The following is a 63,847-nucleotide window of genomic DNA, read 5'->3' on the forward strand; positions in this document are numbered from 1 at the left end:
AGACTGGCAGCACTTGAAGCTCTTAATGTCTAGCATTTTCTTGTGATCAGAAAAAAGACATTTAAAAAAAGACGAAAATATCTTTGGTTGGCCCCTGAGAGACTGCTGCATCCGAACATGCACCATCTTCCCAGAAGCTTAATAAGTAAGATATATTAATTTAATAGTAATATTTAGATCATTATTAAACATAACTCTGGTTTAGCACAATTCTCCTTTATAAAGAAATCCTGTTATATTGTACAATTGAAAAAATCCTGAGGGATGAATTTTAATAACTGGCAAGATCATTCGATTGATATTGGTTCATATTCATTAGTTACATTAACAATATTCTGTGTTTTTAAATGATAAAACTATCACATTCTAGTCAAGTGATTTCCAACAACAACATGGAGAAGAAAACTTTCTCCAAGGGAGCATAATTCCGAAGTAAATAAAATGAAAATACCACATTATCAGTCAAGTATTTTGGCAATCATTATGAAACAACATAGAAGTTATTACAGTTTTGCAGCTGATCTGCAACCCGAATTCACATTTGAAAAGAAGTAACTCAATTCAATCCCAACTTACAATTTTTATCCTTCACTCGATTAGGAAAGAGCAAGCCAGCAGTAGATCCCTATTAAAATGTTACAACCTTCATCTTCAGTATAGTAAATGGTAAGGTTAACAACACTCTTTGAGTTGATAACACCAAGTAATAGTTGTCAAAATTAACTCTATAATGGAATTTTTAATATGCATATCTTCATGCTCTAAGGAGGAATACCATTGAAAGAACTGCTACTGAGTACAGAGATGATACCTTACTGATATCACCTTAATAGGCTGCCACCAGCAGGCAAGCAATGCTCATTATGATTTTCACATTTCATGCATCATGCATGAAACACTTTCTACTGCACTAAACCATCCCTTAACAGCTTCATTATAGCTAATTAATGTAGCATTAGTCACTGCTAAAATAAACTTAGAGTCTCCATTTATTTAATATATTCCTGAATTTGAGTTAAATTGGTTAGAAACATGCTGAGAAGTGTTCCACCCACCTAAGAGCTTCATGTTCTAATCGTGCATTACAGTGACACTGTGCCCTGCTGCATTCAATGGTAGCTCTTTTTAAATCACAGAAATATGATCCTTACCATTTGCACAGTGAGTGATAGAGGTAAAGCAGGGTGTTTTATCAGCATGCAGTTTCTCCCACATCAGTTCTGGTACCTTCTTGTATCAATCCACAGTAATTGGAACCACTAGGGCTTGCTTATTTGCATAGAGACTTCTATTCCTCACTGTATCTGCAATGCAGCTGTGCTTTCTACACAACAGGCATCTGATCAGGCCAACAAAGCTAAAACAATGAATAATCCACAAATTTAAATTTGGATCAGTTCCACCCAATAAAATGAAAACACAAGGAGTGTCATATGAAACAATCGGAGCATTAGGATAAAACATCTGCCAATGGACTGCTACTTCTAGAAAAGGATGAAAATTTAAATGTGTAGATGAACATATAATCCAGGGCTGCTAACTACATGCATGTAAATGCCTGTTCTATTAACAGTAATATCAACCAGTATTTATCACCGAACATGTAAACCACTGTTAAACAGCCTTAATTTAGAATTACTAGATTGCAAGTGAAATAAACACACTTAAAGGTTCTGTTGTGCTGCTGCTCAAGCTTACTTGAGAAGGGCTGATTAAACATTTATGTCCTGCTGGGATTTGAGTCAAAATAGGTCAGCTGGGGTTCGTTTACAGCTTGCAAACTGCAGTGCTAAGTACATGAAAAGGTACTTAGATAAAATTCCCTCCTTTTTTAAATCAATATTTTGTAAGATTTGCAGAAATTACTGTGATCACAATATTTCAAAATTATAACCATTTTGAAAGGATATTTTAAAATATTTTCCCCTCTATCTGTTTTGGAATGCAAACAATATTTCTAACACCTCTTTATTTTGTGGAGCTAGTACAGGATTAGAAAGTAGTAAAAAACTACACACGTTCATATTCTGAACATTTGCACTACAAAGGAAAAACAAGACAACATATAAACTGGAAACAATTCAGTATATAAATCTAGTCAAATGAAGTTTCAAAAATCATTTTCATGTGATGACAATTTTTAAAACTGTGTGTTTGTGCTTTTAGATAAAAATGGAAAAATTATAAAAGGTTTTTCAAATCATTCTATTCAAAATGTTCATAAAATATGTGACCTATCAGTTCACCAAGTTAAAATGTTTCACCAAATGTATTATGTTTTATAACTCCAAAACATAAAACTAAAGAAGGGCCCCTTGCCCCCTCCCTTTTCAGTCCTGATGAAGGGTCTCATGCCAAATCGTTGACTGCCTGTTTCCACAGATGCTGCCCAATCTGCTGAGTTCCTCCAGCTTGTTGTACATGTTGCTTCGACCCCAGCATCTGCAGTGTACTTTGTGGTAAAGAAATTAAAAACATGGAGTGAAAAATAACATGTCTAATTTCATTTTTACTTTAAGCAAGATGTGCACGTATATCTTGTGATGGCGTAATGATGTAGGCCATTCACATACTTTTTAAAAATATTAACAGATTATGTAAACACCAAAGAATGTCTAATCATACAATGTATCTACAATATTACTCAAATATTACTGATTATTAAATACACAACACACCTCCCCGCTTAGTTATAAACTCCAACACAATGTGGAATGCATGTCAACTATATACATGTCATACACTTTATAATACAAAATACTGTATCGACATCCACAATATAGTAAGTTTTAAACTGTCCTCTTCAGGCTTTCTTACTCTTGTGAGATAACATCTGTCCTGACAAGGGGTTCACTCTACTTGACACATGGGACATGTGGCTGTGAAACAATCTCAGGTTCTGGTGCTTTCTCCACGGTGGATGTAGTAGTTGAATCTGGGTTGATTGTGATCTTAAAATTGATACAGAACCTGACAGACCCATTCTTCTTTACTGCGGGGACCACTGGCAGTGCCCATGGGCTCCACTCAGACTTGGAAAAGAATTCCTTCTGCCTCCATGCAATCTAGCTCACTGGCAATTTTATCCCAGATGGTATAAGGAAATGGATGAGCTAGGTAAAATATGGGGGTGGAATTTTCATTTATCACAATTTTACCCTTGATATATTTGAGTTTTCCAGTGCCATCTCTAAACATTGTTGTGGCATCATATAGTTCCTTTCTTAATTCACTTTCATTTGATTATATTGCAGTGGATGGGGCATGCAAATGGTGGATGGATCTCCAACCAAGTTGTGGTTGTCTCAGTTACTCAAGGTCCCACTCATGGTCTCCTGTTTTTCCCACATAAAGACCAATGCAATTGTTGTATTTCACTGCTATGAATTTCATTCCCACAGGAGTTATCTTTTCTCCGGTGTAAGTTCTTAGTTAGATATCTGTAGGGCTCATCTCAGTATCTTTGAAATGCCATTCAAACTCATTTTGTGGACTGACTGAAATAGCCTAGCTAGCATCCAATTCCATTTTAATTCATCTGCCGTACAGTTCTTGGGCAAGTTATATTTTTTGGCTATAGTTAGTTTTCACATTGTAAGTCGTAAGGCTGCTAAGATCTCTGCCCCAGTCACCTTCATCGTTTTCAGATTTTTCATTAGCAGCATGCAGATTAGTGCTCTTTTTGAAACTGCAACTTGGCTTTTTTTATCTTTATCTGTTCACTGTGTAGTCCATTTAGTTTTGTCTGCCTGATATGGTCTTTGAAAGTGTCATATTTTGTTGCATTTTCTGGTTTTGTCTTCAAACCTACAACGATCTGATGCTTGAGAGCCTCTGCTACAATGTTAACACAATGTTTTGAACAGACTGGTTTCTGTTTAGTGATGCCGTTTTGTTCCTGCTTATTTTCATTCTTGACTGCAACTCAATTGTGTCTCTGCTGTTTCCAATGACATAGCGATTTCAAGTGCTCTTTTAAATGTGAGTTGTGCTTCAGTTATGAGTCATTTTTGAATACTTTTTGTAGGATTCCACAAACTAAATAAATTCTTGGTATATTATTAAGCCCATTACTTAACTGATGATGCTCAGACAATCTCAAAGCTTCAGCCACATACACTGAAATGGAGTCCCCTTCCTTTTGATTCTGCTTATGAAATCTAAAGCGCTCAGCAATCAACAATAGTTTTGGTTCTAAATATTCTTGGATTACTTTCCTGATTTGGCAATGCCCATTTTGGCTGGTTTGGTTGGAGCAGTTAAATTTCCAAACAAATAATATGCTCTTCCACCTCTTGCAGTCAGCAAAAGTGACACCCGCCTTTCATTGGCTATTTGTTTCACTTCAAAATACTGCTCAATTCACTCAGTATATAATAACCAGTTATCTCTTGTGCAATCATCTATCTTTCTGATGCAGCCTTCCGTTTCTGCTCTTCTTTAAAATTCATGATGATTATCATGCAGTACTCTTTGTTTATGAACTCATGAAATTATCCATTTTCTGCCTTTTTAAAAACAAAGAAACATTTTTTTTTTCATTCAAGCATTTCTCACAGTCCTTTCTCACTGTACTTCAACAGGCAGGTAATCTTCCCAGGTTAGCTTAAAACCTTCTTATTGCCACTGTTACGTTTTGTAACTCCTAAATGTAAAACTAATTGAATTAAAAACATGGAGCTGGGAATAATGTATTTATCTTAGCTTTTACTTAAAGTGAGGTGTGCACGTACAGAATAAGAATTGGTGGCCTCATGACATATGCCTTTCACATAAGTCTTATTTATAACCCATAACAAATTATACAAAGCAACAAAGCATGCCTAATACAATACAATACTACTCAAAGATTATTAATATATAAAGTACACAATGAAATATAAATTCACTTTAATAAAACAATTGTTCCTGTTCCTTTTCAAAGTTGAACATTATTTTTGGAATGAATCCAAGTTGTGAGTGAACTCTTGTTTTTCTACGATGCCATACCATGGTGATTAAGTATTCTATTGTAATGCATCTATTGTGGGCAATTCATGACGAAACAGGCAGTGAGTCACCAAGATTTAAACTATTTCTGTTGTACCTCTGCGACTGTGTTGGTCATACTGAAGTAGCGCAATACACGTACATCTCAATGGAGTTCTTGGCACTTATTCCTAAGAACGTAGTTGGATAAATTACAAAGCATCATGACAGTTCTCAGCCTGTCACTAATTTATGCGCAGGCAGCAAGGTACAATCAAGAAAGAACTGCATTTTTAAGGAAAGGAAGCATCTGTGGTAAGTATAAATATGAGCACTTGCATCTGAGACACATAAAGCCACATGGGTGCAATAAATATCTTCTGTCTTTCTTGCCCATCTATGTAAAGTATTGCTATAGAATATAAGACATAAACAGTGCAGCAATGGTACAGGCACTTCGGGCCATAATGACTGCGCAACACACGATGCCAAATTAAACAAAATCTCTACTGCTTGTATTTGATCCATTTCCCACTATTTCCTGCATATTCATGTGTCTATCTAAAAGCCTCTTAAACATTACTGCTGTCACTGCTTCTGCCACTACCTCTTACAGCCTGTTCACTCTATATTTGCCACATATATTTCTGTGAACTTCCTCCTCCGCAACCCCCCCCCCCCCCCCCCCACAAGTCTGGTTGATGCTTCTTGATTGACTGAGCATACTTAAATCCCATTACATCCTTTTGGTGGCTTTCATCAACTTAGTAACGTCGATCATCCTTAAAACTCTGAGATTGTCTTAAATATGGTTACCCTGAAATCCAGAGTAAACAGATTTATGTGTGGAGCATACAGTACTTAGATCAGTGTTTCAACTGAATATCCGCAAAATTGAAGCATCCCATTTTTTAGTAAAGTCAAGCAATTTAAGTTAGTAATCTAGGCGCAACAAATCATAAAATCCAAGTAAACAATATGTATGGATCTGGATATCTTCTTGTAAATAATCAATCTCTCACTATTTATTAAGCAGTGTTAGCTGTGCAAAACAATTTGCCAAACTTGACAAATGATAGGGTGGCAAATGGTGGGTTAAAACTTTGTGAGTTGAAGAGCCTGTTTCTATCCAGTGTCATTCTATGACTCCACAGACAATGGCAATTGCTAGATTAATTTTCCAAAAAAAATTTCTTATTTAATAGAGATTAAGTCTGCTAAAAACAAATGTCTGACATCCAAGTATTTGTCCTTAAAATGTAATGAACTGAGTTCTAAGACACATCAGTATTATTTTTGTAAGAGCTCCCCCTGTGGGTACTGTGCAGTACTTCCCACAGATACAGCTTGGATTGCAGCGATACCGTACTGTACTGTATATATCAAATTCACAGATGCACTTTGGATAAACTAGTATTATAATTACATCTTTGATGTTCAACAGGCAAGGCATCAGACATTTTCAATGGTTGAATTTTACTGCTGTGAAAAGCAACACAAACCAAACCGAACAGCCAAGTTCCACAGATTATTTTAGAAAACTAAGAAAATGCTGTAAAATCTTAACTTGAAAATGAGACTAAAAGACCATTAAACCAAGGAGTAGAATTAGGCCATTCATCCCATTCGGTCCATTCTGCCATTCGCTTGGTTTATTTATTACCCATCTCAACACCATTCTCCTGCCTTCTCCCTGTCACTATTGTCACCTTTACTAATCAAGAACCTATCAACCTTTGCTCTAATACACCCAAAGACTCCTTGAAGGATGATAGTTTTGCAAAAAGAGAGATTCATTAAGTTATTGTAATAAAAATTGAAGGTTATGGGCTGTTTAGGAGGAAAAGGTTAGACTGATGGTGGAGTAGGTTTATATCGATTGGCAAAGCACTGTTGCCAAAGGACCCATGCAGTGTTGTCCTGTACTTTGTTCTCTGTTGTTCTAAACTACAGCAGGTAAAGACTATAAGTTATAGAAGCAGAATCATTGATGTGAAAAGAAGTGGTCACAATACAGACCATGTGGAACACAGGTAGACACCAGCAGCCAACCAGAAACCACCCCCCCCCCCTTTATTCCCATGGTTTGCCTCCTGCCTGTCATCCAATCTAATACACATTGGGAAGAATATTGATGAAATATTTTAAATGTATTATTACATGAAGGGATACTGTCACAACAGAGCAACACGTAGACTGAGGATCTAAAAGTACAGCTAACCCACAATTTCATCTTCTTTCCATTAATCTACAATTAATTCATTTAGAGAAGAACATTTTCATGTTAAAGAAGGGATTACCATTACTCAACCTGAGGGGTACATAAGAGAAATGTTTTCATTTGCCACAGTTATTATAGGTAAACATTTTCAGCAGTGTGGAAATAGAGTGGCTACAAGGCGATTGTTATTATTTACTTATTCAATCTCTGTGTTAAACTGAAGACTCAAACTTAGTCATTAAGTGAAACCTATTGTTATTATAATTTAGATCATAATGCTATAAAGATCGGAAGACCACAAGACATAGGAACAGAATTTAGCCCATTAAGTCTGCTCCGCCATTCAATCATGGCTGATCCTTTTTTTGTTCCTTCTCAGCCCCATTCCCTGACCTTCTCCCCGTGGCCTTTGATGCCATGGCCAATCAAGAACCTATCAATCTGCATCCAACAACCTGGCCTCCACAGCTGCCTGTGATAACAAATTTCACAAATTCACGACCCTTTAGCTAAAGAAATTTCTTTGCATCTTGTTGAAGATGGATGCCCCTCTATCCTGAGACTGTGCCCTCTTGTCCTAGAGTCCCCCACCATGGGAAACATCCTTTCCAAATCTACTCTATCTAAGCCTTCCAACATTTGAAACATTTCAATGAGATCCCCCCTAGTTTTTCTAAATTTTAGCTAGGACAGGCCTAGAGCCATCAAATGTTCCTCATATGATAACCCTTTCATTTCTGAAATCATCCTTGTGAACCTCCACTGAAACTGCTCCAACGCCAGCACACCTTTTCTTAGAAAAGGTGCCCAAAACTGTTCACAATACTCAAGGTGAGAACTCACCAGCGCCTTTAAAAGCCTTAGCATCACATCCCTGCTCTTAAATTTTAGACTTCTTGAAATGATTACAGGCAGTCCCCGGGTTACGAACGTCTGACTTAACAGACAACTCATATTTACGAATGGACTGCCATAAAGCCTATTGTATTAAAAATTTGTCGGCTCCAGGAAAGAGAACGCCGTCTGCCATTTTAAGTTGGATCATGTTGCCATTAACACTGTGTTGCGTGTGTAACTTTGTATTTGGCTTAAATTGTTCTTAGCAAGATTCATCCTGACCCCCCTTTTCCAGTCAGCACCGCCCCCACTTGTCCCATTTAACCTGTCTCAGTGCGGGTGGACTTTAGGACCCGGGGAAGCTCAGGACCCGCTGCCCGCAGCTGTTTCTGAATCCGCAGTGTTTCTATTCCATTGGCGGACATGATAAATGAGTTAAAATTATGGATTGATAACTCCCAGCTCATGTTTATTTCATTCTCCGTACAATCACATTTACAGGGACTTTGCTATGTGTGTGTAACCATGCCTCCAAAGCGTAAATCCGATTCAAGTGCTGGTGATGCATCAAAGAGAAGGAAAATGATAATGACTGAAGATAAAGTGGAAATAATAAAGTGATTGGAAAGAGGTGAAACACCATCGGTCTTTGGAAAAGCATTAGGCTACATCTCTGCCCCAATGAAAGCTATAATTATTATTAAACAATGCAGTGATTTAACTATTGAAATGGAAAGGCTATTGATAATTTGATTAGATGATCAAAATCAGTGTAATATGTCTATTAGCCTTACTTCAGTGCAAGAAAAGGCTGGAAGCCTTTTCAGTGATTTAAAAGCTGCACGTGCAGTTAAGTGAAGATGGTTGTGATGAAGAACTTGTTGTGAATAGGGGTTGGTTCAATTGTTTCAAAGTGAGGGCAAATTTACATAATATTAAAGTGCAAGGTGAAGCAGCGAGTGCTGATGTAAGTGCTGCAAGTGACTTTCCTAAAATGTTGAAAAAAATTGAGAATAGAGGTTATTTGCCAGACCAAATATTTAATCTAGACAAGACTGGCTTATGCCTGAAAGAACCTACCTTTTAAGTGAGGAAAAAAGTGCACCATGGCATAAGGCATCGAAGGATAGGCTAGCCTGTTCTGACTTAAGTACAATTCCGACTTAAAGACAAATTTAGGAATGGATCTTGTTCGTAACCCAGGGACTGCCTGTACTAACATTGCATGTGCCTTCCTCACACTGACTCTATCTAATCTTTAGGGTGGTCTCCACAAGGACTCCCAAGTCTCTTTGCAACTCAGATTTTTGGATTTTCTCCCCATTTAGGAAATAGTTTGCACATTCATTTCTTCTACTGAGGTGCATGACCATACACTTTCCAACACTGTATTTCATTTGCCACTTACTTGCCAATTTTCCTAATCTGTCTAAGTCTTTCTGTAGCCTTCCTGTTTCCTCATCAGTACTTTCATATCATCTGCAAACTTGGCAACAAAGCTATCTATTCCCTCATCTAAACTATTGACATACAGCATAAAAAGAAACGGTCCCAACACCAAGCTCTAGTCACTGGCAGCCGATCAGAAACGAATCCTTTTATTCCCATTTGCTGCTTCTACGAATCACCCAATGGTCTAACCATGCCAGTAACTTTCTTGTATTACCATGGGCTCTTAACTTGGTAGGAAGCTTCATATATCCTTGTCAAAGGCTTTCTGAAAATCCATCACTCGTGCCTCCATAATCTCTACCGCTACCTCTTTCAGAACACTAGAGCACAGATAATCTGGTCCGGGTGATTTATGTACCCATAGGTTTTTCTTTCAGTTTTTGAGTAGGTGCTTTTGAGCACCTTCTCCCTTGTAATAGTAACTGTATTCACTTGTCTTCCCTCACACCCTTCACCGACAATGTCTTCCACAGTGAAGACTGATGCAAAACACTCAATTAGTTCATCTGCCATCTCCTTATTCCCCGTTATTATTTCTCTGGCCTCATTTTCTAACGGTCCTATATCTTCTCTCATCTCTCTTTTTTTAGGTATATACTTGAACAAGCTTTTTCTATCCACCTTGATATTGTTTGCTAGCTTGCTTTCATATTTCATCTTTTCCATGCTAATGATTCTTTTAGTTGCTTCCCACTCCTCTATCTTCCCGCTAAGTTTTGCTTTGTTGTACGTTTTGTTTCTCTTTCGCTTTTACATTAGCTTTGATTTCCCTTGTCAGTCATGGTTGTACTATTTTTCCATTTGAGTATTCCTTTGTTTTTGAAATACATTTATGCTGCACCTGCCTCTTTTACCCAGAAACTCAAGTCATTGTCACTCTGCTGTCATCCCTGCCATCATCTCCTTCCAATTTACTTTGGCCAACTCGTCTCTCACACTACTGTAATTTTCTTTACTCCACTGAATTACGGCTATCTCAGACTTTACTTTCTCCCTATCAAATTTCAAATTGAAGTCAATCATATTGTGATCATTGTTTCCTAAGGGTTCCTTTCCCTTAAACTCCCTAATCGCTTCCAGATCATTATATAATAGCCAACCCAGTATAGCTGATCCCCTAGTAGGCTCAACGACAAACTGCTCTAAAAAGCCATCTCGTAAGCATTCAACAAATACACTTCCTTGAGATCCATTACCAAACTGATTTCCCAACCTACCCACATGTTATAATCTCCCATGACTATTGTAACATTGCCCTTTGACATACTTTTTCTATTTTCTGTTGTAGTCTGTGGTTCTCATCCCAGCTACTGTTTAATGGCCTGCGTATAACTGCCATCAGGGTCCTTTTTCCATTGCAGTTTCTTAACTCAACCCACAAGTATTCAATTTCTATTCATCCTATATCATATCTTTCTACTGATTTGATATAATTCCTTACCAGCAGAGCCATGCCATTCCCTCTGCCTACCTTCCTATCCCTCCAATATAATGTTTAACCTTGAAAATTCAGCTCACAACTATAACCATCCTTCAGCCATGATTCGGTGATGGCCACAACATCATAACTGACAATCTGTAATAGTGCATCAAGAACATTCACCTTATTTCTTATACTCTGTGCATTGAGATATAACACTGTATTTGCTACCCTTTTTGATTCTGTATCCTTAATGCACTGATACTCACCCTGCTGGCTGCAATGTTGTCCTATCTTCTGTCTGCCCTTCCTGACAGTCTGACTGCACACTATCTTTGCTTTTTTTTACCTTCCATTCTATCCTGAGCCCCCTCACTCCAGTTCCTGCCGCCCCCTGCCCAACAGCTCTGGCGATGAGAATATTGGTCCCCTCGTTTTCAGTTGCAACCCACCTCTTTTGAGCAGCTCATACCTCCCTCAGAAGAGATCCCAGTGATCCAAGAATCTGAAGCCCCACCCCCTGCACCAGCTTCTCAGCCATGTATTAACTTGCCAAATCATCCTGTTTCTACCCTCACTGGTATGTGATACAGGCAGCAATCCAGAAATTACTACCTGGAGGCCCTGCTTTCTGCCTGGCTCTCCAAATTCTCTCTTCAGGACCTCTTTGCTTTTCCTTCCTATGTCATTGGTACCAAGACATCTGGCTGCTGTCCCTCCCGCTCCAAAATGCTGTGGATGGGATCTGAGACATCTCTGACCCTGGCACCTGGGAGGCAACATACCATCTGGGTGTCCTGTTCACATCCAAAGAATCTCCTGTCCATACCTCTGACTATTAAATCCCCTTTCACTATCGCTCCCCTCTTCTCCCTCTTTCCCTTCGGCACCATGGACCCTACAGTCTTGCACAAACTTAGGACCAGGTTCTGCACAAATAATATATAACATCTGAGGTGGTCAATGCCCTTTTTATTGTCAAATACATCTAATTTTCACCCACCAGAGTCCTATAAACATAATTGAGATGCAAGCGATGTGGTTGGGGAAAATGATGAAGAAATCAAATTCAGATTGGTTACAGGTTTATGGTCCACCTATATTCAGTCATCAAGGCCAACTTAGCACTGCCTGCTGGATGCCAATTTAATTCTCCATCCTACTCCCATGCTGAACTACTATCTGTTTGTGAAAGTCTGCATGATTATCTTAAGGGCCAAAGTATACCTGAGGAATGCCACTTGCATCTGTGCCTTTTGCAGCCTTGCAATTCAATACTGAATTTTAATGTTTCAGCTGCTACAGTTCCTTGAATGAGAATTGTCCATTTTTGCTATTAATCATCCAAATGCAACACTGGCTCAGTTTTTCTCTCACCATTAGCACCACCTGACATGTCCTATAATACCAGTTTTAGGAATTTTATTTGCATTTCTGCACTCTGTCTTCATTTCAGACCTTCTGTTCATTGTCTCTCTCCAACTGTTCCAATTAATCCATTGATTTATTGATCTCCACAAGTTATGTCCACAGCAAATATACCTTTATCCTGTTGGATATTCCATGAGTTCTGTACATTACTCCACATCTTCTCTGCAACTTAAAGCTAATTTCTTTGCTCTCTTGCACTGTTCTTATGTAGGTTCTTCCACCAGTGACTGTAGATCTTTTTTTTTACATTGATTCTTCCTGGGCTATTGCGTGTACATGTTCTGTTCCCTCCAACCTGACCCAAAATTCCTCCTTAATTAATTATGTCAACTTTACTGTGTCTAAATCTGGAATTCACTCTCCAATAGCATCACCATCACCACTAAAACCATAGTTGTTCAAGAAGTTTGCTCACCACCACCATGTAAATAATGCCCACATCCTGATGAAAAACTAAATTAAAAAAGTATCAGGTACTGCCCATTTCTTTGTCAGTGGTCAAATTTTTGAAGACTTTTGAATATGTCTGAAATACTTGGTCCAGAAGTTGCCTTAATACATTTGACTGGTATTAAAACAAAATTGTGGGACACTCTTACATTGAAATTCCTATATATTAAAATAAATCTTCGGAAATGAAGTTCACAGAAGAGTCACTGTCTGTGATGAATGGATTCTGTAAGTTTCGGCTTGTCCACTACTGTGTCTCAGGGTTGCCAAAACTTGACGGAATATGTCAAACTACAAGCAGCATTTTTCCAGCTGCACCAGAATAACCTACAATGTAGGAGGAGAATGGGAGAGATCTCCCAATGCACTGGGTGCAGAACAAAATCTGAAGGCAATGTGCCATGGAGATTTTCCAGGGTGAAAGCCAAGCACAGTGGCAGGTGCCTGCGATGAATGTCCCAGTAAGGGCTGAGTGAATGCCTCACTTTGGGAAAGCCCAAAATACTCCCTAACATTGGTTTCTACTCTAATTGCTCTCCTGAGCAACTGAAATGTATATAAAGACTTCTATCCTTGTATAGACGATACAAGTGACCTCCCCATTCCAGCAATGATAAGCAAGTTGTAAAATTGCAGAGATCTGTGATGGCCTAAAATGATCCGGAAACCAAAATGGTGAGAATGACTATGACATTAACCAAAGTCAAAGTTTGGTTGAACAAGTTCAAAGATGTTAATGAGGTCAAACTTTGAGTGTGTGCCTTCTAAATAAGCTTACTTAAATCTGGTTATGTCTTGTCTATTCAATATTTAAAAATCATACAGGAGATAAATTTTGGGGGTTTTACCAACATTGATGTCATTAAAAGCTAAAGTAAAAAAATCTATAAAAACTCAGGGGTCAATTTTTTTCAATTGACACCATGATGCCCTGTAATCATGTTATATTAGGTATCATCTGTGGAAACAGAGAAAGATCTTTGACTTGAAAATCTTTCTTTTGCCAAATATGTTGCCTAATCTGCTGAGTGTTTCCAACATTTTCTGTTTTTGTTTGTTTTTATTCCAGCTGGGACAAGTATGGTGGGCTATGGTCTGAGTGCAGGTCGATGGGACAGATTAATACTTTGGCATGCACTAGGACCTCTTTCTGTGCTGTAATTTCAAGAATTTGCAGTGTTTTAAATTAGTAGATTGAAGCTGATTTCCAATTGCACAACATTGGATTTTATGGAATTATACAAAGAAAATCAATCATTAAAGAAGCTTCAAAAGCATAAAAAATTCAAACTATTAAATCTAAATATTAAATCTAATACCCTAATACTCCATGTAGCCCATCATAGAGAAGAGTTTAGTATTGGCACTTCATACCCGGCTCAGTATGTGCTTGGCTATGGATTACAGAATCAAAATCAGAATCAATATCATCGACCTGCACCCAGACTGTAGTCTCCCATAGGTCATGCCTAGACTTATTGTATAGTCTGGATTACCGTTCTTGAATGCCACGGATCGAGTCCTCAGCAGATTACAAATCTCCTGGTTAATCCATAGATCTTGTTTTTGTGTATGTCTGGTATGCTCTTGAAGGCACACATTCATCCACATAGGTCTTGATGAAGTTGATGACAACTATGATGTATTCATTCAGATTTGAAAATCAGTCCCTGAATATTGTCCAGTCCACTGACTCAAAGCAGTCCCGTAAGCACTCCTCTGCCTCTCTTGACCAGATGTTCCTGGTCCTCATTGCAGTCTTTAATCTCTGCCTATATGCAGGGAATAGAAGTACAGCCAGGTGATTGGACTTTCCAAAGTGTGAATATTAGATGGCATGGTAATCTTTTTTGATGGTAGTTGTGTCATATCAAAGTTAGTAAAGCACTGGCAATGTCCGATGGTAACTTAAATGGCAAATTAACTCTTTCTGAACCCTTAGCATGTGAGGCCTATATATCTATTAGTGAGAAATGTTTGCAGAGTGTCTGTCCATACAAGGTAAACACTGTAGGTCTGTTAATGTCTGCAGCTGGATTCTTTCTTAGACTCAGGCACCAGTAACATGAGAATGTTTGTTGGTCAATTTGAGAGTAAGGTTGATGAATTCTTTCTTCGTGTCTGTCAAGTTGGCTTGATGAATTCTCTTTTGGGTTCGGGATTATTGTTTATACATAATATTAATGTTCTTTCCTGATTCTCAAGGAATGTTATGTCCAAAACATTGGTGGACTAATGATTGAGGAGTGACATTACAATGTCCAATTGATTTATAGGGGAATGCTGAACACTGTGTTAATGAACACATGGGTTGTTTGGACGAAAGAAAGCAGGCTGAGTTAATGGCATGAGAACAAATGGTCAAAGAGTTTGTCTCTTTCTGGGTCTCTCTGCCTCATGAAGCTCGTAAGTATATAGAGATGCCTTCCTTAGTTTTGTTGGACTTCTACCCAGGGTGCCTGAGACCCAGGGTGCATGAGTGAATTAGAATTCAGAGTTCCCCGACCAACAGCGACAATCAAGCGCTGACTAAGAATCATGAGCCCTGTGACTTACTATACAGTATTTTGTTTGGTTTATTTGTGCTGTTGCTGTCTATTTTATGATAATAAATTAGCTCATCACAATGGTTAAACAGTAGTCAAGGGCTTTGGCTCCGCTGGTTCCACAGGAGATATGTTGGTTGTAGTTCTCAAATTTCTTCAAGCTGGCCTGTGTGTGTGCAGTTTCATGCATGCTAATTACAATGTTCAGCTCCTCCAGTGCCTGCCTGACATTGGCCTGAAGTGGAATGTACAGTACACCACTACTATAATGATGGTAGAAAACTTCTCTGGCAGTCAAGAAGGATGATATTTGGCTGTGAGATCTTCCAGGTTGGGTGAACAGGACTGATTCAGAACTGCCACATCTGTACACCATTATGAGTTAATCATAAAACATTCTCCACCAATTCTACCTTTAAAAGACTGAGCTCTCCAGTCTTTGTGAAGAATGGTGAAGCTACCGGGCCATGACTCTGCACCTGAAATGGTGCGTAACAGCCATGTTTCTGTAAAGCAATGTAAACAGCAGTCCCTGATGTCCCTCTAAAACTGCAATCTTGCTCTGAGGTCTTCAATTTTATTTTCCGGAGACTGTACATTTGCCGATAGGTTACTGTAGTTGGGAGTGGGAGCCTAAGCCCTTAGTGTTTCCGTTGTACCTGTAAACCAGCTTGCCATTCCCGCTTCCATTTCATTCAAGTCTGGCGACATATGCGTAGACCAGAAAACCAGATATGATTTGTGGAGGGCTATTTCAAGGGTGAAGAGACAACTTCAAATGAGGTTGGAGGCGACATTGGATGCGCGACAACTCTAGCAGGGTTTGCAAGACATTACTTCTTACAGAGCGAAACCCAATAGCATGAACAGCAGTGATGCTTCACTACCAGATGAACTCAATGCCTTCTATGCACGCTTTGAAAAGGAGAGCACAACTACAGCTGTGAAGATCCCTGCTGCACCTAATAATCCTGTGATCTCTGTCTCAGAGGCCAATGTTAGGCTGTCTTTAAAGAGAGTGGATGCTTGCAAAGTGGAAGGTCCCGATGGACTACCTGGTAAGGCTCTGAAAACCTGTGCCTCTCTAGCGGGAGTATTCAAGGACATTTTCAGCTTCTCACTCTTACAGACAGAAGTTCCCACTTGCTTCAAAAAGCCAATTATACCAGTGCTTAAGGAGAACAATGTGGGCTGCCTTAATGACTATCACCCGGTAGCACTCACATCAACAGTGATGAAATGGTTTGAGGCGTTGGTCATGACTAGACTAAACTCCCGCCTCAACAAGGATCTGGACCCATTGCAATTTACCTATCGCCACAATAGGTCAATGGCAGATGGAATCACAATGGCTCTCCACACGGCTTTAGACCACCTGAACAACACAAACACCTATGTCAGGATGCTGTTCATCGACTATGGCTCAGCATTTAATAACAACATTCCCACAATCCTGATTGAAAAGTTGCAGAACCTGGGCCTCTGTACCTCCCTGTGCAATTGGATCCTCAACTTCCTCGCTGGAAGACCACAATCTGTGCAGATTGGTGATAAAATCTCCCCCTCACTGATGATCAACACTGGCGCACCTCAGGGGTGTGTGCTTAGCCCACTGTCCTACTCTCTCTGTACACATGACTGTGTGGCTAGGCATAGCTCAAGCACCATCTATAAATTTACTTACAATGCAGCATTGTTGGTAGAATCTCAGGTCGTGACGTGGTTCTACATGAGTGAGATATGCCAACTAGTGGAGTGGTGCCACAGCAATATCCTGGCACTCAATGTCAGTATGACAAAAGAATTGGTTGTGGACTTTCAGAAGGGTAAGATGAAGGAACACATACCAAACCTCATAGAGGGATCAGAAGTGGAGAGAGTGAGCAATTTCAAGTTCCTGGGTGTCAAGATCTCTGAGGATCTAACCTAGTTCCAACATATTGATGCAGTTATAAAGAAGGCAAGACAGTGGCTATTCTTTATTAGGAGTTTGAACAGATTTGGTATGTTAACAAATAAGCTCAAAAACTTCTACAGATGTACCATGGAGAGCATTCTGACAGACTGCATCACTGTCTGGTATGAGGGGACTACTGCACATGAAGGAAAGAAACTGCAGAGGGTCGTAAATTTAGTTGGCTCCATCTTTGTTACTAGCCTACAAATCACCAGGTCATCTTCAGGGAGCAGTGTCTCAGAAAGGCAGCATCCATTATTAAGGACCTACAGCACCCAGGGCATGTCCTTTTCTCACTGTTACCATCAACAGTGATGGTAGGAGGACCCTGATGTACCATCAGTTAGGAGGTACAGAAGTCTGAAGGCACACACTCAGCAATTCAGGTACAGCTTCTTGCCCTCTGCCATCGATTCCTAAATGGACATTGAAACCTTGGACACTACCTTACTTTCTAAACATATAGTATTTCTGTTTTTTTGGACAATTCTTAATCCATTCAATATGCATATACTACAATTGATTTACTTGTTTATTTATTATTATTATTTTGTTTTTTTTTTCTATATTATGTATTGCATTGAACTGCTGCTGCTAAGTTAACAAATTTCACATCACATGCCGGTGATAATAAACCTGATTCTGATTCTGACTTAGATTCCTTAAAGGGGACCTGCACTCACGACCTGAGTTTACAGGTTTTGAGAATCTGATTTTGAGGATCAATGGATTTTTTAAATATCTTAAAACAATGCTGCCCACTGAAGTACCCATGGCAGTGACTGCGGTTTTCAGCTCTAATATTTCATGATTCCCATCAGAGCTGTACACAAAGAGCCACCACTTATTGGTGCCGTCTTAATGACACTAAATGTCGTTAAGGTACAAGATATATCTTTTATGTTTGAACCGATTTGGCATTCAGCAATCATTTAATCTGAGCAGAGATCATATTTCAATCAACTTTGAGATGAATAACATCTGTTTGTCATTATAACAGGATTGAAGACACAAAGGAAAGACATTTACAGTCACCATGACAAATATAAAGCTAATATGAAGTGCTGTTCAAAAATGCAATAAATTTCCGAGACACAAGGGAACATCAATAATTATAGATAAGGTGCCACAGAGAAGGAAACCCATTGTATATGTAGGTTATCATTTCAGACTGTATGCAGAATAAATTTACTTTTGTTGCAGCTGAGTAATTGATATTTATTTTGTTTTTGCATTACTGAAGTGAAGCCACAAGCTTTATGTAATTAGTGAAGTCCATCCCCATATCATTAATCATTTTGACCCATATATTGATATTAAGATTAATATTTAACAATAAAGATTTGAAAGTAGTGAATGGATCAGTAATTGGAACTGCTGTCGATAATGCTATCAAATGGTTACTGCTTCCTGAATAATAACCTGTTCACCAATACCAGGATTATCATCACTCCCCTTGGTCCAAACTTAGATCAAAGAGATGAGATGAGAGCAAACTTGATGCTAAAGCAACATTTGACTGGGTATGGAATCAAGGCACAGTAAACAATCTCACGTCAATGGGCAGCAAAGCAAAAAAAATACCAGAATTTGAAGTGATACCTTGCACAAAGGAAGATGGTTATGGTGGCTAGGGTGTCATTTGTCCTAGCCCCAGGACATTATTCAGGAATTCCAAGCTACGACTATAAAAGCAAGTCAGAAGCAAAGAGTCCTGCAGCAAATGACTCACTTACATTCAGTGGCCTTCTTATTAGGTACAACTGTACACCAGTTCATTAATAAAAGTATCTAATCTGCCAACCATGTGGCAGCAACTCAATGCATAAAAGCATGCAGACATGGTCAAAAGGTTCAGGTGTTTAAGACCATAAGACCTTGAGATATAGGGGCCATTGAGTTTGGCCATTTAGCTCATTGTGTCTGCTCTGCCATTTCATCATGGCTGATCTATTTTCTATCTCAGCCCCAATATCCTGCCTTCTCCCTTTATCCCTTCATGCCCTGACCAATCAAGAATCTATCAACCTGAAATAATGGAATGAATGGCTATAGAAAAGCTTTTATGATTTTGTGGAAAATAAGCTGTATACCAATCTGAATTTAATAAAGGGAGAATGGCCATGAACTTAATGTTAAGATTGAAATCTGATCTGAACTCAGTGTTCAGTCTGAATTCTGATATTTGTAAGGACCAAGTTAATACAGTGGTAACAGTTTTGTTTGATGTAGGAAAAAAAACTGATATGTTACGGAAACAAGGGTTACTGCTTAAACTTGAAAAGACGGAAATAGGTGGTAGAATGTTCAGTTGGATTTAAGATTTTTTTTATATGACTGGAAGATACAACTTAGGACAGGAAAATCACTTACTAATGAATACGTTACTCCACCATAGTTTTTCCCTTGGCCTGTGGTTGACTTAAGCCTTCAAGAAAAGGTCAAAATGAGGAGTGATTGTTTACCAGTGGCACAGGAAGTTTAGCAATGTACACAAGACAGATATTAAGATTTCTTACATAGTATATCTGTACAAATGGTTCAAAAGGTCCTGGTGACAGATCATTCAGGTGTCTTTGTTTATGTGCCAAAGTTTCAGGTTACTATTAAGAAAAGATTATCAAAGTATCAGTATTCATGTATGAGATGTCCATTATGATTTTAGCCTTGGAGTATGCCTTGCTTGTGTACTTCTGTGCTTTGATTCGTTAATGGTTTTGACATCTATCAAAACAGGTATTTCAAATGGTGGGTTAGACATTCTTCTTGAGTTTGGACAATCTCTGTTGAGGTTGCAGGGTCTAGGCTTGTGTATCCATTTCCTATGGATCCATAGGAAATGAAGGAGTTGAAGGAAACAAGGTACTGACATTTTAGCCAAGCAATCAGTTAAAATTAAGGATGTAAATACAATGGTGTCTTTGTATAAAGGAGAGATGAAAGCCATAATTCAAAAGTCTATTTAATCATTGCGGCAAAAAAGTTGTGATTAAGAAAAGAAAGGATGACATTTACTGGATATAAAATTCAGAGGATGGTAGGAACTCAGCTGGGAGATGGGTATAAAAAGAGGGAAGAAGTTATTTTTACATGTTTATGTATTGGACATACTTGGTTGAATAATTCCTTGTTGAGAATTAATATGCATGATACAGGCATTTGTAGGGAATGCATTTGTCAAGAAATGGTGCAGCATGTATTGTTTAAATGCAGATCCTATGAGGTGCAAAGGAAACATCTAATTGCTAAAGTGAGATATTTAGAACAGATGCTGTTTAATATGGATAGTTTGTTTGGATATCACTGCCTCTGTAATGTATATAATTGCGTATTTGAATTTTGAAAAAGCAATAGACTTTTTGGTATTACCTGAGATTTTTGTTTTTTTTGGGGGGGGGAACCAAAGTAGGTAGACTCCCTGCATCTTGGCTTCACACTCCACCTCAGTAGGTGGAAGTAATGCACCTTATGTTAGTCTGCCAATCGTCATTAAACTTTACAAGAAGCAGAAGAAGAAGAAGTTCAGTTGCTGTTCAGACCGAACGTCAGAATGGGGAAGAAATGTGTTCTTAGTGGCTTGTACCCTGGAATGATTGTCAATGCCAGACAGGTTGGTTAGAGTATCTCAGAAACTGCGGATCTCCTGCGAAATGCACACGCAATAGTCTCTAGAGTTTACAGAAAATGGTGTAAAAAAAACCCAAAAGGAAACATCCGGTCAGCAGTAGTTCTGTGGGTGAAAATGCCTTATTAATGAGGGTCTAGAGACTGGCCAGACTTGGTTGAATAATTTGGCCCATTTCATCCATGCTGTTATTATTCTGCCTAGACACATCAACCTGAACCCAGACCATTGCCCTCCAAACCTCTCATCTCTGACACCCAGAGAATTTCCACCATGTGCATACAAGCATAAATTAGGAGCATAATGGAATACTCTCCAGTCGAACATTAAATAAAATGATGAAGGAACTCAGGTGTGAAAGGAATAACATTTGCCACCCTCAAAGTTTCTGGTACTACTCCTGCGGACAGTGAGAAAGCAGAGATCATCATCAAAGGAACAGCAGCCTCTTCTCTAATTTCCTGTGGTAACCTGGGGATTTATCTATCCTAATGCTTTTCAAAAGTTCCAGCATATCCTCTTTCTTAATCCTAAACTGTTTCAGCATGTCAGCCTGTTTAACATCATCTTCACACTCATGGCGGTAAACTGAAGCAAAATATTCATTAGGAACTCCCACACCAATCCAACTCCAGGCATGTTTCCTCTTTGATCCCTGATTGGTTGTACCCTTCACTATAGTCATCCTTGTGTTCTTCACATACATTGGGTTTTCCTTAATCCTACTCACCAAGGCCTTCTCATGTCCCTTTCTAGCTTTCTTAGGTCCCTTCTTAAGCTCCTTCCTGGCTCCTCCATATCTCTTGTCAACCATGTTTCCTTCACCCTACCAACATTGTCCCTCCTCAGTGGGACAGACCTATCCAGAATTCCATGCAAATGCTCCATAAACAACCTCCACATTTCTGTATACATTTCGGAGTACATCTGTTCTCAATAAATAATTCTAAGTTCCTGCCTAATAGCATAATAATTCACTGTCCCACATGTACAATGTACTGTGTATGTAATCAAAATGGCTTCTTTGGTTTGCTAGAGTAGGAATGCTTTTATGTCTAATAAGTGCTTTTTTCTTGCAGTTATTTAGCTTTGGACTTGCTGATACGGGGGTTGTATTAATTTATTAACCAAAGGGGAATGTTATTTTGTCTTGTGGAGCTGGGAGCTTGGGGGTTTCACGGTCTTTTCAGGGGAGGCAGGAAGGAGACGCTGAGGAAGGTGGGCGTGCGCTGCACTGCTCGGTCGACCACCAGGGTGGTCATGCGTAGACATGGAGGTCGGAAGCAAGAGACGAGGGGTCGAATGGTTTGATGGTTGAGCTCCAACGATGTGCACTAAACTGACTGAACTTTGATAAGTTGGGGCCTTTTGCTTTATTTTCTTTTCCTTCATATATACTGTATTGCATAGTACTCTTTTGGTTTTAGTAAAATCTTTAAAGTTTATTCTGTAACGGTATCTGGTGTGAGTTTGATATTGTGTGGTATGCGCAGCATAATCTTGATTCTCACAGCAACTGCATGTACGGGAGGTGGGGTTGGTGAGTGGCTGGATCTCCTTTTCCCCTAGACATATACCAGCCTGTTGGATAAGTGTTACATTTGTGGGGGCTCATCCGGGATCTCTCTCAGAACTGGGTGTCCTCCAGCACCCGGATGGTGTGGCGAGTGCTTTTGGAGCAGCCCACATCAAACTCACCCCGAGAAAAAAACACTTATTAGACATAAAAGCATTCCTACTCTAGCAAACCAAAGAAGCCATTTTGATTACATACACAGTACATTGTACATTCTCCCTCCACCAGCAAATGTCATGCCCTCATGACATTACCAGAGTTCCCCAAGGCTTCTTGCAACACACAAAACCCAACCCAGGTGCAGAAAGCAGCAACATAACTACCCAGAGCAGTAGAAATCACACTCGGTTCTCCTGGCACCACATATGTCAACCGCTCTGGGGGGCGCCTACTCCTCTGAGATCTCCGTACCCCTTCTGCCGACCCTTCCGCCTCACTGGGCTCCCTCTTCACCTGCAAACCCTCTGCCTCGGACACCCCAGGTCTACCTGTCAGATCCTCACTCCCTCCCTCACTGGGTTCCCCCCTCACCTGAGAACTCTCTGGCTCATGTTCGGGTTCCACCCTCTCTCCGCCCAATGCTGGCTGCCTCTCCATCTGACCATCAACACCTTCCCTCCTCTTGCCCAACTCAATAGGGGAAGGGCCAGGAGCCTCCTCTTTTGGTACTGAAATGCCAGCAAGTGGGAGAGTGTCCCTGCCCCTGGATTGAAGGCCATGTGTCACTACAGTAATGTAGTGGTTAGCACTATGCTATAACAGCAGGGGGCGTCAGAGCTTGGAATTCAATTCTGGTCTCCTTTGTAAGAAAATTTTTATGTTCTTCCCATCTGCGCATGGGTTTCCTCTGGATGTGCCAGTTTCTTCCACAGTCCAAAGACGTGCCAGTTAGTAGGTTAATTGGTCATTGTAAATTGTCCTGTGATTAAGTTAGTAGTTAAATCGGTGGTTTGCTAGGTGGCATGTCTCTGTTGGCCAGAAGGGCCCATTCTATGCTGTATCTCTAAATAAGTAAATAAAAGTACTGTTTGCTCCTATTCCCAACTAAGGCTATGGTAAAGGTCAGAAGTTTGTATCTTTGTGTCCTCCCTAGCCAGAGGCAAGGTCCCAGAGGACTGGTGAATAGCTAATTTTGTTCCACTATTCAAGATGGGAACCAGGGGAAATTCAGCAGACTATAGACTGGTGAGTCTTATATCAGTGGCAGAGAGGTTACTGGAGAAAATTCTTAGGGATGGGGTTTATGAGCATTTGGAAAACCATGGCCTAATTGTGGAGAGTTATCATGGCTTTGTAGAGCGCAAGTCATATCTTGTTGAGTCTTTTTGAACTTGACGGAGTTTTTTGATGAGGTGACAAGAGTGATTCTGAATACTATGTACTGTACATCAATTTTAGTAAGATGTTCGGCAAGGTCCCCCATGGGACGCCCATCCAGAGGATTGAGATGTATGGAAACAATGGTGAATTGGCTGTCTGGATTCAGAACTGCCTTGCCCAAGAGGACAGAGGATGGTGGTCAAAGGGACTTTCTCTAGCTAGGGGTCAGTGATGAGTGATGTTCCTCAGAGATCTGTACTGGGACCTTTGCTGTTTGTGTGTGTATACAGTATATAACCTGGATGAAAACATTCCTGTAGATAGCCCATGGAAAACAGGTTTTGCATGTCCCATTTTACTTCCAAACTTTTGAAAGTTTAGTTGCCATTCAACCGTACATGTATACCCATGAATACAGCTGAATGAAAGTGTTCCTCCAGGACCAAGGTGCAAAACTCAGTACCAAAAGACACACGCAGTACACAGCACATAAGATAGATAGGCACGTATAGGATTGCTGCAAAGTACAGTCCACAAAAAGTATATAGTCCAGGACACTGCATCCATGAAAGTTGCAGAAATCTGCAGTTGGACATGATACAGCTTAACTTCTGATGAGCGAACACTGTGGGAACAGCACCAACTCCAGCTTGGATGCCATACCACACCAGCAGAGAGCAAGAAGATGTTCTTGAATCACTGAGTGTGTGTCTTCAGGCTTCTGTACCTCCTGCCCGATGGTAACAGTGAGAAAAGGGCACACCCTTAATAATGGACACTGCCTTTCTGAGACACCACTCCACTAACATGTCCTGGGTACTTTGTAGGCTAGTACCCAAGATGGAGCTGACTAGATTTACAACCTTCTGCAGCTTCTTTTGGTCCTGTGCAGTAGCCCCTCCATTCCAAACAGTGATGCAGCCTGTCAGAATGCTCTCCACAGTACAACTATAGAAGTTTTTGAGTGTATTTGTTGACATGCCAAGTCTCTTCAAACTCCTAATAAAGTATAGCTGCTGTCTTGCCTTCTTTATGACAACATCAATATGTTGGGACCAGGTTAGATCCTCAGAGATCTTGACACCCAGGAACTTGAAACTGCTCACTCTCTCCACTTCTGATCCCTCTATGAGGATTGGTATGTGTTCCTTCATCTTACCCATCCTGAAGTCCACAATCTGATCTTTCATCTTACTGACGTTGAGTGCCAGGTTGTTGCTGCGGCATCACTTCACTAGTTGGCATATCTCACTCCTGTACGCCCTCTCATCACCACCTGAGATTCTACCAACAATGGTCAGCAAATTTATAATGGTATTTGAGCTATGCCTAGCCACACAGTCATGTGTATATAGAGAATAGAGCACTGGGCTAAGAACACAGCCCTGAGGTGCGCCAGTGTTGATCGTCAGCGAAGAGGATATATTATCACCAATCCACACAGATTGTGGTCTTCTGGTTAAAAATTTAAGGATCCAATTGCGGAGGGAGGTACAGAGACCCAGATTCTGCAGTAAGATCTGGAGTATAGCATGCAGTTCTGGTCTCCCCATTATGTGAAAGATGTCTCAGTTTTGGAGACGGTGAAGAAGACAGGGTACTGTCAGGGGGATAATTTCAAAGTAGATGTGAGGGGAACTTTTTTTTTCACACAGAGTGGTGGGTGCCTGGAATACGCTGCCTGGGGTGCTGGTAGAGGTGGATACATCAGGGACATTTAAGAGATGCTTGATAGATGAATATGAGGGAAATAGATGTGGATGTGGTGTAGGCATAAGGGATTTGTTTAGTTAGCTATTTGATAATGAATTTATTTGGTTCAACACAACATTGTGGGCTGAAGGGCCTGTTCCTGTGCTGTACTATTCTATGTTCTATGATCAAGAATGGCATTGGAAAAGGCTCAGAAGAGAATGATTCTGGGACTGAAAGGGTTAATTTATGAGAAGCTTTTGATGGCCTTGGGCCTGCACTCACTTTAGATTAGAAGAATGTGGGGGAATCTCATTGAAACCTCTCAAATATTGAAAGATCTGGATATCATGAACATACAAAGGATGTTTCCAATAGTGAATCACAAAGCACGGCCTTAGAATGGAAGGACATCCTTTTACAACAGAGATTAGGAGGGATTTCTTCAACCTGGGAGTAGTGAATCTGTGGAATTCAATGCCACAGATGGTTGTGGAGGCCAAGGCATTATGGTATATTTCAAGTGAAGTTTGATAAGTGTTTAATGAGAAAGAGCACCTAAAGCTATGGGGACAAAGCTTGAGAATGAGGTTGAAAGTGATAATAAATCAGCCGTGACTGAATGGCAGAGCAGACTCATTGGGGCGAATGGCCTAATTCTGCGTCTATTCATTATGATCATGATCTAGGACAAGGATTGCTCTGGTACTGGCATATAAAATAGTCATACTTAAATTAGGAACAGAAAAAAAATATTGTTCAGTCGTAAATAGCTATTTATTACAAATAAACTCTTCTTGGGCTTCCAGCCATGTACAGGTATTGATTATAACCGACGTTCTGATGACAAACTATGCCACCTTCCTCAGGGATTTATTGCTCGAATTATTTAATGATGGATTATCCATTGGATTGTGTATTTACACTCAGAAAACTTATGCTGTTAAATTTGGTTATTTCAATCAGAATAACATCATTTGTCATCCATAAAGAATTAAGTGCAAACCCAAGAATTTTAAATACCTTCATTTTGATTAATGTTCACATTTCCCTTGTCACTCTGACATTGCCACTGTGGTTCAGACATGGCCCAAGTGCGGAACGAGAGACATTGAAACAGGTCGATAGATCAAAGACTTTCATGCAAACAGTGTTAAAGAGAAAGAAAACAATAAATGCTAGGCCAAACCGGGCCATTAACTAAAACTCTCAAATGGAAAACAAAGCCTACACTGTGGCTGAAAAGAGCAACTAAGAATTAAATGAATACCACCAGTTTTCAGATTCAGTTGGCTCAACAGTCCAATTTCTCAGAAAAGGCAGAATGCAGATAATGAAGCACAGCTACGTCCTGGGTTCAAGTCTTAACAAATATTACGATGGAATGAATGGAGTTAAGTACTATCACAATGAAATAATAATTGGCTGTCACATGTATATTCATGAACGCGATTGCCAAATCTGCTGCACTGCCGTATCTGTGGTTGTGACAGAAATGTTGTACCCAGAGTATGCTAGAAGTATTAGACCCTTATCTGTAAATGAAACTAGTCTAAAATTACTTCAGTAAAAGATGCCCTTTGTTTGTCATTGCTAATAATGGGGAATGATAGTACTGCCCTTTTAATTGCACAAATACAAGTTTCCTTATCTTGTATCTGGGTGTTTGAAGAATGGTGTAGCCCATGAAAAAGGTCTTGCATATCCAATTTGACTTCCAAACTTTTGAAATTGGCTCCTGTTATCTATTTCTGCAGGCTGCATAGAATACTCAGACGATATTGTGTGGGTTTCTTACTGTGATTGTTTCGACACTGTGTCCTACTTAACAGGTCATTCAAAATGATAGAAACCAATCAATAGGTCAAATCATTCTATTCAATTTCAAGCCTCCTTTGGGAGTGTTTACATACTTGTTTGGCAGCTGCATTAGTGTAAGTCATTGCAGTTTTATATTCCTGAGACTACCTAAATAACGGAATTTAGAATAATTTTGTGAGCTGTATTGTAACTAGACAAGCAGGTAGTCTAAAGGCAGTGGAGGTAAGAGTCTAAATAAGCATCTATATATTAACAGTGAGTCATCAATGAGGGACTCAAACTTCAATTTTATAGAAAGGCTGAGCAGATGAGATGTGTTTTGGAATATGTATCTTTTATATTTTGTTTTGGTCCTAAAAATTCAGATCTTATTGAATTGCAATGAAAATCCAGAATTAATGAAGCACTTTCTTTTTGAAGTGAAGCTATTATTTGGGAGTGTGTAATATATTTTATTAAGTGCAGTAATTAACATCAATGTGCAATACAAGGATGTTGCCTGGATTGGGGAGCATGCCTTATGAGAATCGGTTGAGTGAACTCAGCCTTTTCTCCTTGGAGCGATGGAGCATGAGAGGTGATCTGATAGAGGTGTACAAGATAATGAGAGGCATTGATCGTGTGTATAGTCAGAGGCTTTTCCCTGGGGCTGAAGTGGGTAGCACGAGAGGGCATAGTTTTAAGGTGCATAGAAGTAGGTACAGAGGAGATATCAGGGGTAAGATTTTTTAAGCAGAATGGTCAGTGCATGGAATGAGCTGCCGGTGGCAGTGGTAGAGGTGGAAACGATAGGGTCTTTTACATGGAGCTTAGAAAAATAGAGGGCTATGGGTAAAGCCTAGATAGCTCTAAGGTAGGGACATATTCAGCACAGCTTTGTGGGCCAAAGGGCCTGTATTGTGCCATAGATTTTCTATGTCCTATGCTCTATACTTGTTTTGATATCACTTGCAAGAAATTCCACCAGCCTTCCATGCTGAGCAAGATCTTAAATGAAGGGCTGAAGTCCATTTCAACATTGGTTAATCCAACCTGGAATGTGGCTGGGAAGTATGAGGTCTAGCTTGTTTTTAACTTTACTTTGTTAATGTAGTTCTCCCCACATCACTTATAACCATATAACAATTACAGCAATTGTAGTAATTGTGTAGTTACAGCAATTACACTTCTAGTCAGTCACCTGGAGGAGGGGTGATGGTCCTTGTTAGCAACTCAACCCAGCACAGCACTAAGTTACCTCTTTGTATTACCTGTGTAAGCCACCCAGCTGCTCCAGTCATCTTCCAGTCTGAAGAATGACTTTAAGAAATCATAATGTGGTATAGAAATGGCACAAAACAGACAATGGATCTAAAGTTATATAAATAAGTATATCAAAAACATTTAGAATGAGTGATTTAGTGTTCTAACAAAAAGGTGATAAAGTGGGCAATCAAATTTAAGGAACTATTTCTTGAACTTGTATTGAACTTAATTGGAACAATATAGAAAAATAAGAACAAGAGGAAATGGAGTGGACCAGAAATTTAAATAGTTTTTATTAAATCATTTAAGACATGGAATCTATTGGCATGTCCAACATTTATAATAGATCAATTTGCCTTTTATGATAACATACTGTGGAAAGCAGAACATCGATGGTGAATTAGTTATTGGGTGGGATTGTGTAGTGTAAGTGGAATGTTTCCGAACATAGCCACAAACATCGTGTTTCCTCAAAACCACAGATATCTCTCCAGCCAGGACTGAGCTCAGATCTGTTATTTCAATCTCTTGTTGATCTCTGAAAGCAGGTTCTTCCCACTGGAGATACTTAAAGACGATGAGTTTAGAATCAGAATCAGGTTTATTATCACCAGCATGTGACAGGAAATTTATTAATTTAGCAGCAATGTAATTTATGTAATTTAGCAATACATAATATAGAAGAAAAAATACTACATATATTGAATAGATTAAAAGTCATCAAAAAAACAGTAAAACTGTATATTCAAAAAAAGTGAGGTAGTGTCCAAAGGTTCAATGTCCATTTAAGACTCGGATGGCAGAAGGGAAGAAGCTGTTCCTGAATCACTGAGTGTGTGCCTTCAGGCTTCTGTACCTCCTACCCGATGGAGGAGTGAGAAAGTGAGAAAAGGGCACGCCCTGGATGCTGGAGGTCCTTAATAATGGATGCTGCCTTTCTAAGACACCACTCCCTAAAAGTGTCCTGGGTACTTTGTACACTAGTACCGAAGATGGAGCTGACTAGATTTACAACCTGCTGCAGCTTCTTTCGGTCCTGTGCAGTAGCCCCTCCATTCCAAACAGTGATGCAGCCTGACAGAATGCTTTCCATGGTACAACTATAGCAGTTTTTGAGTGTATTTGTTGACATGCCAAGTATCTTCAAACTCCTAATAAAGTATAGCTGCTGTCTTGCCTTCTTTATGACAACATCAATATGTTGGGACCAGGTTAGATCCTCAGAGATCTTGACACCCAGAAACTTGAAACTGCTCACTCTCTCCACTTCTGATCCCTCTATGAGGATTGGTATGTGTTCCTTTGTCTTACCTATCCTGAAGTCCACAAACTGCTCTTTCATCTTACTGACGTTGAGTGCCAGGTTGTTGCTGCGGCATCACTTCACTAGTTGGCATATCTCACTCCTGTATGCCCTATCATCACCACCTGAGATTACCAACAATTGTCAGCAAATTTATAATGGCATTTGAGCTATGCCTAGCCACACAGTCATGTGTGTACAGAGAGTAGAGCAGTGGGCTAAGAAGGCACATCCCTGAGGTGCGCCAGTGTTGATCGTCAGTGAAGAGGATATATGATCACCAATCCACACAGATGGTGGTCTTCTGGTTAGAAAATTGAGGATCCAATTGCGGAGGGAGGTACAGAGGCCCAGGTGCTGCAGTAAGATCTGGAGTATCGCATGCAGTTCTGGTCTCCCCATTATATGAAAGATGTCTCGATTTTGGAGACGGTGAAGAAGACAGGATACTGTCAGGGGGATAACTTCAAAGGAAATGCGAGGGGAACGTTTTTTTTTCCACACAGAGAGTGGTGGGTGCCTGGAATACGCTGCCTGGGATGCTAGTAGAGGCGGATATATTAGGGACATTGAAGAGATGTTTGATAGACAGGTGAATATGAGGGAAATGGAAGGATGTGGACATTGTGTAGGCATAAGGAATTTGTTTAGTTAGCTATCTGATAATTAATTTATTTGGTTCAACACAACATTGTGGGCTGAAGGGCCTGTTCCTGTGCTGTACTATTCTATGTTCTATGACCTGGAATGCACTGGCATTGGAAAAGGCCCAGAAGAGAATGATCCTGGGACTGAAAGGGTTAATTTATGAGACGCATTTGATGGCCTTGGGCCTGCACTCACTTTAGATTAGAAGAATGAGGGGGAATCTCATTGAAACCTGTCAAATATTAAAAGATCTGGATAGCGTGAACATGCAAAGGATGTTTCCAATAGTGAATCACAAAGCACGGCCTCAGAATGGAAGGACATCCTTTTAAAACAGAGATTAAGAGGGATTTCTTCAACCTGGGAGTAGTCAATCTGTGGAATTCAATGCCACAGTTGGTTGTGGAGGCCAAGGCATTATGGTATATTTCAAGTGATGTTTGATAAGTATTTAATGAAAAAGAGCACCTAAAGCTATGGGGAGAAAGCTTGAGAATGAGGTTGAGAGGGAAAATAAATCAGCCGTGGCTGAATGGCAGAGCAGACTCATTGGGGTGAATGGCCTAATTCTGCGCCTATTCATTATGATCATGATCTAGGACAAGGATTGCTCTGGATGAAATGAAACCTGCCTTATTGGCATATAAAATAGACATACTGATGGTAACAGTGAGAAACGGGTCTGCCTGGGTGCTGGAGGTCCTTAATAATGGACAATGCCTTTCTGAGACATTGCTCCTTGAAAATGTCCTGGGTACTTTACAGGCTAGTACCCAAGATGGCGCTGAATAAATTTACAACCCTGCAGCTTCTTTCAGTCCTGTGCAGTCGCCCTTCCCCCCACCCACCATACCACTCAGTGATGCAGCCTGTCAGAATGCTCACCATGGTACATCTATGGAAGTTTTTGAATGTATTTGTTGACAAACCAAATCTGTTCAAACTCCTAATAAAGTATAGTCATTATCTTGCCTCCTTTATAACTGCATCAATATGTTGGGACCAGGTTGGATCCTCAGAGATCTTGACACCCAGGAACTTGAAACTGCTCACTCTCTCCACTTCTGATCCCTCTGAGGATTTGTATGTGTTTCTTCGTCTTACACTTCCGGAAGTCCACAATCAGCTTTTTCATCTTACTGACGTTGAGTGCCAGGTTGTTGCTGCAGTACCATTCCACTAGTTGGCATATCTCACTCCTCTATGCTCTCTCGTCACCACCTGAGATTCTACCAACAATGGTTGTATCGTCAGCAAATTTATAGATGGTATTTGAGCTATGCCTAGCCACACAGTCATGGGTATAGAGAGAGTAGAGCAGTGGGCTAAGCACACACCCCTGAGGTGCACCAGTGTTGATCATCAGTGAGGAGGATGTGTTATCACCAATCTGCACAGATTGTGGTCTTCCGGTTAGGAAGTCAAGGATCCAATTGCAGAGTGAGTACAGAAGCCCAGGTTCTGCAACTTCTCAATTAGGGTTGTGTGAATGCTGGTCTTAGATGCTTTATGGAAGATTAAGCAATTTAGGGCTATGAAGAACTAGTGCAGGCGAGGGGTGAAATTTTTGACAGATTAGCCATGATAGCAGTAAGTGGTGGTCAGGCTCAATTAGCTGCTCCTGTTATGTTTTTAAGCAAAGTCTTGATCATATTATGTGCCTTGCTTCAACTTCAGTTTTGTCTATTCTAAGGTGGCTATTGGGCAGGTAGTGGCTGAAGTAGTACTTGTGTGGAAAAATTGTTGACTAATCCATTCCTTTTGCTCCTTTTAAGTGCTCTCAGCCTTCAATACCATCCCAATTATTTTCTCGCTTTTAAGCAATCCCTAACCAAATTCCTTAGCGTGTTGGGTTGAATGACAGCAGTCTTCAGATACGTAACATATACCTATAGGGCATTCTCAGTACTGTGGTACAAGCAGTCTCATCATCAACAACATTTGGAGTTGAGTGTTAAATGTGATCCTTGAAGGAAAATAGCTACATCCTAAAGAATGAATTAAACAAAACAGTTAATTATTCCTATTGTTAATTAGGCTGCATCACAGCCTGCTGTGGAAACACCAAAGCCTTTGAACAAAAAATCCTACAAAAGGTAGTGGATATGCCTCAGTACATCACAGGTCAAGCCCTTCAATCACTCAGCACAACTACATGCTGCATCTGTCATCAGAAATCCTCACCACCGAGGCCATGCTCTTTTCTCACTGCTGCCATTAGGTAGAACATATAAGAGTTTCACAACTCACACTACCAGGTTCAGGAATAGTTATGACCCCCCTCAACCATCAGCTCTTGGACAATGGTGACAACTGCAATCACTTGCCCATCCATTGAGATGTTCCCACAACCAATAATCCCACTTTAAGGACTCTTTATCTTGTCATCGCATGTTCTTGTTTTTTTTTACTATTTATTTGTATTTGCAATTTGTTTTCTGCACTCTAGTTGATCTTTCATTGATCCTGTTATCGTTACTATTCTATAGAACTGCTGAGTATGCCGGCAGGAAAATGAACCTCAGGGTTGTATATGGTGACATATGGTCACTTTGAACTTTCACAAACTATCCTCAACTTGAAAGCTACATTGCCTTTCAATCTACTTGGGTACAAATGGGTAAGAAATACTTGCTTTTACAACTCGGCGGAAGAAATCAGTAATTGAACCTGAACGCAGGAAGCACTCGTCCAACTCTCCTCTAACAGAAACACCCGCAGCAACTCCGGCTGGGGTGGGAGGCGTGTGACGTCATCCACCGGGTCTGCGTACCCCCCCCGGAAGGAGCCTGTGCGCCTGCGCGACGTACAAAAAAAAATGGTAAACAGCGGGTTCGCTCGGTCCATCTTGGTAAATAACGAACGGACAGCGCGACGCTAGAGGGGTCTCCGCGAGAAAGCGTCAGAACACAGCCCCGGTTGTCGGTAAGTCCGGAGTGTGTGAGGTGGTAATTTCACACTGGCGGCGACTCCCCGTTCTGGCCGACCCCGGCGGCCGGTCGGCGGCGACTCCCCGGACTCCCCGTTCTGGCCGACCCCGGCGGCCGGTCGGCGGCGACTCCCCGGACTCCCCGTTCTGGCCGACCCCGGCGGCCGGTCGGCGGCGACTCCCCGGACTCCCCGTTCTGGCCGACCCCGGCGGCGACTCCCCGGACTCCCCGTTCTGGCCGACCCCGGCGGCCGGTCGGCGGCGACTCCCCGGACTCCCCGTTCTGGCCGACCCCAGCGGCCGGTCGGCGGCGGCGGCTGCTGCCCCGGTGAAGGTGCGCGGCCTGAGGCTCGAGCGGAGGGAGGGTGCACACCGAGAGTCTGCCGCCGCCGCCGACAGCAGCTCATCCTCCACACCTGACGCAGCGTGAGTAAACGTGTGGCGTCCCTATCGTGGCCTTCTTGTCAGTACTCCACAGCTGCGGACACCTTGTCTGACGTGCGTACTCTGATGCTGGTCTATCTAAGGGTTATGATTTGTTTCCTTTTCTGTACGGGTTGCATCTTCTGAATCCCGGCAGAAAATAATTTCCTGCTAATTCAGATTTTAGAGGTACAACATGTGAGTTAACATTTTCACGCATTTATATAACTTGCAACTCTACTCTTAAAGATTTTTTTCTCTAGAAAGGTGCAAGTAGCAGGTGTTTTGCAACGAGAAAGGAGTGGTTGGATTCACTTGGGGCGATCCCCGGTGACCATGGAAGACTTTCTTCCCCTGTAGTTTTGTCTGACCTTAAGTTGCCTGATATAGCAAATATGGGAACTACTGATTAACCGATAGTTAAATGTTAATAGTTAATAGTTTGATGGTTTCGATTCGCTCGCGTTGCAGGGATTTCAATACTGATTACTAATTCTTCACTTCGTATAAAGGTGGGATCTCCCAGAGATGCATTAATACAGCTTAATTTATAGTGTGTTAATCATTATTTAAGTGTGTTACTTTTGTTCATTGTATTTGAGTCAAAGCTGTGTGTAAACCTTTCGTCAAAGTAATAAAATTTTGCAGTTTTCAAATTTAGTCGCGAAAATTTGGCGACCCACAGGTGAAATTGTTCTCGCGTTGGGTCGAATTTAGTTGGATTTTAAGTGTTAATCAGTTTCTAAATTACTTCAAGAATCACGTGACATGTAACTAAAATTACTTTGAGCAGAATAATCCATTATTTGCTGTTTTGTTTAAAAAAAGCTTGTATTGTTATGTAGTTATGAACTAACCAATTGATCTCATTCTAGATGGTTAGTCTGTGCGAATTATCCAATTCTGCAATTGATCAGAAATGACATTGCAGTTGTTTGAATTTTCAGAATTTATCCCTCTTTATACAATTTTTTTTGACTAATGTCTCATTGATTTTTTTTGTACCTACTCGAATAAGCTTGAAAGCATTGTTTCATTGGCTTATTTAATTTGCTCTTCCATGCTGTGTGATCATTAGGAATTTTTACTAATTTCATTTTGCTTCTAGTGTTGATTTAACATTAAATACAAACACTTTGCTATCCAGAGCAACCCACAGAGTGCTGGAGGAACTCAGCAGGTCAGACACCATATATGGAAATGAATAAATAGTTGACATTTTAGGCTGAGACCCTGCTTTAGGACTGGGAAAGGGAATAGGGAAGGTGTCCGAATAAAAAGGTGGGGAGAGGGGAAGGAGAGCCAGCTTGAAGGTGAAGCCAGGTGGATGGGAAAGGTAAAGGACCGGAAAAGAAGAAATCGGATAGAAGAGAGTGGACCATGGGAGAAAAGGAAGGAGAGAGGTGATAGGCAGATGGGGAGAAGAGGTAACAGGGCAGAGTTGGGAATAGGAGAGAGAAAAGGAAAAAAATTATCGGGAGGAGAAATTGATGTTCATACCATCACTTTGGAAGCTACCCAGACAGAATTTGAGGTGTTGCTCCTCCACTGTGTGGGTGACCTCATCGTGGCACAATGGCAGAACGGGGATAGGAATTAAAATGGTTGGCCACTGGGAAATACTGCTTTTGGTGGATGGAGCGGAAGTGTTCAACAAAGTAGATTGCCAATTTACATTGGGTCTAGCCGATGTGCATTGAAGGTGCATCGGGAGTACTGGACACAATAGACAACCCAAACAGATTTGCAGGTGAAGTGTTGTCTTACCTGGAAGGACTTTTTGGAGCTCTGGATGGAGGTGAGGGAGGATGTGAATGGACAGGTATATCATTTCATTTCTCACATTTGCAGGGATAGGTACCAGGAGGAAATTACTGGGGACAGGTGAATGAACCAGGGAATCACAAAGAGAAATCTCTGGAGAGGTGGAGGGGAGGAAGTAAAGATGGGTTTGGTGGAATGATGTATTGGATGTGGTGGCTCATGGGGTGGTAGGTGAGGATAAGAGGAACACTATCCTTGTTAAGGTGGAGAGAAGATGAGGTGAAATAGAGGAGATGTGGGTGAAGGCAGCATCAATGGTGGAGGAAGGGAAACCCTGTTCTTTGAAGGAGGAGGAAATTTGATATCGTAGAAAGGAAAGCCTCAACCTGGGAACAGTTGTGGTTGAAATGAAGGAACTGAGAAATGGAAGATAATTTTTACAGTAGACAGTGGGAATCTGTAACTACAAAAGATGTTGGTAGCGAGTTTAGAGACTGAGACCGTTCGAGAAAGGGGAGAAAGACATTGGATGTGGGCCAAGTGAATTTAAGGGCAGGGTGGAAATTAGGCAAAGTTAATGAGCTCAGCATGGGTGTGTGGAAAAGTAGCAGTAATGCAGTCAACAGTGTAGCACAAAATGAGTTGGGAAGCACTACAGGGAAGATTTGGAAGATGGACTGTTCTACACAACCAACAAAAGGCAGGCAAAGCTGGGGCTCGTGCATGTGTCCATGGCTACCCCTCAAGTCTGGAGCTGAAGGAAAAATTGCTGATCACCACTTCTGCAAGACGGAGGAGGGTGATGGTGGAGTGGAACTCGTGGGTTTTTTGGTGACAAGGAAGTGGAGAGCTTTAAACTTTCTTGAGGGGCGATAGAAGTGTATAGGGACTAAAGATCCATAGTGAAAATGAGGCAGTCAGGACCAGGGAATTGAAAGGTATTGAGATGAAGAGCATCAGAAGTGTCACAGGAAGGGACTGAACCAAGGGAGATAGAATCCAGTTGAATTTTCTTCAACTTTGAATAATTTGTACTGTTGTCACTTGCTGAAGCTGTGCTTCAGGTTTATGACTGCATTGAGCTTTTGTTTAGAAACTCAGAAGTCTTCCCCTTGTGGATTTTTAAACTTTGCATTGTATTTTGTATGTTTTCGTCCTGGATATTTAAGAAACTTTAAGTTTCTAAAGAATAATTAAATGTAGTTCATAGTTTTACATAAAACATAGCACAGTACAGCACAGGATGAGGCTCTTCAGCCCACAGTACTGTGCTAAACTAATCAATTTAATAATCAAATGCCCAACTGAACTAATCCCTACTAAACTAAGGTCATCTGTGTTTTCCATATCCTGCATATTCATCCCTTCTCCCATCATTGGAATCATTTGTACAATGATTCCAGTGATAGAAGTGAAAGGATGCTTCTGAATGCAGATGGTGACAGATATTTTTTTGGTTCAATATTGAAGAATGTATTGGAATTTGTAGTTGAACTTGGGTATGCACTAATTAGCAGACAATGTTGCTATTGTCTTAGAAGTAGCTCAATTTTTAAATGTAATTCATAGAATGGTAGAATATTGCTACCTTTCTCAGTCGTCATGTAATGATAAAATATATTGCTGGATATACTTGGCTATTTCATGTATTTACTTGAAAAATTGCCTGATATCACCAAGACCAAGGAGATGGTGGTGGACTTTAGGAGACCTAGGCCTCATATGGAGCCAGTGATCATTAATGGAGAATGTGTGGAGCAGGTTAAGACCTACAAGTATCTGGGAGTGCAGTTAGACGAGAAGCTAGACTGGACTGCCAACACAGATGCCCTGTGCAGGAAAGCACAGAGTCGACTGTACTTCCTCAGAAGGCTGGCGTCATTCAATGTTTGTAGTGAGATGCTGAAGATGTTCTATCGGTCAGTTGTGGAAAGCGCCCTCTTCTTTGTGGTGGCGTGCTGGGGAGGCAGCATTAAGAAGAGGGACGCCTCACGTCTTAATAAGCTGGTAAGGAAGGCGGGCTCTGTCGTGGGCACAGAACTGGAGAATATGACATCAGTGGCAGAGCGGAGGGCGCTGAGTAGGCTACGGTCAATCATGGAAAACCCTGAACATCCTCTGCACAGCACCATCCAGACACAGAGAAGCAGCTTCAGTGGCAGGTTGCTGTCAATGCAATGCTCCTCAGACAGGATGAAGAGATCATTACTCCCCAACGCCATTCGGCTCTACAATTCAACCACCGGGGCAAGACGTTAAAGTGCCGGGGTTAGGACTGAGCTTAAGTTACCACTCAATGCACTTTAGTAAACTATTTAAGAACTCTTTAAAAGCTATTTATTAATGCTTTTTGGGAGGGTGATTTTAGATGCATATATTTTTACTGAGTTAAATACTGTATGTAATTAGTTTTGCTACAATAAGTGTATGGGACACTGGAAAAATGTTGAATTTCCCCTTGGGGATGAATAAAGTATCTATCTATCTATCTTCAGTCTTTGCAGTCTTAGTCTCTGGATTTTCTTTTAGCAGCTACATTTAAAGTGCTTGACTTCAGGCTTTGATTTTTTTTCCCTATTTTTGCTTTTCCCATAGTTATTTTTGTTTGAAATGTTTTGTTGGTGCACATTATCATGGACAGTTTGAAAATGTTAAATGTTTGTCTCTGGGAATAATTCACAGTTCAAGAGCATGTACGATTCTGTATTTTCTGTATAAAACCTCAGCTGAAATCAGCTACAAATTAGTCTTCTGGTATTTGGTCATTTCTCAATTCTGTCTACCTTGAACAGGTGCAAAATATAGGAGACGATTATTCAAGTGTGAAATGGAAACAAAATGCTAAAGTACTCAGTGGAGGTGTGAACTTGAGATGGAAGTTAACATTTTGGGTTACACTTTTATTAGTCTGTACTTGTGTTAAATTTGTTTTTGGAACAAGTCTTAGATTTTTGTGTTCAGACTTGCACTGTTTTTCTTTTTACATCTAAGCTGTTTGTTATTCTCTTTTAAAAGTGGATGTTCTGTGTCCCATGTTAGAGTTCCCATATTTAATCTTTCCTCTAGGTGATTGAAGCATGGGGGGAAACCTATCACGTCTATCCTTGCGCAAACCCTTCAGTGAATGTGGTGAATCCAGCAAATTGGAGGACTCATCCGACCACAGTGAGGACTCTAGAAATGGGGATATTTCACAGTTTCCGTACGTTGAATTCACTGGTCGAGACAGTGTTACCTGTCCAACGTGTCAAGGAACAGGAAGAATTCCAAGAGGTGATTGTTTTTGAATATTTGCATTGCCAATTTGGAGACTTGCTTCAACTACATACAGTACAACAAGTATACTAGTTCTACTGGATAGCTCCTATGTATCAGTACATGCAAGTTACCAGTTAAGTAGTAGATTCTTATTTTGCGGTAGTATAAAAGTAGTTTTACAGCAGAGAAACAGGCCCTTTGGCCCATCTGATCAATGCTGACTTGAGATGCCCACCTAAGCTTGGCTTATTGCCTACATGCATTTGGCTTTCGTTAATCTATCTGCTGCAACCATTTCCTCTAGCAGCTCATTCCATATATGGACTACCCTCTGGGTAGGGGTAAAGATGCCTGTCTGGTTCCTCCTAAATCTCATCTTGTCTTGTGAAAATTCTAATCTCTAAAACTAATCTAGTAATCTTTTTGTTTCATTAAACTGTATTGAATGTAATGTTATGGTTTGTGGCCTAACTAGCGTTTTTCACAAGTTCAGGGTAATCTCCTTGCTTCAGTGGTCTGTGTATGTTTATGAATCCTAGCTCATCAGATGTTTTGCTAATCACACTGTCAACCTGTCTTGCTACTTCCAAAGGTTGATGAACATAAACACAGTTGACCAATCAGTTCCCACTCAATCCGTGGAGCAGAATCATATTGTAGTGCACACTATTTTGTTTGTTTTAGTAAGGTGTATCATTTTTCACCTCACTAATAAACTGTTCCCTCCCAGAATATAGTTGCCTTTCAATTTCGTTGGCCACTTTGCTTTGCCATACTCTTAAGCCTTGTGCATCATCTGCAGATTTGGATAATTTCCCCTGTACGCTCATATGTGTAAACAATTTAACAGATAATTATAGCATAAAGTTTTGGGGAAACGTCACTGACGGCCACCCTGCAGTCTGAATAAAATAAACATTTATCACCAATTTTTAACCCAGTTTTCTTATTTCTGTTACCATTGATTTTTAAGTTTTTAAATTCTATTTACTTCAATGTTGCTAACCAGCCTATTGTGTGGCATATTATTAATCCTGTTTTGGAGCATTCCCAATTTAATTTCTCCAGTATTGGCATCCATTTCTGGGCTGTGAAGGCCCTAACTTCTAGAATTCACTTGATCTTTCCCCTTCCTTACTCTGCACTGTTAATCTTCTTTAGATCAGTTGTTTGGTTGTTCCATATCATCTTGGTTCAAGCATTCGAGTTATTGTGGTTTCACAGCAATTACATTGGAAATTTAGTTTCTCTGCCACATACAAACACAGATCCAGGCCCCTTGTGTAGCAGCTGATAAAACAAGTTGATTAGAGATTAGGTGCTTTGTACCATGTTGAGAATTTTGCTTTTTGGGGAGGTACTTGGAGTTCCCTCTATAATCAAGAGCTCTATTTCTTTTTAGTATGTAAAACGGGTTGAACTGTGAATAATATGAACACACTGTTCACTGTCCTGTCTCCTGAGTACTCTAAGGGTATTAGTTAGCAGTGTAAGGGTGGTACAGTAAAAACCTAGGAGGACTGGTATTTGATGATTCAGCATCTTGCTTACCAGGACTCCAGTCACCAGCTGCTCTCCACTCACTGCACTCATTGGAAACTATTACTATCCGAAGGTAGGGCGTTCCTATGAAATGGTTCATAAACCGGAATGTGTAAAGTGAATAAGCAATTACCATTTTATGGGAAAAATTTGTGAGCATTCTCAGACCCAAAGAATATACTACAAAATCATGCCAAATAACAGTAACATTTAGTAAAAACAGGAAGATTATAATAAATACACAACCTATATAAAGTAGAAATACTTTTCTGCAATCATTGCAGCACTGTTAAGCGTAGTGAAAATCTTGGCAGAAGCACTCTCTCCAGTAACCTTTAAGCGCAGATGATGTCCTTACTTCATTCACCATGATCAAAGCGCTTAATTGTGTCTAGTTTCACACTAAGTATAAGACCCTTATGAGCTCTTTTAGGCTTTTCTGATACCTTGGAACTCATTTTGCTAACGGATGCACAAAATAAATCGAGATAAAGTACAGATGTTCACAGACACGTGTTTAAGCAAAGGGGGTTAGAATGCCTCCCCTCCAAAGGAGAGGGGCTTGGCTGCTCGGGGTGCGTGTTGCCTTTTTTCTTAACAGTGAAAACACCTTCTGTTAGTGAAAACAGGTAACTAATCTAGGTCTTTTGAAGCAGCGAGGTGTCATAAAGCGAACATTGGAAAAATGGGGGCCACCTGTATTCTCCTAGATAGCATTTTGAAGTGACATATTAATAGAATAATACTCAGTAGTCAAAACAATATCCATACTGAACATGTTGTACTATATGGGAAGTTCTTGTACACTTAGGACATGGATTGTTCAGGGCGTTTTGGCTTGTTTGTTTTATTTTTTCAGAAAAATTAATACCTTAAAATTTCTTATTGAGATGAAAAGGAGCATTGGACGTTACTCCCATGTGAAAACATCAGCAATTTGCGTGGAAATTTTGTGTTTTTCATACCAATTTCTTTGGAACAATCTTTTTGGTTTTAAGAAGATCAAGTGGATCTGTTTACTAGCCATTATTAAATGCTTTTATTTTTCCATTTTAGGTCAAGAAAACCAACTTGTGGCATTAATTCCTTACAGCGATCAAAGGCTAAGACCCAGGCGAACGTAGGTTGTGTTGACATTTTAAGGAATGGTAACAGTTGTATCAATACATGAGAAATGAGATTTGTGTAGTTCTATCTTGAACTTGGAAATTCCACCATTTAAGAAAAATACTATGCTTTGACTCTAAGTACTTCATATTTAAGTTTCTGTCAATAAAATGCTAATCAATTTCCCATTAAGCTTCCTGGATAGTAATCAAACAACACATTCTATGATGGGAATGGAGGGGTCATGACACCAATTTCATGTTGAATCAGTCCATTTGTTATTGTGAATGAGTTACTTGATCATCAGGTCTTATATGACACCTGTTTTCTGGCTGCAGTGCAGTGCAAAGAAATAAAATTACAATAAATTGTGCAAAAAAATGAAAAATGGGTTAGTGTTCAGGGATTCGTAGCCCATTCAGAAATGTGTTGGCGAAGGGGAAGAAACCATTGCTGAATCATTCAGTGAGAGTCTTCATGCTCCTTTACCTCCTCCCTGATGGTAGTAATGAGAAGAGGGCATGTCTGAGATGGTGAGGGTCTTTAGTGATGGGTGCTACCTTCTTGAGGCACCACTTTGTGAAGATGTTCAGATGCTGCCAGTAAGAGTAATTTTCCTTCAAATATTTAGAAATTGAAGAAAGCACTACAATGTTTAGTGCAAAAATTACAATTTGTTATTAAATGAAATGTGGAGGTATTCCCTTGCATTTTCTATGACAAAATTGCATGAGATGTCTTGATAATTCTAAATTCAACTGAATATTTTTAAGACTTGTATTATCAGTAGTAATAATTCTACCACTCTCAACATTTAGAACAATTATTAATGTAAAGAACTTATTGGACACACAATACAAAGGTGTTCAACAATAACATGGTACTTCCACTGAGAAAGCACTCATATTTTTGAGTTGAGACTTTTTAAAATAGAAAAATTTTATTTTTTATCCTAAACATTGGAATCCTCCTATAATTAATAATTATGAAATAAAATGATCAATTTTAAGGCATCACAAATCTGAGGGTGACATGTGAAATACCCTTTTCTTAATAGATATTACTAGACCAACTGCATTTCTTAAATTTTGTGCAACCTTTCCTTTTTGGTGGCTCTTCAGTGTAGAGGCTCGCTGTTTTACTAGTTGAATGGGTAATGGGAATATGTAAGGTTACTCCAAACGTGATCAGGGAGCTATGATTTGAAGAGTCTAATTGAAGGAGAAGGGAATGAACACAAAATACAAGATTTTTAAAAAAAGACTGATGTGATACAAGACATCAGAAGGCTCTTTCTGGGCAATCCTTCACATTGGTGACTGGCTTGCTTCCACTCTGGTTTTCTTAGCTGCATTGGTCCCCCCTGAATCCAATGCGAGAAGCAAAGAATCTTCAGGAAATGAACAGAAAATGCTTGATGGGAATGGGTACAGGGCTTGCTTGTGAGTGGTGTCCTGTGCTTTTCAGGGCTCCTGATTGGACTTCAGATTTTCAGCATCACTGTGAGTGTTCTTTCTCCACTTTGAATGATCATAGGCCAGGAACTCCCAAGAGTCATTAAGGATATAATATTATACCTCATGGAGGCTCTGAGCATACACTTGAATCTTCTATCTACTTGAAAATGCGGAGCTTGGATGAGAATGAAGGCACTCTAATTATGTGTGATAACATATGATTGCGAGAATATTCATATTATGACTTGAGAAGAAATGGGTGAAAATTAAATTATACCTGTTAGGTAAATTGTACTTCTTTGCAATAATGCTTATCCCTTACTCCTTCATAATGAATGAATCATTTTGCCTAGCAGTGCAGTTAATTCTTTTCAAGCAGTGCTTTGAGATTGTAGCTTGGTCTATGTGGAAATTCTATATTTTGGTGTTTCAGAAACATTGATGCAACCAACTTGCCTTTTGGATTTGGCCAAGTTTTCCATCTTGTGTGACTGGATGTCATATTATAATAGCTCCTGCATGGTTTTGTATTTGTTTTGAGGTTGCAAGACATTGATCTGGGTGGTTGAGTTTTGTTTTTTTATAATATTGATTGGAGTGAGCTTGGCTAGCTGAAGTTTAGTGGTGTCTGTATTCCCTATGCCATTTGTTTAGATAATTACCCTACAAATGCAACTGCATTTTTGAACTGGCAATTCTTTCTAATGGCATGCTAGGCTTTTATGGTTTTTGGGTCTTCATTGTCAACTGAATGATAGCTTAATTGGAATAATGATAGGTGATATTGGAGAGATGGTCAAACCCATATACAGTGTAGTGTTTAGTGCTTCCCCCCCCCCCCCACCCCATTTGCATTTTCTTAGAGTTTGTATACATTGAAGATTGACGTGTACAATGTGATTTAGGGATTGGATCTTTACCATTATGTAGTAGCAGTTGTGGAGCAATGACTTTACCATGGCAGATTGCAGGAGTCCCTTAAAGTTTTCATGCCCTTGCAGTCCTCTATTCACTGCATGTATCCTCTTGTTCCTAGAAATGGACACTTGTGGAATTGTGATCAAAGCTGTTAAATACTGAGCTTTAGTAATTTTGTTTAGCAAAAGGTCCCATCAGTAAGTGCAGGCTGACTTTGGAGTTGTATTGGAAAATGAGCTTTGGTTTATCCTTTAAATTTAGTTCCTCTCTGTCTCCTGTTACTACTTTCTTCTCTTCCCCACCCCCCCCCCCACCTTTTGAATTTTGTAGCTAATTTAATACGTCACAATTATTTGATGGAAAGTTGCTAGGTTTTTAAAGTACTGATTGAAAGTTAACTAACTTGTGCCTTGACTCGACAGCATTGATGGATCAGGAAAGACTTGCTGTACTAAGCTTTTTAATATTTAAGTATCAAGACTGTTCAGTAAATACTGTTGGCAAAAAAAAATTAGGAGGGATTGAGGCCATCAAAAAAACCCAATCAATAACTGAGTACCTTAAATTCATTTACAAATAGAATGCCAAATATACTGGTTTTTATTAATTAATATAATTTTATCTTTTTGTGGGTTTTTGACATTCTGTTTTGAAAGACAATGGAATAAACTGTGGTAGTGAAGAATCTAAGCAAATCGTGGGATTTGGTGTTAGGTTGTTATCACTGCAAATTCTAGATCTTTGTTTCCAATGGAATGAAATTTACTAAGTAGATAAGTGAATGTCATTTGAGAGAAACCCAATCAACAAATGAGTGCTGGTTAGGACTGCTGCCATAACTTCAACAAAGTATTTGTATTGTTAAGCTTTCCAATGAAAGTGTGATCCAATTATTGACGAACATACTATGCTTTTTTTGTGATTAAGTTCCTGTGTTTTTTTGTTTTAGGAAGTTATATGTAACCTCATCAGTGATACTTTGCTTGCTGCTTTCTGGCCTAGCTGTTTTTTTCCTGTTTCCACGAACTATTGATGTGAGTTACGTTGGTGTAAAATCTATTTACGTCAGCTATGACCGAGACAATCGGGTAGTATATCTCAACATCACAGTAAGTAGCTTATCTCAGTATTACCTTGAACTATTAAATTGATTTAAACACCTTAATTTATCCTTAAAAGCTAGAGGTGTTATACCATTGAAATAATTACCATCTCTCATTCAAGCAATTTCAAGGAAAAATCCTCTTGTTATTGATTGTACTTGAACTTGTCTATTTCTTTTGAATAATTCTGTTATGCAGGTGGCTGATGTAGAATTTTTGTCCTCTTATCTCAAACTCTTCATTGTGGCCTGGTAATGGGGTATAGTCTATCTCAATTTACTGGTTACAAGTATTGCAGTTGATTTTGCTTTAATACATAAGTTGCAATGTAATGTTTCCTTTTTGTATGTATTGTAAGAAATTATTTTATTAATTGCAATAATTCTATTCTCTTAATATTGCTCTTAGACATGGGTTGATAGGATTCTGATATAATCAAGGTAATACAGCTCAGGACAGGCCCATCAGCCTAATTGATCCATGCCAAACACAGGGCAATTGTTATGTTTTGTAACTCCGAAACAAAAACTAATTAGAAAAAAAACATACTAGTCCCTGTTGCTAGTCCTCGAAGCTGTTCTTCAAGTCCATATCCAAATAAGTGTTGCACTTGTCCACTTTGGCAGCTTATTCCAGGTACTCACTACTGTTGTGTATTTAGAAATTTTAGTAACATTGGAAATATTGATTGTGTTTGTTCAAATAATCAGTTCAATTCAATTCAATGTATAAATATGATTTGCATTATCATGACATGTACATGCCTCGCTTAAAGTAAAAATGAAATTAGATAAACATTCCTGACTCCTTTGTTTTCCCTTCAATTATTTTTGTTTTTGGAGTTGCAAAACAAAACTACCTTTTTTTTAAAAAAAAGACCTGCTTTGACGCAGAATGACTGAAGTCCATAATGTATACTATCTTAAATTCAAGACTGTAACAGTTTGCTGTTAATGCTTTTTTGCTTCAGCATTGTGTTGTGTCCTATTACAGTTATTGTGCTAAGTTTTGCATTTGGTTTTGTGTATGGATATTCAGTTTTATAGTTCTAGGTAACATAATTTTTGCGATTACTTTAGCGCTTTTTTAATCTCTTGCATTATTACTTTCATTTGTATGCCATAGTGGATCATTATATTACCACACAAAACTTGCCAATGAGTCCCAGTGATACTGGATCAGGAGACTAATATTTAGTCTAAGACAAGTTTTAAAGAACATCTGGGAAAAAGAAAGAAGCAGGTTTGGGAGATGCATTTGAGTTTGGGATTATGATCTGGTAAAGATCAGAAACAATAGGTTTGAAGGTAGAGCTTGAGCTGATTTACTGAGTAAAGTTTAATGATATAAGTGGCAGGGAAGAGAGCCCATTTTGATGACAGTGTGAATGCCATTACAAGCTTATTACCAGATCACATGTTATATTGAAGTTGCAAATTATAATTTGGCGTACACTCAGTGAGAGAGATTAGTCAATGCTATTGACCAAGAGTGAAGGCAATTCCTTTCATTTCAAATTCGAACTGCAGTCTGATAGTTTGGAATGTTCAGTGTTGACAGGAGATGGGCCAATCATCAGTCTGCTGGGCAAGCTTAAGGTGTTTTTTCATTATTGTAGGTTAAGGCATCTCCAGAAGTTGATGTGATTATAGGAAGGAAAACTTATAAGTGATCAGCTACATTTAAATAGATCAGATTGGAACCAGGTGAAAGTATTTCCACTAGGTTGAATGATGGCTTAACACTGAAAGAGATTAGCATGTTCACTGTCAATAGATGCAAAGGATGTTAGTTTGTCTTTGATACAGTTGCATTTATGATGACTGTTTTGGTGATAAACTTGATAGCTCTGGTGTGAAAATGTGGCAATGTGCAGTGGCCTGGAGTTGGTGGAAAATTGAGAGATTTTTAAAAAAATGTGTTGGAAATATGGCATTCTTTACAAAATCAGCCTGAGTATGATGAAATGTTGTTGCTTATGGACTGAATTAGTACCAATATTTATTTGTTATTTTTAATTGTCTTTCTCTTTCAGTTTGTCCTTCACCTCTGCCTTCTGAACAGTGAATGAAAGCTGTGCATGTGGTATCTCATAGTGCAGGGGTTGGCAACCTTTTTGCCTCTGTGGGCCAGATAAATGCCATAAAAAAACTTGAAATATGCGAAATACCAATTTAGATACATCTAATTATATTTCGCCTCAAATTAATGAATAATGCATACTAGAAAATCATTTGTGCTTAACCAAGGATGCTAATTAGTAATCAAAGAACTCAGTTTATTTGCAATTTATTTCAGTCCAGGCATCTTTTGAATCTATTAAAAGGACACAAAGAATCTTTAAACATAAAACATATGAACATGATGCATTGAATGGTAGTAAATTAAGTGTAATAAAAATTTTTAATCCAAATAGTCAATAAATCAATTTGAAGCTTGATGTTGTTTGTTGCTTGAAAGCTTCTCAATATTGGGTGTCAGACTTGTTGATGCCAAGAGCTAGACATTATCCAGATAGGCAGCAGTCAGTCTTGTTCTCAAAAGTCTAGTTTGCATTCATTGCCATTGGAATTTTTTTCTTCAATTTTATTTCAAAACGTGAGTTATTCAACAAGTATCATAGCACATGTAAATATCTGGATATTTAGTGTAGATTTCTTGTTAAAACACAGTGACACAGTTTCTGTTTACAAATTTGAACAAACCCATCTGAAAACCTGTGTGTGCATGGAGAGTACCTAATACATGTTAATAAGGAGTCTGCCTTCCTGTCATTTGTATATACCAGTGTTTGGTTTGGAACAAAATGGATCCTGGAGTTAGTGTAACAAGACACCAAGCATGTCCATCAGTGTGGTCGCGTGAAACACTCAGAAGAAGGAAAAATCACTTGCGGGCCAGATAAGCATAGTATCCCAATATTTGCTCGCGGGTCGATCAAAGTACCTTCGTGGGCTGGATCTGGCCCACGGGCTGTAGGTTGCCTACCCCTATCATAGTGTATGAGAGATTGAAGCTGAAGTCGTAATGTTAGTTTTATGCTACTAATCACACTGTGTAAATATTTAAAAATAGACGTTAGAAATTTATTTGTATAACTGTGCAAGGAAATTGCCTTTTGTTCCTGAACATTGTTTTATTCTTTGCAGAGCATGCTAAATATCACTAATAATAACCTCTACTCGGTTAGTGTGGCAAACATTAGTGCTCAAGTACAGTTTTCCAAAACTGTTATTGGGAAAACGCGGATAAGCAACATTACCAAAATTGGACCTCTGGATATGAAGCAGGTAATTGTCGGTAATGAATAGACCCTTTTAGCTTTGACAGTTTACTTAAAATATTTTAGTTTGGAACCTATGATGTATGCAGGAGCGTTGGCAGATAGAATTGTTATCATTTGGCTGTATATTGGGATTTTACAGTGTAAAGTAATTTTCTTTATGTTTGTGGGTTAACTTCATGAATGAACTGCGATCTTATCAATATTTGATTTGTTTTCTGAAGTAATCTCATGATGAAGATGAGATAGTAGAATTTGTTCTTTTAGTATAGAAATGTTATATGCATCTTGTATTTTAGTAAGCATGTATTGTCTTTCACAGATTGACTACTCTGTTCATACTGTAATAGGAGATCAAATGAGCTACATGTAGTAAGTAACAAGATCATCAAAATTTATTTAATAAAATCCATATTTACATTATTTGACAATTCAGATTCTGATGAAACTGAAATCTTAATGAGCACAGTATAATTAAAACACTAATAACCGTGGGGTCCTTGTAAAATCACATCAATAAGTAAAATTAACTTTCGGTTAAATGCTGTTTGTCTGCAACATGTGAAGTTTATGAAAGGTGGTAGGAATAATTTTCAAGTTCTTAATTTCAATGTTTGAAGGAAATTTATTATCAAAATACACATTTACAACCCTGAGATTCATTTTTTTATGTGCATTCACAGGAAATAAAAAAGCAATAATTAATGAGAACATGAGATGAATAGTCCTTGAAAGTGAGTTCAGTATTGGGGTGAGTGAAGTTATTCCCTCTGGTCCAAGAGGCTGATGATGGTTGAGGGGTAATAACTCTTCTTGAACCTGGTAGTATGGGTCCTGTACAGTTGGTCCTCCTTATCCACGAGTTCCACATGCACAAATTCAACCAACTGTAAATTGAGAACACCTGGAAGTGCTCTTCCAGCACTCGTTGCTCAAGCATGTACAGACTTATTTCTTGTCATTATTCCCTAAACAATGCAGTATAACAACTATTTACATTGTATTAGGTGTTATAAGTAATGTAGAGATGATTTAAAGTATATGGGAGGATGTGCGTAGGTTATCATGGATCGGGATAGAAAAAAATCAGAAGTTCTCTTACTAAGTAAGTCGGAACAGCTACATCCAGTATTATTTAGCATCAGTTACTCAAACGCTTGTCTTAGAAAATAGTATATATTTTACTTTTCTATGCATATAAAACACTTAAGAAACATATGTATTTCAATAGTTAAACCACTGCGTTGCTTAGTAATAACTGTAGCTTCCATCGGGGCCGGGCCTTCCGCACTTTATCCTTTAAAATTGTTCCGATCATTGACCGACTGTAGCCTAACGCTGTTCCAGTGACTGATGGTATTTCCCTCTTTCCGATCATTTTATTATTTCCACTTTATTTTCAATCACGATCGTGATTATTTTCATGAGCAGAAACACTGCGGATTCAGAGCTCTGCCGGGTCCTAAAGACCACAGCACTAAAACAGATTAATTAAGAGACTTGAACATCTGTGTTTTTTGGTATTCGTGAGGGGTCCCAGAACCAATCCCTCACAGATAAGGAGGGCTGACTGTAACTCTTTCCTGACAGCAGCAGTGAGTAGAGAGCATGGCCTGGATGGTTAGGTTCTTTGCTGATGGATACTGCTGTTCTAAATGAGTTATGTCCTCACAAAATCATTGAAAGTATTCCCCAACCAGAAGCCCTGGATGAACTATGAGACTCACAATCTGCCAAGGGCCAGATCAGAGTCATTACCATCTGGCAACAAAGGGAGTTACAAGAGGTCCAAGAACAATTTCCAGAAAGTCATCTCATGGGTGAAATGGCAATTCTGGACTAAACATGAATCTGAAAGATGCTTGACAGCTGTGTCAGGGCCTGATCCCCTTCCTGACACTTACCCTTGTAAATGGAACAAGTGCTACACCTGCCTCTACACCTCCTCCCTCACTACCATTCAGGATATCGAACAGTCCTTCCAGGTGAGGTGACAATGATGGTCTTCATTCCGATCCTCTGAGACCTTGAACATGGCCCAGTTCACTGACTCAAAGCATGTGAACAGATTTTCTGAAGTGAGATATAATGACGGAATGGTAGGTATTCCTAGTCATAGTACAGTGGTCAAGTGTGTTGTGGCCCCTTATGTTGCAGTTGATATGTTGATAATTGGGCAGAAATTTCATCAACCAAGCTTCATTGAAGTCCGGAACAATGATTTGAAAACTGTCAAGGCAGGTTTTTTCTTGTTTGTTAATCGCTGTACTCAATACCATATAACTATTACAGCACAGAAATAGGCCATCTCGGCCCTTCTAGTTCATGCCGAACGCTTACTCTCACCTAGTCCCACTGACCCGCCCTCAGCCCATAACCCTACATTCCTTTCCTGTCCATGTACCTATCCAGTTTTACTTTAAGTGACAATACCGAACCTGCTTCTACCACTTCTACTGGAAGCTCGTTCCACACAGCTACCACTCTACCAATTCCCCCTCGTGTTACCCTTAAACTTTTTCCACCGAACTCTCAACTCATGTCCTCTTATTTGAATCTCCCCTACTCTCAATGGAAAAAGCCTATCCACATCAACTCTATCTTCCCCCCCCCCCCCCCATAATTTTAAATACCTCTATCAAGTCCCCCCTCAATCTTCTACGCTCCAAAGAATAAAGACCTAACTTGTTCAATCTTTCCCTGTAACTTTGGTGCTGAAACCCAGGTAACATTCTAGTAAGTCTTCTCTGTACTCTATTTTGTTGACATCTTTCCTATAATTCGGTGACCAGAACTGTACACAATACTCCAAATTCGGCCTTACCAATGCTTTGTACAATTTTAACATTACATCCCAACTCCTATACTCAATGCTCTGATTTATAAAGACCAACATACCAAAAGCTTTTTTCACCACCCTATCCACGTGAGATTCCACCTTCAGGGAACTATGCACCATTGTTCCTAGATCACTCTGTTCTGCTGCATTCTTCAAAGCCCTACCATTTACCATGAATCTCCAATTTGGATTATTCCTACCAAAATGTAACACCTCACATTTATCAGCATTAAACTCCATCTGCCATCGTTCATTCAACTCTTCTAACTGGCCTAAATCTCTCTGCAAACTTTGAAAACCTGCTTCATTATCCACAACGCCACCTACCTTGGTATCATCTGCATATTTACTAATCCAGTTTACCACCCCAACATCTAGATTATTAATGTATATGACAAACAACATTGGACACAGTACCTGAGACACACCACTAGTCACCGGCCTCCAACCTGACAAACCACTACTCTCTGGCATCTCCCATCCAGCCACTGTTGAATACATTTTACTACTTCAATAATAATACCTAACGATTGAACCTTCCTAACTAACCTTCCGTGCGGAACCTTGTCAAAGGCCTTACTGAAGTCCATATAGACAACATCCACTGCTTTACCCTCATCAACTTTTCTCGTAACCTCTTCAAAACATTCAATAAGATTTGTGAAACATGACCTTCCACGCAACAATCCATGTTGACTGTTCCTAATCGGACCCTGTCTATCCAGATAATTATATATACCATTTCTAAGAATTCTTTCCATTAATTTACCCACCACTGACATCAAACTGACGGGCCTATAATTGCTAGGTTTACTCTGAGTACCCTTTTTAAACAACGGAACCACATGAGCAATACGCCAATCCTCCAGCACCATCTCCGTTTCTAATGACATTTAAAATATTTCTGTCAGAGCCCCTGCTATTTCTACACTAACCTCCCTCAAGGTCCCTAGGGAATATCTTGTCAGGAACTGGAGATTTATCCACTTTTATATTCCTCAAAAGTGCCAGTGCTTCCTCCTCTTTAATCATCATAGTTTCCATAATTTCCCTACTTGTTTCCCTTACACAATTCAATATCCTTCTCCTTAGTGTATACCGAAGAAAAGAAATTGTTCAAAATCTCCCCCATCTCTTTTGGCTGCACATATAGCTGTCCACTCTGATTCTCTAAGCGACAAATTTTAACCCTCACTATCCTTTTGCTATTAATATAACTGTAGAAACCCTTTGGATTTATTTTCACCTTACTTGCCAAATTAACCTCATATCTTTTAGCTTTTCTAATTTCTTTCTTAAGATTTTTCTTACTTTCTTTATATTCCTCGAGCACCTCATTTACTCCATACTGCCTATATTTATTATAGATATCTCTCTTTTTCCTGACCAAGTTTCCAATATCCCTTGAAAACCATGGCTCTCTCAAACTTGTAACCTTTCCTTTCAACCTGACAGGAACATAAAGATTCTGTACCCTCAAAATTTTACCTTTAAATGACCGCCATTTCTCTATAACATCCTTCCCATAAAACAAATTGTTCCAATCCACTCCTAAATCCTTTTGCATCTCCTCAAAGTTAGCCTTTCTCCAATCAAAAATCTCAACCCTGGGTCCAGTCCTATCCTTCTCCATAGTTATATTGAAACTAATGGTATTGTGATCACTGGACCCGAAGTGCTCCCCAACACATACCTCTGTCACCTGACCTATTTCATTCCCTAACAGAAGATCCAACACTGCCCCTTCTCTAGTTTGTACCTCTATGTATTGCTGCAAAAAACTATCCTACACACATTTTACAAACTCCAAACCATCCAGCCCTTTTACAGTATGGGCTTCCCAGTCTATGTGTGGAAAATTAAAATCTCCCACAATCACAACCCTGTGCCTATTACAAATATCTGTTATCTCCTTGCAAATTTGCTCCTCCAATTCTCGCTCCCCATTAGGTGGTCTATAATACATCCCTATACGTGTTACTACACCTTTCCCATTCCTCAATTCCACACAACTAGCCTCCTTAGTCGAGCCCGCTAATCTATCCTGCCAGAGCACCGCTGTAATATTTTCTCTGACAAGCAACGCAACTCCTCTTCCTCTTGTCCCTCTGATTTTATCACACCTGAAGCAATGAAATCCAGGAATATTTAGTTGCCAATCACACCCCTCCTGCAACCATGTTTCACTAATAGCTACAACATCATATTTCCAGGTAACAATCCATGCTCTTAAGCTCATCCACCTTTCTTACAATGCTCCTAGCATTAAAATAAATGCATTTAAGAAATTCTCCACCTCTGTTTATCTCTAACAGTACAAAGAACTTTACTGTTTTTTTTCTTCCTTCTCCCATACATCTTTTCCTACACTCTGGTTCCCCTCCCCCCTCTTATCTAATGTAAATCCACTGGAACCTCTCTAGCAAATCTACCTGCAAGAATACTTGTCCCCTCCAGTTCAGATGTAAATCGTCCTACCAGAACAGGTCCCACCTTCCCTGGAAAACTGCCCAATTATCTCTAAATCTGAAACCGTCCCTCCTGCACCATTTCTTCAGTGTTCAGTGGCACTGGAAGCAGTCCTGAGATTACTATCATGGAGGTCCTGTCCTTTAACTTGGCACCTAGCTCCCTAAACTCGCCTCACTCTTCCTACCCACATCATTGGTTCCTGCATGAACCACGACATCTGGCTGCTCACCCTCCCTCTTGAGAATACTGAGAACTCGATCGGAGATATCGTGAACCCTGGCACCAGGGAGGCAACAGACCATCCGGGATTCTCGATCTCTTCCACAGAACCTCCTATCTGTCCCCCTAACTATCGAATATCCTATCACTTCTGCTCTCCTCTTTTCCCTCCTTCCCTTCTGAGCTGAGGGTCCAGTCTCTGTGCCAGAGACACAACCACTGCAACTTGTCCCTGGTAGGTCGTCCCCACCAACAGTATCCAAAGCAGTATACTTATTGTTGATGGGAACGGCCACAGGGGTGCTCTGCTCTTACTGTCTATTCCCCTTCCCTGTCCTGACAGTCACCCTGTCTCCTGACTCCTAGGGGTGGCTATTTCCTTGAAATTTCTGCCTCCGCCTCCCGAATGATCCAAAGTTCATCCAGCTCCAGTTCCCTAACACGGTTTGTCAGGAGCTGCTGCTGGATGCACCTTTTGCAGGTGTAGTTATCAGGGACAGCTGTGCTGGCCCTGACTTCCCACATACTGCAAACGGAGCACTCAACTGCCCTAACTGCTGCCTCCATTACCTACTCCAAATCTAATTAGATTAATTAAAGGAGCTTACCAGGCCTTACCTCACCTGGAGTGAAGCTCGTACTCAGCCTCTGCTTGCTATTTAAATTCTCCAGCTGCCTCACGGGCCGACTTTCACGCGCTTGCGCAGTTGTGCCCCGTTTTAACCTCGCCGAAGCCTATTCTTGCTGAAGCCTGATTGAGCCAAAGCTGACCCACTCTGCCTCAGTCCACTCTTGACAACGGCCGCTGTATATGGCGATCTTCCTTTTTAAACCTTTTGCACGCTACATCACGTGCCTGCTCAGTCTAGCCTCTTTGCCGTGATCAGTTTTTTAAAAAAACAGCCTCTCTCCGTTTCTTTTACCTTTTCCCTCTCCACCTCTTGCTGCGATTTAGAAAAATCTTGATTTAAGATACCTTGAGTGCTTGTTTAACATTGGCCTTTGATAATAATCTGCAGTCAGTATCACACAGTAGAATTTCCCTTAGTAATTAGAACAGTTGGCACTTTATCTTTAGATGTTCCAGGTTGGGGAAGTAAGTACGATAAGATCGCTATGTCCAAGCATCACACAGAGTTTATCATGAAACACGGACCTTCCCCTTCCACTTTTGACTTCAAATCTGCAGTCCAGTCCATCTGGTGTATGGAGAAGCCCTTGTGTCTTATTGACATATTCAGTGCATCTGGAATGAGACACGTCTCCATGAAACATAGAACACAACAATTCTTCATTTTCCTCCAGAATGGCAGCCTTGACCTGAGGTCCTCATTCTGGTTCTCCATTGACTTGTACATTTGCTAACAAGGTACTGCATAGAGAAAGTTTTATACCCTCCATTTTAATCTGGCTTGGCGCCCTTCCCTCCTCCCTCTCTTCTGGCTATGGCGATGTAGCTGTATCTGCTTGAAGGTATTGTACCTGCATTCCTGCAAGTTAGTCAGAAGCTAGTGAAATCATTACTTAATGGAGACGTTTCGAAAAAGTGTTACTTAAAGGGAAATTACAAGCTGCAGGTTGCACTGGCACCGTTTTGCAGGATAATTGGTTTTATCATTGTACCAGGCAATCTATAACCTCTTGTATTTCTCCATGAATAATAGTTTCTGGATATGTCAAATCAAAGTTGCAGACATTAGGAAAGCTGGAGTGAGTTGATCAGTCACCAACATTAATTTGCATTCTACTGTTTATGCTCACCAACAAATATTTTTCAGTACGTGTAAAGTGCTTATCAAACCCCATCTTTTCAAAGTTTGTGTTGAAGAACTAGTTTTACAGAGTTTATGGGTTCGGAGATTGTCAGGAATACTGTTATTTCCAGTTTGCTGGCTGTAAAGGAAAATAAATCCAATAACAATTATCTCTCCAATCTAACTAAATTTCACATGCTATACCAAATGTACCCATTTCTTTTTGGTTATTGATGGATCACAATAAGCATTATTCTGGCCTTGGCTGAAAGCTCATGCAATATGGGTAAATGGAGTTAGTACTAAAGAGTGCAGTTAGAAAGCAAACACTTTATTTGTTGCTATTTACAATGTGGTATTATGAAACGTAACTGAAAATGGCTGTTGTATCATTCTTTTACAGTGGCTACTGCACACTGACGTCAATCAAAGTACATAATATTGTGATTTTGATGCAGTAAGTATAAATTGTGTGCACTGGCGTGTGCTTCCATGACTTTATATTTTGAGTATAAAAGTGGGAACAAAGGAATTGTATTTTGGGTTTAACTACACATTTTATCTGGGAAACAGCAGATGTTATACACATCGTATATTTGAAGATAAGGACATTTTTGTGTGAAAATTGGAATTGAGCTTTCAATTAAGAATCCACCCTTTTAGGATCTTAAAGTACTTCTCAAGAAATAACATGTTGCCATAGTTGTGAGGTAGGCAGAAGTGGAATGTAAATTATGATCATTAAGTCCTGGAGTATCAGTAAGGTAAAAAGGGCATAATGACTGACATGTTTTTTTTGGTTGCTGGGTAACTATTACACAGAATGGCAGATGAATGTTCAGATAGTGCCATATTATCTCTTGGATCTCCCTAAAGGCTGAATTTCTGATAATGTTATAGTTGCTCCCTACTAAATTTACTTGTCAGACTTGTACATGCTGAATTTTCAGATTTAGCAATTTGGCTTTTGATTTGATGGAGGCTAAACTGATTAATTTTTTTCTGTTTGACACTTTGTATCAACAAAAGTAGTCAAGCTAGCCCTTGTAATTAGTTCATGAAGTCCTAAATGTACTTCAAGATGTAGTTTCATACTTTCCCATAGAAGCACTTTCTGCTTGTTCTTGTCAAAGGTGTAGCTGTGAGAACCTGCCAGGACCAAACTATGCCTGTTTTCTCATGGGATCTGGAATAGCATTTGCTTCAGTCCTACTCAAGTCGTTTCCCTTATTTACTGCTTTGCAGTACACTAATTTGTATTGGTGCTGCTGGGAGTGTCCAAATAAAACTTGAGAGAATAAACTTATTATATGTTAGAATCTAATATGTGTTAGAAACCAAAACTATTGAGGTGCCATTAATGCTGCTGATGTTGACAGATGATGAATGCTTTCAGTCATAAGAGTGCGAATAGTGGAGGTCAATAACAGTACAAAAGTAAAAATGTTGAGATGCAAAGTACATTAATTACCTGTAAGATTCAGCACAAAATTATAGGTGGATGACCCTGCATTCTTGTATTTCCAGTGCTAAAATCTAAAACATTTTTCTCTCCTTAAGTAATGCCTAATCTGCTGCTGGTTATCTCCAATATTCATTTTTAATTTCAGTTTGTTCTTTTATTATGTGTGTTTTGGTGGCTGTAATTTTTTTTTCATGTTTGTCAGCAGCATGGAATAAATTTAATTGATAAAATGTTTCTTCCAGAGCCACTGTCACAACATCCTATTTTGGACACACAGAGCAAGTTTCGCTTGAAAGATATCAATATGTGGATTGTGGGAAGAACACCACTTATTACAAAAGATCAGAAAATCTCAATGTTGTACAGTAACAACTATGCCTTGAATACAAGCCTTGGAGTAGTTGCATATTAATACAAATATTGGGTTTGTAAGATGTTCACATCTGTGTGAAATGAAGATTGTAATTGAAAATGACTAATGTTAACTACAACTGGGGTCACATTGAGCAGGTTAAAGGGAACTGGTTATCTCAACTTGGTCAGTAATGTTAAGAACATTTTTGCTTTTCTGTAATGATTTTTGAATTAATTCTATCATCCATGCACTAAAACTTTATTAGTAAAGATGATGACTTCAGTGTGAATGTTCTACTTTTAATTCTAATTGAAATTAACTTTTAAATGTATTGTGGAGACAGATACTACTTGCTGTTGACAATGTGATTTACCTTATAGTAGTTAACTAAACACCTTGTATGGATCACACATTTTCTAATTAGTCATTTCAAATTGTGTTTATTCCAATCCTCACCTAATACTTAACACTAAACAAATCAATAGTTGTAAAAGTTGTTTTATTAGGCAGCATCGTATACCAACTGTTATTTTATTTGAGCCTCAACATTCACTTTTTTGTTTACTGCACAATGCATAATTCTGTTTAACTTTCAAAGAATTCGAATAGCTCCAAATGGCTTTTGTAATTTTTGAAGCATTCCCTTTTACAATTTACAATTTAATTTTTGATGTAGTGAAGGCATACTCTTAGCTTGCATCTGATCAAACATTTGAATACAAAGTTCCTACTTGTACAAATAACACTTCCTGTTTTTTAAATACAGTGAGCAATTTCCAATTATCAGCAACTGTGCACTTTAGTTACTGTTAAATCATAATAATACAAAAGTTTAGCAGTTACCTGTGGTACTTCTGATAAGCGAATAAGCTATTGATGCGGAGACTCTTAAAATCAACCATCTTAATGACGTTATAAATTTGGTTTGCTTTAGAGATGCAGTTCAGGGATTAAAAATGATGTTTTGAGGCAAAGATAATTTTTGAGAAGTGGATAAACTGACCATCAAGGGATTAAATGTTTATTTCAGTCTCAATTCTGATTTTTGTGTATCTTGGTTTTTTAGCTGAAAATACTGAATTGCTGCCATGTAACCACTAATTTATTGCTGAATTTTATTCTGCTAAAATTGAAAGTAATGCTCATGGTGTATTGCTTGATTGCAGTGTTAGGAATAACTCTAATCTTTTTTGATAATTTTCTGGTGAATTTTGCAAAAAAAGATTGCTTGTAATCTTTGTTTTGAAGAAATCCATCAGACTTCATTATTGTTACCACCTTTCTGGAGTGTATAAATCTCAACTTGTAATGTGGAAAATATTTAACTGTGTTAATTGAAATCTTAAATTGCAATAGTTTAATATTCAGTGGGCTTGTAATTGAATGCACTTTTTGCTCTGACACATTGATTCCTTAGTTTTCATTGTGTTTTTCAATGTTACTTTCAGGTAGACTCGATTTTTCCAGTATCACTGTGTGAAAATCATTCTATTTGAAGTTATTTTGATATAAAATCAGAATTTTGCAATCATGACACATTTAAGATCTCTGAATTTAGAAAACTATTTTGCATCCATTGTTCCAAATAAAATGTTTTTAAAAGACTGATTCACAGCCTGAATTACTATTAAATTTTAAGGCATGTAGTGTGTACATTTAATATTGGCTCTTGGATTTTATTACACCTAAATTATATCAGTCTTTAGTATAGGTTTAATGTTTTAGTATTTCTTAACTAAACCTAATGGAACTACTATTCTTAGCATTTCTCTATAGTATTTGAGCTTTTTATCTGCTCTTCTAATGTTTATTTATATATACAAATTTCAATGTTGTATTATCACAATAAAAACAATTTAAAGCATTTGTTTCAATGAAAACAGTTTTGAAGTCTTATGGTTGCAAGCTAGATTGAGGCCCGTATTTCATTGTAAAGTTCCCCTACTTTCTTTCCATCTCCCCTTTTCTTCCCAACCAGTGCACAAAAATTAATTTTGCCATTATAACAGTAATGTATATATGTTCAGATATGACACGTGTATTAATTTAAGAGTACACCTTTTGTCTAATACTCAAGCTTATAATAGTGAAGTGAAACAGTTTACAGACATGATTAAAATAGGTTTCTGAAGGCACACTGTTAATTTGTTAAAGCTATTTTAACATTCCTGAGTTTCTGCTACTATTAAAATTAATCTTTATCTTACTGATTTTATATTGGCTTGTTTTACACATTCCTTGCCCAAAAAAAAACATTTTCTGTTTCAACAGGAGTATATGAACATGCCTTCCCTGGTGCATTTTATCACTGAATGAGAATAAATATTCACATTAACTTGAAATTTTGTCCAGTTGCTAGTTACTATGGTAATGACTGTACTTTTTTATTCTAGTTTTGATTATTTTTTAATGGTTTAAGTTATTTAACCTTCCATTCCACTTATTCAGCTTCTATAAATTTCCTCTCCCACCACAAAGGCTGCTTAATTGACTGTTTTACATTTTGAAGTTGCTACGTATTATCTTCAAGGTGCTAGATTTTCCCCATTGTTCTATCACTGTACAACAAATTCAGTGTTTCTTTTCTTTCCCAGATGAGAGTATTTTGTTGTTTTTCCGGTGAAGATTGTATTTTACTTCTGTTTGTTGTCTTGTGCTCTGCTACTTAAGCATTGCTTCTTAGCTTCATTTCTCAGCTTTTTTTTTCCCAAGTAAAGTTATGTGGTGGAAGGCAGAATCGACAATGTGATATTAAATAAATTGTTCATCGTGCACAGAAAAGGTCAGTTTTCATGTAGATTTGGGTGTTGGAGTTCTGGATGATGGGTAATATCCAAGTCAAGTCACTTTTATTGTCATTTCAACCATTACTGCTGGTACAGTACACAGTAAAAATGAGACTGCTTTTCAGGACCATGGTTCTACATGAAACAATACAAAAACTACACTAGACTTACAGACCTAACGAGGACTGCATAAAGTACACACAACAGTGCAGGCATTACAATAAATAATAAGACAATAGAACAGTAAGTTGGTGTCAGTCCAGGCTCTGGGTATTGAGGAGTCTGTAAGCTTGGGAGAAGAAACTGTTAAATAGTCTGGTTGTGAGAGCCCGAATGCTTCGGTGCCTTTTCCCAGACTGCAGGAGGGAGAAGAGATTGTATGAGGGGTGCATGGGGTCCTTCATAATGCTGTCTCCTTTGTGGATTTAGCGTGTAGTGTAAATGTGCATAATGATGGGAAGAGAGACTCCGATGATCTTCTCAGCTGACCTCACTATCTACTGCAGGGTCTTGCGATCCAAGATGGTGCAATTTCCGAACCAGGCAGTGATGCAGCTGCTCAGGATGCTCTCAATACAACCCCTGGGAATGTGATGAGGATGGTGGGGTGGGAGATGGACTTTCCTCAGCCTTTGCAGACTGTAGAGGCTTTCTTTGCTATGGAGCTGGTGTTGAGGGACCAGGTGAGATTCTCTGCCAGGTGAACACTTAAGAAATTTGGTGCTCTTAATGATCTCTACTGAGGAGCCGTTGATGTTCAGCGGAGAGTGGTCGTTCCATGCTCTCCTGAAGTCAACAACCATTTCTTTTGTTCACATTCAGCGACAGGTTTTTGGCTCTGCACCAGTTCATTAGCCACTGCACATCCTCTCTGTATGCTGACTTGTCGTTCTTGCTGATGAGATCCACCACGGTCGTGTCATCGGGGAACTTGATGTGGTTAGAGCTGTGTGTTGCAGCACAGCAGTGGACTGAGCACACAGCCCTGGTGGTGGTGGGGGGGGGGGCCCGTGCTCAGTGTGATGGTGTTGGAGATGCTGCTTCCAATCTGGGCTAACTGAGGTCTCCCAGTCAGGAAATCTAGGATCCAGTTGCAGAGGGAGGTGTTCCGGCCCAGTAGGCTCAGCTTTCCAATCAGTTTCTGAGGAACGATTGTGTTGAATGCTGAAGTGAAGTCTATGAACAGCATCCAAATGATCATCCTTGGAATTATGTACAAAATAAGATAATGTTCAGGATACTTTCCCCTCTATATTGTAGCCTTTGGCTTGCAAAAGTGTCAGTGATTCCATTGCCCCATTTGGCCAGCAGATTTTTTGCACTGGTGAGATTTAACAGGAGTGATGTTGAAGCTGTTGTACACAGGGAATCTCCTTAATAATGGAGCAGCTACCCGGTTGCTGCTTTAAACTGTACCTGCTGCAAGTTTGTGGAGTTTTAAAGGATTATGTCAGTGAGTTTTGATTGTTTTGTAATTGTTATCAATTTGATTTGTGTTGGGGCAGTCTTTTATACTATAGGAGCCAGTCATGCCTTACTAACTTGATTGAGTATTTCAAGGAGATGACAAAGGTGACTGAAGCAGGGCATCCATCACCAAGCACCATCACTATCTGGGCCATACCTGCTTCTCATTACCATGAAGGGCTTTAGAAACAGCTTTTTCCTCTCAGCCATCAGATCAGATTTATTATCACTGACGTTTGAAATTTGTTTTGCAGCAGCAGTACAATGCAATATGTAATGTACACAATGGTCACTTTATTAGGTACAGGAGTGGAACTCTGTTCTTCTGCTGCAGTAACCCATCCAAGATTCAATGGGCTGTGTATTTGGAGATGCTCTTCTGCACGCCACTGTTTTAATTTGTGGTTATTTGAGTTACTATTGCCTTGTCAGTTTGAACCAGTCTGGCCTTTCTCCTCTGATCTCTCATTAGCAAGGCATTTTCACCCACTGAACTGCTAACGGGATTTTTTTTTTTGTTTTTTTGCACTTTTCTCTGTAAACTCTAGAGCAGGGGTCGGCAAAGTTTACCACTGAAAGAGCCATTTGAACCCGTCTCCCACAGAAAAGAAAACACTGGGAGCCACAAAACCCGTTTGACATTTAAAATGAAATAACACTGCATACAACGTTTTTTTTGCCTTTATGCTATGTATAAACAAACTATAATGTGTTGCATTTATGAAATTGATGAACTCCTGCAGAGAAAACGAAATTACATTTCTGCATGCAACAAAAACATTTTGAACTCTGAAAAAAGATGTTGGGTTGAAGTTTACTTTTAATTAAGATAATCAATGTCTATTTGAGTCCTTCTTGTATTTATGAAAAACGCCGAACTTAAATTGTCCGCCAGCAGCAAACCAAAAATAACGTCAGCCAGCTGTCAACCTGAAAAATAAAAGGACTATTTCACTGAACAATGAAAAAAAATGCATATACGTAAAATAATAGACAATTAAAATATTTATCATACTTGGTTAATGGGATTTCTGCTCCTGGACCTCAGTGCACAGAGTCTGCACATCAGGGCTGTATGACGTCACCTTCATCTTTACACAGGATCGCAAGCTGTCATCTGTGAGGCGTGCGCGATGTTTGTTTTTAATAAAGTTCATGTTGGAGAACACCTGCTCACATACATATGTGGATCCAAAGATCAACAGGACTCCAAGCGCATACTTTTTAATGTTTACATAAATGTCGGGGATAGCATTCCATGTTTCGAACACAAGTTTGTCCGGTTAGGTTTTCAATATCACTCCATTTGTGATTCTGAGCAAGAACGGCCTTCTGACTGGCAACATCTTCAAGGTCTGCTGTTAAGCGTCTAAACTTGGTCACCCATATGTCTTTGTCGGCTATGTCGGCCAGTTGAATCTCAAGATCAGGTTGACTCACACCTGCCAATGTAGTTGTATTCAGTAGGGATGGATCAATGCTTAGGGGAGTGACCGGGAAGGATAATGTGATTTTTACCTCTCTGAACTTACAGAAGCGTTTCCCAAACGATGTTTGCATTGCGATGATTGCAGAATGTAAATACTCCGAATTTATCATGTCGTGAGCTTGTTTGAACTCTCTCAAATTGGGGAAGTGAGACAATGTGCCTTTCTGTAAATCTCTGGCAAGCACTGTCAACTTGTGCTCGAATGCCAAAACATCTTCCAACATGTGCAGGGCTGTGTGTCCTTTCCCCTGAAGAGCTGTGTTCTGCGTGTTCAGGTGCGCTGTCATGTCTACCATGAAGTGTAGCTTTTACAGGCACTCTGGCTGTTCCAGCTCAGGAAAGGTGAGACCTTTGCTGCCCAGGAAAGTTTTCACTTCTTCCAGACACGCGACAAAGCGTTTCAGCACCTCCCCTCTGGACAGCTGGACAGCCACCGAACTTTGTTGTGCAGCAGGAGATCAGAATATGCGCTTTCCAGCTTGTCCAGTAACAAACGGAATTGACGGTGATTTAAACCTTTTGCCATTATTTTATTGACAATCTGAATGACAACATCCATTACTTCTGTGCATTCTGGAGGAAATGTTTGAGCGCACAGTGCCTCGGTGCAAGATGCAGTGAAAAGTCAGCAGCTTTCTGTCCAGCGACTTCTGCAGTAAAGCCACAAATCCCTTGTGCACTCCTGTCATACTTGGTGCCCCATCA

The 63,847-nt window shown here is 39.5% G+C and overlaps 1 protein-coding gene across 2 annotated transcripts; it reads left to right on the forward strand.

Annotated features, from left to right (window-relative positions):
- The first annotated feature begins 33,052 nt into the window (after positions 1-33,052).
- LOC132395698 (transmembrane protein 106B-like) lies at positions 33,053-59,264 on the forward strand. 2 transcript variants are annotated; one of them, XM_059972620.1, is made up of 8 exons: positions 33,053-33,437; positions 38,695-38,901; positions 41,485-41,548; positions 44,860-44,944; positions 48,163-48,303; positions 48,619-48,668; positions 55,984-56,037; positions 57,288-59,264. In XM_059972620.1, the coding sequence occupies exons 2-8, from the start codon at positions 38,706-38,708 to the stop codon at positions 57,412-57,414; spliced, it is 717 nt and encodes a 238-aa protein (XP_059828603.1). In that variant the 5' UTR covers positions 33,053-33,437; positions 38,695-38,705; the 3' UTR covers positions 57,415-59,264. The 2 variants fall into 2 exon arrangements, with proteins under 2 accessions (XP_059828603.1, XP_059828602.1); XM_059972619.1 differs by having other exon boundaries at positions 33,256-33,437; positions 44,860-45,019.
- Positions 59,265-63,847: the final 4,583 nt, after the last annotated feature.

The sequence above is a fragment of the Hypanus sabinus genome, chromosome 6 (genome assembly GCF_030144855.1).
Source record: "Hypanus sabinus isolate sHypSab1 chromosome 6, sHypSab1.hap1, whole genome shotgun sequence".
In the NCBI taxonomy this organism is placed as follows: domain Eukaryota; kingdom Metazoa; phylum Chordata; class Chondrichthyes; order Myliobatiformes; family Dasyatidae; genus Hypanus; species Hypanus sabinus.

Bases quoted from the DNA above. Each gene is read 5' to 3' on its own strand.
- LOC132395698 (XM_059972619.1), top strand. From the start codon at position 38,706: ATGGGGGGAAACCTATCACGTCTATCCTTGCGCAAACCCTTCAGTGAA. The intron at 38,902-41,484 runs GTGATTGTTTTT...TTTCCATTTTAG, and splicing joins AACAGGAAGAATTCCAAGAG to GTCAAGAAAACCAACTTGTG. The intron at 56,038-57,287 runs GTAAGTATAAAT...TGTTTCTTCCAG, and splicing joins AATATTGTGATTTTGATGCA to AGCCACTGTCACAACATCCT.